This window comes from Netta rufina, assembly GCF_964035555.1.
Source record: "Netta rufina genome assembly, chromosome: 1".
Lineage (NCBI taxonomy): Eukaryota > Metazoa > Chordata > Aves > Anseriformes > Anatidae > Netta > Netta rufina.
In genome coordinates, this window is record NC_140123.1 from 203,527,323 (window position 1) to 203,598,359 (window position 71,037).

General features: G+C 48.2%; 1 protein-coding gene across 5 annotated transcripts; it reads right to left on the bottom strand.

Annotated features, from left to right (window-relative positions):
* Nucleotides 1-503: 503 nt before the first annotated feature.
* On the bottom strand, nt 504-43,764 carry PODXL (podocalyxin like). Of its 5 annotated transcripts, none has more exons than XM_084306112.1 (9): nt 43,645-43,764; nt 14,819-15,655; nt 12,876-13,024; nt 11,999-12,064; nt 6,705-6,855; nt 5,873-5,934; nt 5,605-5,772; nt 4,909-4,965; nt 504-3,611 (listed from the first exon to the last, which is right to left on the bottom strand). In XM_084306112.1, exons 1-9 carry the CDS (start codon nt 43,688-43,690, stop codon nt 3,420-3,422), a joined length of 1,728 nt encoding a protein of 575 aa, XP_084162238.1. In that variant the 5' UTR covers nt 43,691-43,764; the 3' UTR covers nt 504-3,419. The 5 variants fall into 5 exon arrangements, with proteins under 5 accessions (XP_084162238.1, XP_084162236.1, XP_084162237.1 ...); XM_084306110.1 differs by having other exon boundaries at nt 504-3,614; XM_084306111.1 differs by having other exon boundaries at nt 4,909-4,968.
* Nucleotides 43,765-71,037: the final 27,273 nt, after the last annotated feature.

Here is a 71,037-nt window from a genome sequence, read left to right on the forward strand (position 1 = left end):
TAGCTGCTTTGGCTACCCAGGCATCTCGACCTCAGATGGTTGCACACCATGCACATGCTGGCACTGCGGTGCTTAGCGTAGGTTTGGCTGGCCTTCTGGGGTCTTTTAGAGGCACTGGGAACTTTTTAAAGGCACTGGGGACTCCAACAGGCTGCGATGGGGCTGCCTCACCCCCACCAGCAGAGCATCCCTCCCTTTTGAGTTTCATCCCCTTAATTAGGGGCAGGTCTTCATCGCTATCCTGCTTTTTTTTTTTTTTTTTTTTTTTTTTTTTGGCACAGCAGAAATGCAAGCTGGGCATCCCTGAAGGCCCGGGCTGATTTTCCTCCTGCTCATCCCAATGTTTTAACATCTTCCTGCTGGTGGGACCGTCCAAAACCTGCGCTGGGTCTCCAAACGAGCTCAAAACTGCAGCAGCCCTGCTGGTCCTGGAGCCCAAACCCTGCACCAGCCCCCCACCCAGCACCCGCCGTTCCCCCAGCCAAGAAACCAGCCTGTTCCATACGAACCTTTATTGACAGAAATACATGATGCTCTCAAAATATATATATTTGTAGGAAAATGCCAGAAGAATCTCCGCGATCCAGTTAAATCCTCGGTTAAATTCCAGTGTACGTCAGACTCCTGTCCCCGCCGGAGGCAACGGCGAGAGCCGCGGGAGGCGTGCGGGGCTCGGTGGCTGCGTCCTCCTCGGCGGGGCCACGGCGCCGTGAGCGGGAGAAAACTGATCCTAAACCTATGTCCACCCTCCCGGAGGGTCTGCGAGTGGAGACGTCTCCTTGCGAGAGCATCCCAAGGGCTCGCCAGGAGGCAACGAGTCCCCATCGCTTCGCACGGCGGCTCCCACCTTAAAGCTGTGGTAGGGGAAGAGGAGAGAAGCCAGGGGAAGAGGGGAGAGGGGCAGGGAGGGAGGAAATGCCTGGGGAGATTATTTTTTTTTCTTCTTTTTTTTTTTTTTTTGGTCTAACAGTTATGGCTACGGTCTACGAAGGGAAGTATTAAGGCCAAAGATGCTCGTCGCTGCATTTCCTACCTGATTTATTTTATTTATTTTTGCAAAAAAAAGAATGTTCCCAACATAAAAACTTACTGTTTTTTTTTTTTTTTTTCCAAGGAAATAGTTCTTTAAATAGGGGAAGGAAGATCTACTATAAAATATTAGTGGTTTAAAAATATGGTGTCTGGAAAAATAAATAAATGTACAATTCCTATTCAAATATAAATCACTATAAGCACTTGCCGAGCAGTCGATATCTCCACCGGTCTCTGCTCTGAAAGATTTTAAGGTTGCTTGACCTCAAGCCTTTGTAGGGTTCTCTTGGAAAGTCTTTGGACCTGACTCCTTAAAGCACTTTGGCATCTCTGCCCCGGGAAGGGGATCCTGGGCTTCTGCTGGCCGCCGAGGACCGAGCCGCGAGGTCGTTGATTTTGGGCACTCGATCCGGGAAGCAGCTGCGAGCTTCGTTAAGGGTTCGTTAAGGCTTGTTGGGGTGTTAAGGAGCCGAGCTCGCTGCCACCCGTGCGGAGGCACCGGCCCTGGGTTGTCCAGCTCCTGCAGGGAGGCGTTTTCCTGCTTCGTGGCGAGTTTTTGGTCCCCTCCCAGATTGGCCTTTAGCTTTTTTTTTTTTTTCCTCTTTTTTTTTTTTTTTTTTCTCTGATTTTTTTTTTCCCCCCCTCCAAAATCACTTCCCCGTAGTGCGGTGCACAGATGATAAGTGAAGTGCGCTGAGTACATCGCTAATGGGCAGCAGGAGTTATTTACAGACAAAAACAGATACAAAAACAGGCTCGAACGCTTCCAACTGTCCGTCAGTGCAGGAGCGAAGGGAGAAGAGCTGGCCCAGAGGACGCGAGGCATCTGCCATCCCTTCTGCTTTACCCAGCTTCGGGGACGGCCACGGGAAGGGGTCCCTGTGGTGTTAACCCGAAGGAAACCTCCTGGCCGTGATGGGAGCAAGGCAGGAGGACCCTGCTTGGGTGCTGTGCTCCATCCTGAGCTCTGCAACCTCCCCATCCCTCCAGACCCAGCGAGGAGCTGCGATGGGAAGGGGAAAACCAGGAATGCCTCAGTCCAGCCACTTTCTGGTCTGATTTTTGCCCCCCTCTAAAGATTTACTGCGAAGGGAGCCCTTGAGAGGAGACTGAGGGCTGTGGGATGAGGTTTGGTGAGCTGAGCTGGAGGCTGCTCTGCGCATCGCTGCTCCTTCGGCCGCTTGCTCAAGAAGAAAGGAGAAGCTTGAGGATGTGGATTGAGCTGATCAGCCTCGTGGGGAGGAAACACCAAGGGCTGGGAGGGTGGAAAGCTGCCCCCCAGCCACCTGGCTCGCGATTCTGCTGCTCTTTTATCTCTTCTGCAGCTCACGCAGGACACCGTGACCCCCCAAAAATCGCCGTGCACGTTGCCACCAGCCCTGGCAGAGGATGTGTGGTGCTGCTGCAGCGTTCCTGGCAGGTGATCAGATGCTTCCAGAGGTAAATCCAGCCGCAGAGCTGGGCTGGGCTCCTTTTCAGCAAAATAAAACCAACACAACTCACAACTGTGTGCCTGGGCTGGCGATCGGGCACCGCTCCAGGTCTCGTTAAACTCTTCCTTGGAAGGACGAAATCAAGGAGTGATTCCTTTTCCTCTCCCTTTAACATTAAAGCAAAATCTGCTGCATCCTTCCCATCACCTCTCCTGGTCTGAAACAAGAAATTGCCCCAGCCCTGGAGCCCGTTGTGGGGCAGCTGAAGGCAGGGTGGGATTTGGCATCCCCGGGCATTTGCTTGTGCCCCAAAGCGCGGCCGTGGTGCGTTTTCATCCAGCAGCTCGGCAGGGATGGGAACTGGCTGGAAAGGGAGCAAAGGGGCTGGTTCGGCTCCTCCTGCTCCATACCTGGGCGTTCTGCAAGGGAAGGGTGTAGGGGAGGGCAGGGTGATGATTAAACACCATGGGCTGGAGGAATTTTGGAGCTCTGGTTTCCAGGTTTGCTGTCGGGGGCTGTGCTCCGGTTCCCATCCTCGTGGTGTTTCTTTTTATTTTTGGGTTCGCTCGGTAGCTGGAGGCTGCTTTTGGATGGATGGGAGGGAACGCAGCATCCCTGCTGGGAAAAAAAAACCTCGGGCATCCCTGCTTGGAGGAGAGCAGGGCAGCAAAGCCGTCCCGTGGGGTTGGTCCCGAGGAGCACCCATGGGTGACGGAGCCGCTCGTCCCGATGCGGGTGCTGTGGTGACCACGGAGCTCTCTGCTCGCATCCCTCCCCCTGCCATCCTGCACCCCACCTGGTGGCTGTGATGAGCTCACGAGGGATTTTCTGGGAATTTTGCCTTGTTTTGGAATTGTGCGTGTGTATGGGGGGGTTGTGTTTTTTTTTTTTTTTTTTTTAAGGGGAGTTGGGGGTTTCTGGGGGGTTGTTTCTTGCGGGATCAAGTTCCGTATCCTATAGATGCGTGTCCTCCTCTTCCTCCAGGTCTTCCTTCATGATGGTGTCGAGAGGGACGATCCAGCTGTCGCCCAGCTCCCCGTTGAGGTTCACCTTCTTCTCCTGCATCTCCGAGCAGGTCTCCATCACCTCCAGCGTGGGGTTGTCGTGGTAGCCGTTCTCCATCGTCTGCAGCTCCTCCGTCAGGCGCTGCTGCGAGGAAGAGAAAACCCAGAAAAAATAAAATAAAAAAAAAGGTGAGAAAGAGCTTGGCCGTGCCCTATGTGCCACCTCGGGTCCTCCCCGGCAGTATTTGCAGCCTCCCAGCCCGACGAGGCTGCTGCTCGTGGAGGGAGGCTCCATGGGGCAGCAGGGGCTGGGGGCTGCAGGCAGCGCCGGCGCAGCGAGGGGGGAGCACGGGGCTGGAGGCAGAGGCTGCCGGTGGTGGAAGGGGGGGTGAGAGCAGCCAGAGACCTGCAGAAAACCTCCCCGAGGGCAGTTGGGGTGATGTGGCTGTGTCCCCACGTCACACAACCTTGGGAGGAGGCCAGCACCGAAGGCTGAGCATCCTCAGCTCACCCCAACCCTGAATCCCTGCTCCTGCCTCCCCAGCTCCCCTTTCTGCCTGCTTTGTCCCTTTATTTTTATTCTCCTTTCACCCCCCTGACATCTCCCAGCTTGCAGATGCCACCAGTCCATCTCTCCCTGTATCAGCATCACTCCCGTGCCCTGTCCTGGAGAGCTCCTGGTGGAGAACCCTCCTCTCCTTCCCTTTGCCTATGCACAATTTTGGCTGGGGCATCATCTCCCCCTCCTCAGAAAGGGCTGATTCAGGGATGAATCAGGCACTGAATCACCTGGTGCTCGGATCCACACTAATCCCAGCCCTGTGGGTGCTTTCCTTTCATCTCCACTGCCAGCAGCATCCCCACCTCATCCCAATCTCAATTCACCATGGGCGGCTCCTTCAGCCCCATCCCAACCCCTGGGGATTTACAGGGGCTGTGTTTACAGACTCCTGTGTTCCCTCTCTTATTTTTTTAGGGTTTTCTGTGCGTGTCCTCCTGGCTGTACAGCTGCTGCATCGCTCCTAACAAACGCTGGGAAGGGAAAAGGGTGGAGAAGCGAAACCAGAGGGCTCGGCGCGAGCAGGCACTGCAGGAGCGGGCGGCGGAGCTGGAGGGGATGCTTGGAAGCAGGGGGGGGACCCTGAGCCCTCAAGGTTTGGGGGGGATGCTGGTAAACCCCCCCCCAGGTCCAGGGATGCTGGTAAAACCCTCCCAGGTTGAGGGATGCTGGTAAAAACCCCCCAGGTTGAGGGATGCTCAGGCAGTGCTCTCTCCCCACCGTGGTGTTGGCACCCACAGCGAGGGGCAGGGGGCTTCCAAGCTGGGCTTTAGTAGGCTTTAGTCTTGTTAAAAGCTGCCAACCATCACGGGGGGGCGAAAGCTGGGGAGCTGGGGGGGTTACAGATGCAGCACCCACCCCTGCGTTGAATTTAACTCACATTAAAGATCAGGATGGCACGTCCATCATCAAACCCGGGGAGGTCAGGGTGGATGTGCTGCTTATTTCCAAGGTGAAACAACAGCAGGGTTTGAAAAGGGGGGGAAAGGGAGAAAAATAAAAGGGAAAAAACAAAAACAAAAACAAAAACAAAAAACACAACACAACAAAACTTTCAAGTCATTTTTGAAAAGCAGCAGGAGCGAAATTTAAAAAAAATAAAAATGGAAAAAGCGTCCAAAAAAAAACAAATGCAAAAAAAAAAAGGAGAAATGCTTTTGACTTCCTAAGCAAGCAGTTGGAAAAAAAAACTGTCCCCACGCTTCCCTTCTCCTTTGGTGCCATATTTATTTTTCGTGATCGATCTTTTGTTTCTTTTTGGGGTGGGAGGGTGAAGGGGAAGAGGGGATGGGTTTGGAGGGGGATGGATTTGGGTTGAGAAAGCCTCATCAAAATTATGCCTGGACCTGAGGACGCTGCTCAGCTGCCCTGGTGGTTGCCCTTGGTCCCCATCCCAAAAGCACCCGTGGCATTTGGGCACCTTGCATTGAGATTTTGGATGGCAGCCCCTCGAGCGGCACCAGCAGGGAGGTCTCCACCAGCAGAGGAGCAGCTTGGGTGCTCCTCGCCTTCCCGAGGTGCCCCTGGGGCAGGGATTTGTCTCGGGGTGCCCGTCCCATCCCTCCTCCCACCTCACCTGGTTCTTCTTTTGGGAGAAGCGCTGGTGGCAGCAGCCGTAGATGGCCGCCACCAGCAGCAGGGAGCAGGCCAGGGTGATGATGGTGATGATGAGGGGCGTGCTGAACTGGTCCTTCACCTCCTCCTCCATCTCCTGGTTGAGGTAGGTGACGTTGACGATGCCCAGCTGTGGAGGGAAGGATGGGGTCAGGATCCCAAGTGGGGTGGCCACCCCGTGCCAGCCTCCTTTGGGGACGTCCCCACGCCGTGCCTGGGGAGCTGCTTACCTTCTCGAGCTCGTTCCTCTTCTCCTTCAGCTCCTCGAAGACGTCTTCGGGGTGTAAAAGGCCTGGGGGAAGGCAGAAGCTGCAGTGAGCACGGGGATGGAGAGGGGATGGGTTGTGCCACCACCTCCTGCTTAAGGGAGGAGCCCCATGAAGGGACCTTGAGGGTCCCTCTAAAGCCAGCCAAAAAGACCCAAATCGCTCCTGGAAGTCTCATCAAGGGAGCTATGGGGGAAAGGTCCAGGCTTCCCTCCCTCGGGTGTCATTTTGGGGATGGGTCAAAGCCCAGGCTTGACCCCAAACCCAAGCAGGGGGTGACACCACCACGGTGGGACCCCAAGTGGGTCACGTCCTGCTGTGGGAGAGAGGCTGCCCCGTTCCCTCCCTCGGGTGTCGTTTTGGGGATGGGGGCTGTACCCGGTGGGTCAAAGCCCACATGGGGAGGGCTGGTGGCTTGTCCCCACTGTCCCCTGTGCAAACACCCATGGGCAGAGCTGGATTTACCCCAAGGGCTCAGACATGGCCAAGAAGATCCCCTCCGTGGTCTTTTGGGAAAGGATTGAAGCTGGGCACTGGGTTTTGAGGATGTGGGAGGTGTTTTTCTGCTGGAGACTGGTCCCCACTTTGATTTACCGTGGACAAGGAGAGGGATCTGGTGGGCTCAAGGCTGCACTGATGACCAAAACTCATCGGTTGTGCCTCTCCCACGCCAATGAGAAAGGGCAACCCAAGGAAAGCAGACCCTGACTGGGCTCTGGTAGACCCCCCTGAGCCTCCTCACACCCGTGTCCCCCCCCCAAACCCTCCCCACAGCAGGGTTTTGGGCCACACTCACGGTGCACCACCGCGTGCACGGCCCAGCGCTGGGGCGTGGAGGAGGCCAGCGTCACGGTGCACTTGTCCCTGTGGACGTCGAACGCCTGCCGCCCTATGGAGCAGAAGAGCTCGAAGAAGGACTCGTTTCTGCTGGCAGCCATCCAGTCGGTCTGTGGGGACAAAGAGGGGCTTGGCACCACCGCCCATGCACCCAGAGACCCGCAGCATCAAGCCCCTTCCCCAGAGTGGCGGGGTCATGGCACGGCTGGGGATGGAGAGGACCTTTGAGGTCACCAGCCACCACCCCGACCCACCACGTCCCATCACTAAACCACGTCCCTTGGTGCCACCTCTGCTCATCTCCGAAATATTTCCTGCCCATCCTGCTGCTTGAGCACCCTCTCCGTGAAGAAATCCAATCTAAACCTCCCCTGGCACAACGTGGGACCGCGATTTCGGATGTTGCAGCTGGAGCCATCCCTCCTCCTCCTCCTCCGTGTCCGGCTGCTGCTGGCCCTCCCAGGGAACAGGAAAAGTTCAAAAGTCGTTTCTTTAGGAAAAGCCGAGCTCTTGGCTGCCGTTCCTCACCGGGGCCCTGCGCTGGTCTTATCTGCGAGCTGCAGCTTTTGGTGTTCCAGGAATAGCAGGTCCCCGAGGGAAGCGGGGTGGGGAGCTGAGGCCACAGCGGGAACAGGACAGGGCTGTGGTGCCCCAGGGGCATCTGCATCCCTCCCACCAGCTGCATTTCTACCCCCTGGGCATTCCCTGGGGTTCTGGAGACAGTTAAAAAAGGGGTTGGCTTCTGTATAAACAGGAGCATCGCTGGAGGGGTGAGGCTGGGTGGGACTGGAGGGATGACTGCGGAGGGGTGCACGGAGCCCTTGGCCCCTCTGGGGTGCTCCTGAGACCCTCTGCATCTGCCTGATGCTCTCCAGCAGCTGGGAGATCACTAAAATACATCTGATGGCTCTGCAGCCTGCATGCAGAGATGCTGTGTGCTCAGATCCTGCACAGCAGCATGCACAAATCCTGCACGAGCAGCTCCTGGCGTGCACAAGGTCTGGTTTGCAGAGCTCCTGTGCATGCACGGATCCTGTGGATACAATCTTGCATCCACGGGAGCTGCACGCATGGCTCCTGCACCGAGATGCTCCATGCACAGACCTGTGTGCACAAATCCTGCACGTGCAAGTCCTGTGTGCATGGGAGCTGCATGCCCAGGTCCTACGTGCACAGATCCTGCATGCACAGATCCTGCAGGCAAAAATCTTCCACACACACCCTTTGGAAACTGCCCTGGCTGGGAAGAGCCCAGCTCCCGCCTGTTCCAGCACCTCCAACCTTCCTCTCTCTGCAACCCTCCAGGTCCTGCTTGTGCTGACGGCCACCAGCGTCCCCCTTGGCTGAGGAAAGCCCTGAATCTCACCCCGTATTATCAAAATATTTGGGAGGCAGCCCTGGAAGCGGCGGCAGAGCCAGGATGCACGTGGTGGGGCGGAAGGCTGGTCCTGGGTGCAGCGTGAGGGCGAGCTCGGCACTGGGAATTTTTCCCTTTCCATTTACAAGGGGAAAAAGCTTCTCCCTTCGAGCTGTCCTGGCTGCATCCCCAGCAGCATCAGGAAAAAAAGCTGCAGGCAGCAGGATGAGGCAGCAGGGGAGGGCAGAGAGGCCTTGGCTGGCTCGGGGTGCTGTTTTTAGCCTGCTCGGACGCTGGGCTGTGCTCCTACGCTTTGCACGTCCTGCAGCTCTCGGTCCCTGAGCACGCACAGCACTTTCTGTTTGGCAGCAGCCTTAAAAGCCTCTCTGCTGCCTCCCTGCAAAGCCTTCTCTGGGGTTTCCCTTACAGTTCCCAGCACTGTTCCTCCTCCTGGCACCCCATGAAGAAGCAAAAACCTTTAAAACTCTTTTTTTTTTTTTTTGTGGGCGGAGAGCATAAACCCTTGCATTTTAAGGATGATGAGCCCCGAACCGCTTTGCTGCTGGCTGTCCAGCGATGCCTACACCCTGTAACGTGCTGATCAGGAGGGATTTGCCTTTTCCCAGCAAGGGGACCAGGGGGATGCCCCGGTGGTGCCCCGGCCTCGCGCCCTCTCCCCGCCGGAGCCACTCGCATTCCTTGGCCGGAGTTGAGAGGCGCTGCCGAGCGGCGCGGATCCGGTTCCCACACTGGCGGGGACCTAAAACCAACATCCCCGGGTGAGGTAACGGCACTTGAGTCAACAAACAGCCGGGTGGGGCGAGCGGGGGGCACGACCCTGCTCGGCACGGGGTCCCGTGGCCCCTTGGGGACCGTCCTGAGCCCGGAGAGGTCAGAGAGGTTGGGGTATGGGGGTCTCACCGTGCGTTTTGCTGGCTGGAGCAGGTTGTGGTGCCCCCCTGGTATCCTCTGAGCTGGGAATATCCATGTCCCAGCTGGGGATGTGGTGGAGGAGCCCTGGGAGGTGGCTGTGGGGTCGTTGTGGCCCTGATGGAACTCACAGGGACTTTGGTCACCCCTGGCATCCTCACCTCCCGTGGCACCAAATGGGTTTTGGGCTGGAGCACCCCAAGCAGCAACCAAAAACCCAGCTGAGGATACAGGAGCTAGACCTTAGGAAAGTCACCCTATATAACGCAAAGCATCGAGCTAACGAACCTCATTAAGAAACTCGTTAAGATGCTGCTGTCATCGAAGGAAGGAGAAGGGGCAATGGGGAGTTTGGGACAACCTGGACCAAACAGCTCAGCGCTAGTTAAAAGATCACCCCAAAATGAAGGGTGCTGGAACCGAGCAGCCTGTAAAGGACCTTCACTCACCTGCATGGTACCTGACGTCTAACTGGATTTTTTTTTCTTTTTAAGAGTTTATAAACTATTTTATTTTGAATTTTTGACTTCACTGAAGCTAAGAAACTGAGGTGCAGAACCCATGGCTCTCAGGCTCAGCCCCAACCTTTTTTGCCAGGGTCCCCACACTGCACAGGATGCTCCAGGAGAACACAGCAGCAGGGAGGATGCCCGCATCGCCCCCTCCTCTGCCAGGTGGGATGTGGGCATGTCCCCTATCCCCTGCATCACCCTCACCGTGCTTCACCCAGCTGGGACTGAGCTTTCAGCACAATGCAGCCCCAATCCTGGCTCGTTTCATGGCCCAGGATCCGAGCCCTTTCTGGAACACTTCTCCTTATAGCGCACACTTTCCTGTTTTCCCACGGGCTGCAAAATGCAAAGTTTTTTTTTTTTTTTTTTCCACTTTGCTGTCAAGCTTTGGCTAGAGACTTGTTTACCGGACCTACAAAGCAGGGAAGCCAGATAGTGCCACTTCTCTGCTAGTTGCTCAGCTAGGGAGGCATAACATTTAATGTGATTTTGGGAATTTAGCGAATGGGAAGGTAATGGCTGGGAGGTGTTCTGAAAGCAGGAGGGGACTGATGGTACGGGAGGATGCACCCTTTCTGTGGCCATTTCAGGATGCAATTGTCATTTAGCACTAATGAGGCTGCTGATCACTATCATGCCTAAGGGAATCCAAGGAAAAGAGTGGGAGAGATGTGCTGGCTCACCAGCTCCAGGGAGTGAATGCCCAGAGAGGACCATGGATGATGCCAAGCCGTGATGTCTGCTCACCCTGTAGCTTGCTGGTGCATCCCCGTGCACCATTGTTTCACAGCCTTACAGCCCCATTTCCACAAAGCCCTGTGGCACAGCTCGAGCTAAGCCATGGGATGGGGAGCAGCTCCACGCAGTGAGACTGCACCCAGGAGGAGGAATAAAGCCTTAAACACCATCGGCCACCTTGATGCTTTAGGCTCCAAAATTAGATTTGGTCAATCTGATGTCGTATTTTTTATATATTCCATAAAAAATTTGGTGAGATGTTTTCCCAGGGCAGACATGGCAGTGGGTTTGGGCACTGCGTGGGGCTGGTAAGGGGATGCTTTCAGGAAGGGCTCTCCTGCTGTAGCATCCAGGCCATGAGCATCCTCATCCTCATCATTCAGGGCAACATGGCCAAAAAAATCATTGCTTCCTCTGGTGTCAGAAGCAGGAAGGTGATGGCCATCAGATGGCAGCACAGGGGCTTTCCCTCTTCCAGGAGCTCAGCGGGTGCTAGAGGGAGATGATACAAACCTTCTCCAGGGCTGCCAGGCAGGGCCACCAAAAAGCCACAGGGAATTTCAAAGCTGCTGTGGTCAGTAGGAGCCACTGTGCTGCTCTCAGTATGTATCTCAAGTGTTTTTAGGACCATGGTTCATAAAACTGCTCTTTGCATCTTGCCACCATACGGTGAAGTCCGTGCTAGTCCCTCTGGGGCCTGCTGAGGTTCATGAACCTGAGCAGCTACTTGATGCTGTGAAGCATCAGCTATGAGAACAGCCCTGGGGTGACAATTTCCCAATGCTTATGTTGCCCTGGCAGTGCTGAGGTCCAAAACCCAGAACATTATAAACCCCAAACCACCATTAAAACACCCCAAATGCACAGCAGTCAGGATCTCACCAGCCTTTAAGATTTCACCAGCTGTGTGATATTGGCTCTTGCTCCTGACCATAAAGCTAAAAACTCAACCTATTTATAAATTATTAATAAATTCCATCTTCCCTATTGCAGGAAACCCATAGTTTCCATACTAATGTTTCTGAAGGTGGGTATCCCTCAGAAAAAAACACCAAGAATTTGGGTACCCACCAGGAAAAGGGGTCTTGGTCTATACTCTTGGGTTGGTTTTTGACTTTCCCTTGCCTTGGAAATACATCTTACCACTCACTCATCCTACAGAGGGTTTGAAACAAATGCAATAGAGGTTTTTGCTCTTACTTTAGGGATTTATGAGCTGATTTAGGATCAAGGAACACAAAATAAATAAATTATAATAAAAAAAGACTCTCACCTACTGTGCTTCTTTGTCACTCTATAGCTGGATGTCACCCTCACTTTTTTTTTTTTAATTATTTTTTGAGTTTTGGGGTGAACTTCAGGCCTCTCTGCAGTCTAAGGCAATGCTTCCCCATTAGCTTTAAAGAAAGATGGTTTCACCCTCTAAAACTTTCCATTGCCTCTGTTCTGAGACCTAGGCTGGCTGAGTGGGTCCCTCCACATGAAGAAGTCCTCATGGGTTTCTTCTGTTCCTGCCATGTCCCCCACTGGGTGATACTGATGAGCGTGGATTTGCATTTACCATTTTGCATCCAAAAAGTTTTTGCCTCTTATTTTGAGGGAATTACTGTGATCTCATGTAGGCTCACATGCTCAGAGTGCCACGGGTTGCCAGCTGATCGCTAACAGCAGCCCAGCAGCTAATCCTACAGAAAAATCCCAAAGGATGCTACTTACACAGGTTTTAGCTTCTTTCAGATTTATGATGGGCCACGTGTCTTGGATCTGGTCTTTACAAATGATCTGGAAAGACACAAGAAATGCAACTGTCAAACTGTTGGCATAGGTTGAATGAACATTGACACTGATACAACAATCTGCCCCAAACCATGAGCCAACCCAACCAAAGCCCTGATCTTCTTTTTGGGGGCAGGACAGGCCCATCAGCCCTCCACTGTGTGATAAAAGTTCTCCTGGGTAACTTGAATGGTTGCCTGGGGGATGCTTGCTAATTCACTTCCCACATGTGGCTTAGGATTTGCAGTATGGGGCAAAGTGGGAATTGGCTTGGGCAGCAGGAAGATCCATGCCAGTGGGCTGTGATGATGTTCTACCCCATAACAGATGAGCATCTAGAAATATCCCCTTCCCTCCTGATTAGCACCAGGGTTCATTCATTATCCTGGCTTACATTTTTAGACCCTCCCAAGCCATTTTTTCTGCAAGGTTTACACCAAATTGCGGTCTTTGCCCTCTCACCATGTTCATTTCATTTCCCCTTTTTTGCCAAATTTCACTTCTTTTCTTTGGATGGTCACCTTCACCTCCATCCATCTCCGGAAAGTGATGTGTGAGAGAGTTTATCCACTCTTATTTTGCTGCCTTGCGTTTTCCAGAGGCAGATCCCTCTGACACAGGCACACACAGTGAGAAGGGCTGCAGGTTTTACACCTACATGGGATGCCAGCTACAAATTAATGTGACTTGGGGATAAAAGTTGAGTTTGGGATTGTGCTCCCTACTCAACAGAGCTGGTTCAGGAAAAGCGAGCCCCCTTTTTAGCCGTGTTCTGGACACCACCACGAAGTGCCCACCTTCCCATGGGTGTCATTACCTCATTTTTGAAGGAAATATTAGGGTGCTGTTGGTCAGGACTGCTGCTGATCGTCTGGTCCCCCTGGGCTGGTGCTGATGTCTGGGCACTGGTGGGGCTCTGCTCAGTAGCTCCGGTTTTGTCTGGCACACGTCCTTGGCTTGTGCGCTCTGGGTCCCCAACATACACCAAAAAAAAAACAAGAAGACAGACACTGATATACAGCAGAGAGGATACAGCTGACATAGCTCCATTTGTGAGAGGCTGAAAATGAGTTTCCAACTCTTGCCCTGCCTTGAAGCTCCTCACTACTCCTAGCAACTCATGGAAAAGCTTTGGGTTGCTCCCGTTTTAAAACAAAAATCGCATTGTTGATGATATTTTCTACTGCCAAAAGCCATCAGACTCTTCGATGGCTGTGTGTTGATAGCTGGGAAATCACTGATAAAAGAGGTATTGCTGGGCAAATGGGATGGCCCTCATTTCACCTTATCTGGGTTTCTTTCTTCTACAACATCTAGAAGTCTACAACAGAGGTAGATTGAGCTGGCTACCCAGGATCTCCAGTTAATGGAGGTCAGCATGCCATCCCCGACCAATGTTTCTTGTGCAATGGGAGTAATGCAAGGAGCACAGTAGCCTCCTGCCTCCACAGAGCCTTTCAAGGATTTGCATCCCCAGGTTCCTAATTGATCCTGAAATGGTGACAAAGAGAAGTAGAAAACTGCATCCTGTTTACAGCCTGTTTACTTTTCGGATTCCTGCCTCTTTCCTAGCAAAGATGAGGGATATTTTCTTTTGGACACCTTGTGGAGACTCCAGGGGAGAATTAATTTCAAAAAAATTATTTCTGTTTCATTCTCTCACCTATTTATTGAATGCAAAGATTTCTCAACCCCTTCATGTTCACTGTTTCAAGCCAAATTTGAATCAAAATCATTTCCTAGTCCATCCTTTACTGGAGAATAGTCCTGTGAAGCATGAGGGGAAAGAAACCTTTATCCTTTATCCAGAATCCTTTATGAAGCTTCATGGAACCTTCTTCCTTCTTGACAATTCAAGACTCATGTCACCTATCCTTAACTGCTAGCTTGAAACACGGCTTGGAGAAAGCCAGTGCAGCTGGTGTTGCAGTAAGACCTTGGCCCATTTCGTGATGCTGGCAGCAAGGAGCTGGGAGGCTGAGAGGGAAGGAGATGGGTTTTTGAGTGGCTTTTGCATTGCAGATAACGGGAAACTGGGTTGACTAGATATTCCCCAGAGAAGGATAATGAAAGGTTTCAACAAAATGCCACAGGGAAGGTGGAGCTGTGCCTCAGCAGTGAACTAACATGACTTAACAAAGCTCCAGAGGTCCAGAGCAAGCATATCAGTGGTGTTCAGCAAGGTCCAAAACACCACGTGGGCACTGCTAATGCTACTCAGGCAGAAGTCAGCAGACAAAACCCTGCAGCCATCCTACCTAACTGCTGAGAGTCTTTTGGGGCTGTAGACTCAGAGTTGAGCCACAAAATCTCCTTAGTCATCATCTAAAGTTTATTTTCTGTGCCTGCCCAGACAGCCTTCACTAAGCTGTTAGCCCAATTAGGGACCCTCCTCGTTCAGCATTTGGGGTGCCATTAATCTGTTTTGTCAATGCCCTGCCTCTGAACTCATCGCTGCTGCCTCCTTTTTGCAGTTGCTGAAGATCGAGGCACCGCAGTCAGCGATGCTTGGGATTTGGTCCACCTGAAAACAGATGTAGGCACTTTCAGATGATCCGTGCCTTGAATTACAGTGACTTGACCTCACTAACGACAGGGACCTAAATGTCTAGGTGTCATGGAAAAAACTATGCTGGAAAGTCCTGAAATGAGACGAGGCGATGGCACCCCACTGTGACAGGAGGTGTATAGGATAGCCAAAGGAAAAGACCACCTAAAGGCTTCCTTCCCCAAGAAATCAAGCTTCTAGTCTTCTGTTACCTGCGCGAGGAGTCGTTGTGGTGGCAACATCTGAGATCTTGCCTGTGGTGCCAGTTGATGAAGACGGAGATGTTTTACCAGGGGCAGAGGACACGGGTGCAGCAGAAGGGGTAGAAGAGGCCGGCCCGTGGACTGGAGAAGCAGGAGAAGAGTCAGACTGGTTGGTGACGGATGGGGGAGAAGAGACATTGTGGTTCTTGGTGCTGGGTGGAAGGTTGGCTTGTGGGTCTGAAGTGCTCCCAACAGTGCTGGTCAACGGGCCCGAGGTGCAGCTCACATTACCCACTCTGCACGGAGATGTCGTGACAGTAGCCACTGAGCCCGTCGAGGTGGTTGGGGGGCTGGTCGTCCGGGTGGGAACAGGGTTTCCCGTGGGCTTGGCTCCCGAGGTGGCTGTAGTGGCGGTGTTCTGCTGGGTGGTGCTGGTGGATGCCACAGGGGTGGTCGTGGAGCTGGTCAAAGTGCTGAGCTGAAGAGTACTGAGCAACACGGTGGTGGTAAGCAAAGAGCCACCCTGCTTGTCTGTGGTGTCTTTGGCTGCAGTTGTGGCTGCTGTTTGCCGGGTGGTGGGTGAGCTCGTCAGATGGCTTGTAGTGGTGGGCTTTGGAGGAGTTGTGGGTGACATCGTAGCGGTAGAGGGTGCTGGGCTTCCCGTTTTGCTTGTGGAGGCTGTCCCTGGAGCTGCGGAGGGCGACACCCCGGGGCTGGGAGATTGGGTGCTCGGCTTGGTCGTGGAGAGGGTCCCTTGAACGTTGCTGGTGGTTGCGGCGGTGGTGATCTGCTTATCTCCTCCTGGGATCACTGTGGTCGTCTCAGCAACATCGTCAGAGCTGACATCTAGGGAAAAGCAGAAAAGCCAAGATAAACTTTGGGCTAGGGGAACTTCCTTCGGTTTCCACCCAAAACAGGTATTTGCAGAAAAAAAAAAAAAAAAGCTGAACAGAAACCATGAGTCATCCACTCGGGGCTTGTCTCACGCTCTCTAAACTCTCACAGGGTGCTGCGTTATGGCGTCAATTTAGCCAGCAGAGCAGGAGGGCATGACCTGCTGGCACCCAGAAGTCAGGTCTGCCTTCAGGCAAGGTGCATCACCTCTCACACAGGTTGTTCCTGAACAAAAAAACACCCAGCAACAAAAAATATCCAGCCCTTCTAGGAGACGTTTTTAAGGAAAAACCTTTCCTTTAAGGAAAGGTTGGACGTGGTGCTTAGGGACATGGTTTAGTGGGTGACATTGGTGGTAGGGGGATGGTTGGGCCAGATGATCTTGGAGGGCTTTTCCAACCTTAATGATTCTAGGAGAGCAGCTAAGGGACACAATGGGTGCTGTTTGGCTGACCCCAAGGGTCTCAGAGGTCTCTGTAGTGGCGAGGAGCTGCAGATAAATGAGGTGAAGCCTTCCAACCACTTTGGAAGTTTTATTATTTTTGCAAGCTTAGCATTTGCTTCTTTCATTGTTCACATTTCAAATTATTTTTCTCCTAAACTCAGATGGTTACTAGGAAAAGCAACACAAAATAGGCACACGCATCTACTCACAGAGCCAAACTTCGTACAGGCAGAAATCCCCACCTAGGTGAACTATGGAAAGAATATTTATTCTATTTGCTCCAAAAGAATGGGTCAACACTGGACTGAGCTTGCAATTAAATGCAAAAAAACATTTACTTGGAGCCACATCATTTTAATTTCAAGGCTGTTCGATTCAGTTGTCCATTGCAAATTTTATCACCAAATTACAATCATTTGCTTGTTAAGCTTATTTTTGCTGTTCCAAAAAACCCAAGAAGTTCACAAAAAAAGTTAAAAGTTAGTGTTCAGTTTCATATGGAAATGTTAAAAAAAATAATCAAATGCTTCATTTGGGTAGAAAAAGGAAAAGCAAACCAGGAAAGGAAGGGCTCCATCTACACGTACCATGCAAATCCTGAACACCATGACAAAAGCACAGTCTGAACCCTGAAATTCCCACGTGTTTTCCTGCGGTCTCTATCCCACATTTGTACATCCCAAAGCACGATATAGAAATGCTACTCGTGTTGTGGCTTCGTTCTTTTTGGGGAAAGCTGTGAGAGCTGGTGTTACCTCAGTGGGAATGAAGCTCAGTCTCATTGCAAAGAGCATTGCCCTTTGCTCGGTTATCACACAGAATGAGACCTGCAGTTGATTTCTGAAGAATAATTTAAATTCTCAAATTATTAATCCTTTTCTGAAGTGAGGGGCACCGCCGAAGGACAGGTTACATGGCAAAAGAGCTCTCCAACAGCAGCAACGTGCTGCAACACTCAAACATGCTATACACACCACGAGACTGGATGCAAAATTTGGGTCCTTTTTTTCTGTTTGTAATCACAGCAGGAGCTCTATCAGTCGCCGCGGAGATAACCTTCCCCATTGCACACAGTAACTCCCAGCTCTGGGCACTTGCTCAAATTCACCCCAGGAAAAATTTCAGCTAATTTTTCACCCTCCAGAAACTGCAGACTGCCCTGCAGCAGTGCACCTGCACGGAGTCAGGAAACCAACCCGATTTTGGGGGACTATGTTTCTTACATTTGATGACAGCTCAAAACAGGGCTATATTTTTGCCCCGTGCCCCCCTTGTATATTGTTTCCAACTGCCCAAAGTAGGAGTGAAACTTCCCAGGATGGATTTTTAGTAATTTCCAGGCACTGCTCTTGAGATGTTAATTCCTCTATGCTAGCTTACTGGCAATGATGTTTTTTTTTTTTTTTTTTTCTTTTGCAGAGCCTGTTTATTAGCACTGGTTGTGCTTCAAAGATCTGATGGAAGCTCAAGTTTCTGAGATTTGTACCACTGGGGAAATCTAGCCTGGATCAACCCTGCCAAGTCAAGGCCTGGAGTCTGGAGGCACAGACAGCACCTGGGGAATGGGATCTGGGCTGGGGAGCTGTGGCAGGTTTGGGCTCATATGAACAGGGAAACGGCAGGAGAAAAGATGTGTAGACAATGCCATTCCTATTCCTGTTTCCCCATCAGCCACCAGGAGCAGCCATTCTGCAAACACCACTGAGATGTTAGCTGAGAAAACTATAACAGCATGAATTATTTTAGGGGCTTGCAAGGAAACACCTGCCCTACACATACAGGAAAAGATCATTTATAATTTAATTATAATTACAATTTATAATTATAATTTATAATATTATAATACCTAGAAGTCATAGGTATTATTGGACTGACCACTGGCTGCAGGAGAAGAAAAGGAGAGAAAGCAAAATGCAGGTGTAAGATGTGGGCACCCAGAAGAGGAGACCTAGGTGCAAAAGACAGGAGGGAGTTTTCTTCCAGCTGTCTTCTTAGCTTAACTTTCCTGGCTTGAATTCTCGGTGACAGCTGCAGCAAGCTAGAGAGATGGCATCCAGTTAGCCACAAAATGGATCTACCCCATAAATAGGGACGTAAAAGCCAGACAGGGGTTCTGATGTCAAGGGGAAAACTACTCACACCCTAGTGGTAGAAAGAGTATTGAAGAGATGTCAATAAAGAAAGGGTCGGAAGGAAGGTGGAGGAAATCTCCCACTGCTGTCACTTCCTTTTCTTAACCTGTCCCTGTCCCAGAGAGGCAGGAAGCAAACGTGTTGAAGAAAAAGTAGAAACAGCAATTCAATTCAACTCGGTCCAAAAGAGAAAGGGGCAGGTCCATGCCTTGGCTCTGGGACAGTCTTGGTGGCCAGCTGGGACCCCATGAACCATGTGAAGCTGCCCCATCACTTCTCGGTCCCAAGCCAGGGAGCTGCAGCTGTGCTTTTACCACTTTCAGCAGAAAATGGGGGAAAAAGCCTAAAGCAAGGCATCTTTCTGCTGACAGAGAAAAACTGTGTGATCTTCCAGGCTTGCCCCCACGGTCCTTCCTTCACACAGGAAGATATATCCTGAGAAAGCACTGGGAGAAGAACCAAGACCTGAGTTGATGTCCACAAAGCTTAAACAGACTTCATCTGTTTGTATCTTTCCATTCAGCCTCAGTGTCCCTCTCCTGTTAAGGTCAAGAGATGTTAAAAGATTAGAATCACAGAATTACGGAATCATAGAATCATTTATCTTGGAAAAGACCCCTAACATCATCCAGTCCAACCATTAATCTAGCACTGCCAAGTCCACTGTAAACCATGTCCCTAAGCACCACATCTACACGTGTTTTGATGACCTCCAGGGATGGTGACTCAGCCACTTCCCTGGGCAGCCTGTTCCAATGCTGCACAACCCTTCCAGTGAAGAATTTTTTCCTAATATCCAACCTAAACCTCCCCTGGCACAACTTTAGGCCATTTCCTTGTGTCTTATCACTCGATGTTAGAAGATGCTGAGTGCCACAGCGGTGGAAATTTCTTTCCTTTCATGGAGACCTGCATCCCTTTGGCAAGTGGCAATGCAAAGGGCAAGTCAGAAAGCACTTCATCACACTGCTTCCTTCCTACAGACCCATGCTTGCTGGTACAGACTGGATGGGACCACTGGGAAGCCCTTTGTAAGAGATGTCCCATCCCAAACTTGACCTGAAGGTGATGCTCTTTTCCTAACCTCCACCCTAGCTCAGCTGAGCTGCCACCATAATTTCCATGGCTACAGCTGGGTGAGCCCCTCTTTCCATGGAGGACTGGCACCTGTACCTATCCCCAGATCTGTCCCACAGATTTTTAGGCACCCATCTGACAGTGAAATTTGCCTTTGCTCTGCAGCTGCATGAAATTTAACTGTTTTCTCACTGCTCTTGCACAAGGTGCCAGATGCTGCTATGGTCTCAGGGCTGCACAGATTTTTTTTTTTTTTTTTTTTTTTTTTTTTGTGTGTGTGTGGTTTTATTGCTCTGGGGTTAGTATTAGCTGTTTGCCCAGGGTCTGTGCCTCATGGCAGCATTGGTATAAAATGTATTTTATTTAGACTGAGGAAAAACAAATCACATTTTTGGTGTCTTACAGGTCCACCGCCAGCAGAAGGCATGGCTTATTCATACTGCAGGCTCTTCTTTTTTCGGAAGCTTACCAAATACTTAATCCCAAAGCAGAAAGAAATACAAAACAAGCAGTGAGAGCACTGCAGGTCCAGGGGTGACTGCTTTACTACCATGTGTGCTATATCTAACTGTTGTTCTCCCCTCCCTCTTGCCCAGATGCCCTTTCCAAATCTCCTTGTTGGACCCAGGGGTAATAACTGGTAATGAGCCCCCGTTTGCCTGGGCTGATGGCCAGTGGGGCCTGATGAGTGTCCTCCAAAGAAGAAATGAATAGGATCTGGTTGAAACAGAAGAGAAAAAACCCCTGCAAGCACAGGCTGACAGCAACAAAGGACAGACAGGACAGGATTATGTTCGGTGCCACTTTAGCATGAAGATTACTCACAAAAGATACAGTATGTCCTTCTGCAGGAAAAGAAAGGCCCTTTCATGCCGTGAGCCCCAGAGATAAAAGGATTTAATGCATGCTAAGAGAGAGAAAGAGGATGGAGAAGAAGTCCTGTAGGCTATCGCGCTCCTTACCAGCATGAGGTCCTTCCCCAAAGCCTGAAAGTTCACCTGAATTTCAGCCAGGTTCCCTCACCCTTGTTTTTGAGAAGGCAGAAAAAAACAACACCCTACCTGTCCTTGACTTTCCTGGCTGCATTTTGGCAGGGCAAGGCTGATTATTTAGTTTCACTTTTTGGACCAACGTCACTTCTTCATTTTAAGGAAAATGAGCATAGCGCAGCAGCTATCGCTGTATTTTGACACCATGGGTTTCAGTGTACTCAGTGCACACTCTCCTCTTGCAGGTAGCACTGATAAAAACAACCCAAAACCTTTCATTTCTGTGCTGGGCAACAGCAATCTGCCTGATACCTCTCTGCAGGAGCAAAGCTCGAGCCTTCCCCGCATGCATCCGCGTGCACAGTGGCCAAATGGCCTGGAGGAAATGAGCACGCTGCAAAAACATGATTTCATTTCCTCGTGTGTGTATCCCACGGCTATGCTGGTGATACGGTGTCTCCGTGATGGGGACAACCCCAGAGGGGTGAGAACTTTCCCTTATGGCTAGCTGTGAGGATGAGCTTGTTTGGCCCCAAGGGAGCAAGGTTTGGGAGGCCAGAGCCCTGGATGGGGTTGGTGTTGAAGGGCTCGGTTAGGATGTGAAAATGCACCCGGAGTATAAAGGGAATGACGTGGTGATTTGTGCCGATGGTTCTCATTGTATGACAAGTCGATGGATCACCAGCAACCATGCCACGAAGAGACGCAGAGGTCCTGACCACGGTGCAGCGGATGCGCCGTGTTCTGCAAGCTGGGGAGGATGCTTGGAGGGAAGCAGCTTGCTTGGAAAGGTCACAGCTTCGAGCACAAACCAAAAAAGAATCACAGCGGTGCAAAACGCAAAGCGAAAGGACATGTCCCGTCCATCCAACACCACCGCCTCCCCTCACAGCCCCTCTTGTTAAATTAATTCCCTGCCTGAGAGCTTCCCGCTTCCTATTTCAGAAATGCCTCCCCTCCGCCCCCTCCCCCCCGCCCTGACCACCTTGTTGAAACAGCTCAGATTGGCTGAAAAATCTATTAATAGTGAGAAAAGGAAGCCCAAAAGAATAACTTAGGAAATGGTGGGCGACACACCCCAGGCCGGCGGGGCTGAGCCCAGCTCAAAGCCTCGCGCCGGTCGGCTCCTGCTCCTCCCAAGGCGGGATGAGAAAGCTACAGAGACCCAGCAACCTGGGGAAGGGGAGGGGATATGAGCCAGGCCCTAGGAAGTTCCTATTTGCCTCCCCTTTTTGCAGCTTTTCCTGATTCAACAGGGGCATTGGGTTGAGTTTGCCAAAGGGAAAGCGGGGGCTGAAGCTGCAGGGGTGGTGTTGGCCAGGGGACGGGGTGTACCAGCACCAGCGAGGATGCTCCTGGTCAAAAGGAGGGATTTATCCCTGAAACGCAGCCCTGTCTGGGCAGGAACAGCGCACAGTTGCTGCAGAGGACAGGAAATTTGTCACCTCCTTTTAGAACCATGAGGTCAATCAGATTGGCAGAATATCACAGAGCGGAGTTATTTATGCTGGAATTAAGCTGGGCTACCAGAGCGAGCGGACACCTCGCTGAGATCGAAACTGTGCTGGTGAAGGTGCTCTGTCCTTTGCTCAGGGTGCGATGGGATCCGACAGCATCATCCTCCCCAGCTCCCTGCTGGGATTTCAGCAAGGGAAATTCGGCCTGAGGACTCCGATAGTCTTCCCACCACCCTTCCCCTTGGCAAAGAGGCATCCTCCACTTCCCCAAATACATTTCCAAACTGGCATTTCCTGGCTGCTTTGCTGCCAGTCTCACTGCCAGCATTATGAAATGCCTTCACCCAGGCCAACCCAGGTGAGAAAGTGGGGAAAGGTCCACCAGAGCAGGCTCTAACCCATCAGCCCAACTACCCGATGCAGGGATTTCGATCCTGCCCAAAACCCTGCCAGAAGAAAAAGTGCTGCAGAACGCCCTTGACAGAATTGCACTGTAAAATATTAAAGATGAGACCTGATGGCTGGAGCTAATTCGTGCTACAGCATTGCTCAGGAAGGAAACGAGCACGGCTGGGCTTTGATTTAGAGCCACTTTAGGGCTTGCTTTCTGTGGGAAACCTCCTTGATGCTGCTGTGATGAGGCTTTACTGGTGCTGTTTGGTGCTGCTCAGCTCTTGCACATGAGTGACGGCGAAATCAAGGCAGCAAAACCAACCAGCATCCTCTCTGCTGTCAAATGAAACGAACCTACAGCCACAAAATCTACCCAATAAGCCCTTACTGGCTGCACACAGGGGGAAAATGTGGTTGTGCTTCAAGCCCTGAAGGTTTTTTTGCTCTTATCACACCCGTCCACACGGAGAAGGCTGTGCAGGGCTTCCTGCTGGTGGCTGCACCACCACCCTTCAGCTGGGATTTGGAGCAGGTCCCCACAGCACCTTAGCATCGTCCTGGGGGCTCCTATCAAGCTGCAGGGTTTTTGCAGCCACTCATGTCCCTGCGGTAGCCAAAAGCTGTTCTGCTTTAATCCAGACCAGGTGAAACTTTCAGTTGTCCCTGTTTTATCCAGTGGAAGTAACCCAGCAGCTCACGGAGCAGGATGTGAACCAAGCCTTGTGTGAGCTTTGGCTGCTCCATCCCTCCTTTTAGATCCATCTCACTGATTTTACTCAAATGACAGTCTTCAAACCTCTTTGGTTTTGACCAAGAAACCCACCCGTGTCCTGAGGAACCTTCTTTGCCAGGACTGAGACACATGTCCCTGAAACCCAGGTTCTGATGAACTGGCACTTTCTGATGAGAAACATGCTTCATTAACAAATTCCCCATCAGCTCTTTCTGCAAGTATTTCAGCCAGCTCAGCTCGTCTGCTGTTTCATTTGGAAGCATGACAAATATTAAAAATCATCATCCCAAGGCACGTCTCCCTGTTGGACACACTCCTCTTCCCCGACCTCTCTGCTCACTCCCTTGGCCCTTCCAAATGCTGCATTTGGGGAGGCAGAAATGGGTTCATTTGCTGTGTTAATTAACAAATAGCCAGTGGATTTGAGTGAGCAGAAGTATCTCAGCCCTCCTCTTCTCAAAACCACTGTCATCCAGTTGTCCTTCATGCCACGCTTGGACCTCTCCTGAATTTCCCCATGAGGACTGGTTGCTGCCAAGATATTGCCATCTTCCACCCTAACATGGAAATCATCCACCCAAAACGTGGCATCTTCCACCCAAACGGCCCCAAAACATCCGTCCCAGGCAGTGCCAACTGCATGGCCAGCCCTGGTCTGCCTCTCTTGTGAATAAACGTGGGACATCCGATTTTGGAGTCTCCACTCCTCTTCCCACGGACAGTCTGTAGCTATCTAAGTGAAGGGAAAGAGGAAAAAACAATGAAAAAAGCGACAGGAAAACCCGTGTGGAAAACGAAGGCTCCAAAATCCTTCACACGAGGTTGTCAAGGAGGCAAACAGACACACAGACAGGCACATCTCTATCCACTCAGCTCAGGCATTTTTATCACCGAGCCTGGAAACATCCTCTTTCCACTAGGGGCTGGGGGGGGGTTTGGAAGGGGCCCGGCTCCATCCCAGCACCTTCCCAGGCTGTGGAACGGAGCGGGGGCTCTCTGCAGCCCGGGCAGAAACGCCCCACATCGTTCAGGAAACGGTAGCGGAGCTGCTGGAGCGGAAACGCTGGGAGCAGCAGCCAAAAAATCTGCGTGTCCCAGCCTGACCAGAGCCTCCCAGCTCAAGCAGAGCCGCGTTCCTGCCCTTCTCCTTCATGCCACGAGTGTGGGGTTATCCCACGATGTCCTTGTTTCTTTGAGGCAAGATTTGTGGCGGCATGACGTCCTGCTGGATCAGGCGAGCATCAATCTCCCTCGTGCAAACGAGAGCTCTCCTCCTGCAACCTGCCGCCGAAGGACACGACGCCGGGTACATTTCGCCCTCTGTCGCTGCAGAAGTCACCCAGGGACTTTGGAAGAAACTCAAGGTTTGCACTGAGTAATGGGCAGCAGCAGCTGCTCCGTAAAGCCCAGCTACCTCTGGCCCTAAGCAGCGGCCATGAATCAAAATGACACTGAAAATCACGAGAATGCCCTAAAGCTGCATGACTTTATTGTACAGAGACCATTTGCAGGGTCCTTCTTGTGTAATTTTTGGGTTGCCAGTCTTCAAGATGCCCTTGCAGCTTATTGTCTGTGCTAAAAAGCCTGTCTTTTAAAAAAGTAAATAGATAAAAAGCCTAGATTTGTCTCAATTTGGAGAGGAATCTCAGGAAGGGCTGAGAGCCTGGGTAAGGCTCCCAGGTTGGCCATGCCAACTTGACTCACCCGGGAGAACGCCCAGCATCACCACCAGGGCTGAAGGCTGGCCCACATGGGCTTCAAAAGGAAGGATCTTGGATCTCTTGAGGGCTGAGCTGCCACATCAAAGCCTCCCGTCTCGGAGACCTGACCTTTCTCTGTCACAGAACTGATGCTCACTGCCTGAGAATGGCCAAAGGGGGGGATTTTATTCACTGGGATGGAGCAGAAGTCCTTCCCTGCGCTTTTTGCCCTAAAAAGATGAATCATCCCTGCCTGGTTTGTCCTGGAGGGCTACTACAGACAGCTGGAGAAGGAGTGAGGACAGGAGCCAGTGAGAAGGAAACTGATTTTCATTCATCCCGATGGCTTGTCTGCACAGGAGTGAGTACTCAGGAAAATTAATCTAAAATTAAAAGGAGGTATGATTTCAGAGTGGATTAGTCAAAGTGCACACAACCCACCAGGTGGCCACTCTTGCTCAGCTTTAAGTCAGCTCTCATTCAATTTAGCCAAAATGAAGTGGGTTAAATCAAATTAAAGTCTCCTTAGCTCCGAAAGCCAACGCGAGGCAGGGCGAGGGGGGAGAACATGTAGTTTAAGGGCGCTAATTCGGGAGAAATCTGGTGATGCTCCCCACACAAACAAGCCCCCAAATATTATATTTTGCACTGATGCCAACAAAACATCGGTGACGGGGCACATCTGGCTCCCCAGCTGATGCTGGGCTTTCCTGATCCCTGCAGGTGGGAAGCTCTGCATTTGGTGTCCCATCAGCAGCTCTTGCTGCTCACTCAGTTTTTATTCTGGAGAAAGGCAGGGCGATGAGATAGCAGTGGATGGGACCCTCTACTAGCTGTGCCATGCACCAATTCCCAGTCCCATGTCAGCAGAGGTGGGTTTGTAGGTCCACAACATCCTTTTTGGGTGGCACAGGGAGACCGAACTCATCGTCTCACCTTCCTCTCCAGCTGGCCGGGCTCAGATTTGGGTTAATACCGAGCAAAATGAGGAAGTACACAACCCTGGTACCCTGGTGGCCAAACCTCCTCCTGATGCCACTCAAGCTGGGTGCCATGCATCGGCCGTGTGTCTAGAGCTGCTCCAGGAGAGATGAAGGCCACAAGGGTTTTGCAAATAAACGTCACCAAAAGCAAAGCCACCAGCCTCTGCTGGAGGCTGCCACTTCTATGGGTGGGAAAACAAGAGGGGAAACACCTAACCTAGAGGAATATGGAGGGAAAACACCTAACCTAGAGGAATAAGATCTCGGATTCATCACAGACAGCTCCAGGGCAAAGGAAAAAAAAATGTGGCCGGGCATCTGGAAGGTCACTTTGTGCTGGCACCGCCGTGGCACTGCGCAGTGCTGTCCCCCCCTTCGGTGCACCTCCCTTTCCTCCCCTCCTCCCCGAAGATTTACAGCAGGAATCGCCCTCCCGTGACAGCCTCTGCTCGCTCCCACCACCGAGGCTTTTGGCTCCTGGAGCCTTGCTCGGGGGCAGGCCTTGGAGGATGCTCGCCCATTTTGAGGGCAAAAAGGGCCAGCGGAAAAGCGATGGCGAGGCGGTGATAAGACCCGCGGCCTCGCCCTCCTTTGTGCGCCCAGCGCCTTCGGTGAGTCACGCTGCCAGCCCAAATTTACGCCCTCGGCTCTGCCCTGCTCCAGCCAGCCAGCTTTAATTTTTAACCTTTTCGGGGTCGTGAATCCCGTCGCCTTCCCCAACCCCATCACACGATTCCCAGCATGGAGGTGGTCGCAGAGATGATGAACTGGACTCATCTTTGTCCCTCTGAGGTTCAAAGGTGGTGGAGGGTGCTGTGGTAAGTATCCAAAGACAAAAGGAGACACCTCCAACAAGCACTGGTGACCTCGTCAAACATCCCAGCCTCCCTCAGTAAAATTTGGGGCGATTCCTAGTTAAATATTTCCTTCATTGCCTTCTGCTTTTGCTGCTTGTTTGGGCTGTGCCTGGGGACATGTTGCTCTGCAGACACTTCATGGGGCATCTGCAAACCTTCACTGACGTTAAAGCTGCCACCAGACGTGTCTCCAAGACAACTTTTTGGACTTTTTTACTTTTAAGACAGCTGGATGTAGCCCTCTGCCGTGACCAGTCCCCTCCACGACCTTGGCTAGCCAGGGTTACGGAGCCAGCAGCCCGGAGATTTCCTGTTAGCACCACGAGGAGGGCTCCACATTTCCTTGAGATCCTTTGTGTCTCGCTGCTATTTTGGGTCCCACCTTTTTTCTTCGGCTCCCCACCCACACCTCCCTCAGGGTGGGGTCTTCCCGGATAATTCGGCGCTCTATATATACACACACACACGCATATATGCATGCATGGACATATATTTATATAGCTGTGCATGCGAGCTGAGCCTTCGGGTGCTGGCTGGACATGGAGCTCTTGGCAGGAGGCTCAGGGCTATTCTTTAGGTGGGGAGAGCCTAGGAAGGGAAGGACACAGCTCACCCTCCCTCCTATTCAAAACTATTTAAAGACTGTCTGGCACGGAGCTGCTTTCCCACCAAATGGCTCCAGTGACGATCTGGCTTTAAAGCCGTGTAATCAGATCAACATCTATTGTTGGCAAATTCGTAATTGCCTCATTATTTAACTATCCAGCAGCAGTCAGTTTAACAGGGAAAAAAGGAATATACATCTTAGCTTTTTTTATATTAAGAGCATCGGGACTCAGTTTCCATCTGAGGAAGTTTTGTTCTTCAAACTCAACAGCTCCTGCTCTGTCCATCCTTAAAATAATACACATGAACACAGGGATCATGGATGAAATGCGCAGACAATGAGAGATGATCTTTTTCAGTGCTGTCCTAATGCGGGACAGCATATTTGTTACCCAGTGGTGCCTTACATATAGCTGCAAGCAGCACAAGCAGAGGAGCCCTAACCATTTCCTTCTAAGAGGAAGGATGCTCTTCTAAGAATGATGCCCTGGCTCACATCCTTGCTCTGCCACAGCCTTCCAAAACAACCCTGGTGACGTTTCTTAACCTTTCCCTTCCTCAGTTCACCCCATCTCTACATGCAGAAGGGGATAGATTTGGGATGGAGGAGCTGTCTTCATTTAGGGGCTGGCCCAGCACCTTGCTACCCGGGGCCCCAATCTTGGTTAGGTGCCACAGCAATACAAATAATTACTAATACTAATCCCCATGAGAGTCTATTACATTATAGTTCAACTTCCTCCCAAACAATTGCTCCTCTTCCTTGCTTTGTATGTTCTTCAAAAGAAGCGGCTGCTGTGCTTTAGGGCTGGGACACCAGCGGAGGTAAACATACACCCAACGTTCCTGCTCAGCTGGGCCTGGGCAGTGAAAAAAAAAAGATAAATCTGATTTAAGACAATCGCATTGTGGGCAGGAAAAAAAAATAAATTGGGGGGTTCAATGGAAAGAGCAACCTGGCAGCACTAAACAGAGTTTATCCTGAGAAGTCCCTTAGGGCATATTTATTCACTATTTACAGGATGATCGTGTTCAGAATGGCAATGAGAGCTAGAAACATCAAGAGAACAAGTGCCCACTGGTCTCAGGACCCAAAACATCTTCATCCGTGGAGCAGTGAAGGCTGCAGTCCTGGTTCCCACGCCAGAGTGAAGGGAAGAAGAGCTTTATGGTGGACGTACAGCTTGCTGGCAGAGTGCTTGGACATTTCTCTGCTTACGTGCCTGTACCACCCAAAAGGTGCATAAAGGGAAAGAAAACCCATAAAAAATAGGCAGAAAAATTCTACTTGTCCACAGCCAATCCTGGGCTGAAGTTGGTCCATCCACTAGGGATGTGGGCCAGGAAAATTGTCCCATGTAGAGCATACAGGGCATGGAAAAACCCCAATGCTGTTGGTTTAAGTGCAATACCACACTGGGAAGCTGGGACACCAAAATATTGAGTGTCCAACAAAAGCAGGGCTGGCAATGCAGACTGGCCATCCCAAAGTGGTTTGATCTGGTGCACATTAGAGCAGAACGGGCTCTGGGTGGAACGTCTTGAGGGCCTTGGGTCCTCCTCCAAGCAGCTAGCTTGCTCTGAAAAGCATGTTGGCACATCTCCGGGGAGGTTTTCCCATTGCCAGGAGCTTACACAGCAAGCAGTGAAGGTGGAAAAGGAAGAAGGCTCTTGCTAATAAGTTGGCCAAGTGTCCTGACTTAATGTTGACGAAGAACAATGAACATTTTGGTCACCCCTTCCAAGACAGAACCTGCAACGGCTTTAATGAGTCAAATCAGACGTGGCTATGTCATAGGAGATGAGACACAACCGGGACCAGCCAGCTGGGTTCTTGGCTGCTGAATGACATTGTCTTTCCAGCCCAGTGACCTCATTGTTATGACTCAATAGGGGAACAATGTTGTCCTCCCAGCAAGGAGTGGGATTCCTGCGTGGTTAGAGCTGAGCAGAAGAGCGCAGCAAGTTGTAGGATGTCACTAGGTCAGGGACCCAGCATTTTGCATGCAGTGCAAGCAGGCTGTGGTGGGTTTTAATGGCATTATTGTGTGCTGAGAAGCATAATGTATAACACGAGTATAGCATGCAACAGTGGCCATATTCAGCTCCCCCAAATCCCTGAAGAGGTAGGTCTAGGTAGTGGGTTTGAGCATGCAGAGACTCACCGGTCAGGGAGAAAAACACTAAATGTTATCTAATAGAAAGGAGAGCTTGCAGTACCCTGACTCCTGGGGCTCTGGATGGAAAGGACCTGCACCCGTGTTGGATTTAGAGCTCAGGGCTTTGCTGACATGGCCCTGCCACCAAAACCCTTCTCCCTCCCGGCTGCAAAGTGGCACGAGTCTGGAGGTCACACGTCAGGGCAGGCCATGGCAGGGCAAGGGAAGGGAGCAAAGGAAGCAGGAAGGAAGAAGGAGCTGCATCCCCTCCCTGCTGTTAATCATCCTCCTCTTTTGCCTTAGCCAGGCCGGCAGGTCTGCGAGCACCACGCTGAGCTCCTACCTTGGAAGGGGATCAGGGATGGGACCTGCAGCTCTAGGCACAGAAGGGGGACGTGGGGCTGGGCTTGATAATAATATCCAACTTACTCCACTGCTGCTACGTGAACAACCCCATAGTGCTTGCAAGAGACAGCAGAAACTATTCTACCCTATGAGATACAAGAAAAACAGCATCTCTGATTACAGAAAGACAGAAAAGACAATTGAAAATTCCCACCCAGACTTTAAATCCACCTTCAGAGAAGCACCACCAGCTCCTCCAGATGTATCTGGTTATTACTCTCAGGGCAAAATATCCTTTGACTCCAGCTGGGGCAGCTCAGAGATAAGGCCTCTGACCACAGAGGCAAGATAGAGTTAAGGCATCAATCAAAAGCAAACAGTGACTTTTAGCAATGCTTGGGAATTGTTGTTATTAAATAATTAACAACTAGCAAGAAAGTGTACTCCAGACACCACTCCCTGGGCCAAGTGTGTTTCTGGCCTCTGTTAGCTGTGGCCACTCAGCACATGGGCACCCCTGCTTGTTCCCTCCATCACCCGAACCTTTCTATGTGGGCTACAGCATCATGGATGAGAGGCTGAAGTGCTTGAAAGGTGAGAAATAAAAGCACCAGGTCTTTCACCCTGCAAGCTGCTGCACAGCACAGCAACAGAATAAATGAGACATGTGCCCTGGAAGCCAGGCATTGCGTTTGGAGATGTTGGACACAGCAGGCCACAAAATCACAGAATGGCTGAGGTGGGAAAGGACTTCTGGAAACCATCTGGTCTAATCCCTGATCAAGCAGTGCCACCCAAAACAGGCTGCCCAGGATGCCCACATCCAGCTGGTTTTTGAAGATCTCCAAGGAGGGAGACTCCAAAACATCCCTGGATACCCTGTGCCAGCGTGTTCCAATTTGTACCCATTGCCTCTTGTGAATGGCCAAGTCTGCTGCCATGGAATTTGGACCAGCTCTCACAAACAGGAGAAGAACCACACAGGAGAGAAACAAGAAGGGGAAACAAAAGGGCTGAATGCACCTGTGATGGAGATGAGCTTGGCACCAGGATGCCAGGCACCTCACTGCATACACAGACTCTTGCTTCAAGGGAGCTGGCTCACATCCAGACCAGCTCCAGCTGGACCTAAAGCTGGTATTTATTGCTACAAAACCAATGCATCAGTCCTAATTTATGCTACTGAGGAGAGGGAACCTCTTTTCCCCAGCCTTGGTAGCTTCATGGTAGTGGCTATGGCTTGAACATGGCCAGGACAATTTGCAACCCTTGGGCTTTAGGAAGTGCAGCGAGGCCCAGGTGGCAAGCTGCTATAACAAGCCATTCCTTGTCATTTTGGGTGAGAAATATGGAAAATCAGCCCATGGGCACCTCTCAGACAACTGCCTTTTGCAGCAAAGGGCAGTCTTGCTGCTTAAAACAAGAGCTGAGATACCTGAGGTTGTTATCTGCTGCAGTTGTCCCTGTGAAAATATTAAATGAATTTTATATTGTCCCTGTCCCCTATGAAATAAATTCCTGTAGCAGGAATACCTTTACATACTTCAGAGGCAGGCTGTGAGCATCTGCTCCTGCCAGACTGGGGCAAAGGCAAAATCTTATTACCCCTTGCTCTCTCCTCAGTTCAGACTGAGCTGATGTCCCTATAAAAACAGCTCACAGGCTGAACTTTCCTCACCCTCCCCTTCCCCAGCTGAGATGGAGATAAAGCTCTGCCCCTAAAACTGCTTCTGAGCTGGATTAGTGGGAAACCCCTCCCCAAAAAGCCAGCTGGGCTGGGGGCAGCCCTCGGCGCTGCTCCTGGGGAAAGCAGCTTATGTCCCCGCAGATTGGAGCAGCCCTGCCAGCCCCACAAAACGCTCTCCTGGAAGACAAAGCAGAGAGCTGTCACCCAATTCCTCTGGCTCAAACACACACACAGCCCCAAAATTGCTGGGATTTCTTTGGCATGGCTGTACAGTGAGCATTTCTCATCAAATTCACAAGCTACATGTGAATTTGGTGAGCTACAAAATCTGTATTTTTCCAGGGGATTTTTGCAGGTTTTTATTGTGACTGTTATTTTTTTATTTTTTATTTTTTCTGTCTAAAAGTATTGCTGAGATACTTAGAGCCACAGCAGCCCTCCTCCTGGGGCAGTACACTGCAGGTGTTTGCAGGTTAGGGCTGGAAGCATCTCCATAGTCACAATGCAGGCAATTAGAAAGAGAAGCTGGCAAAGCAGAGTGCAATCACCCAGCATCAAAATTTGCCTTCCTTTTCTCATCCAAAATGCAGCAGGACCTCAACAAGCACCACTTCAGAGCTTAGCATCTTTGGGTTTTGTCCAAAAAGCATCTCTCTGTGTTCCTTCCTGCTTTGTCCCCCTAAAAACACTGTGCTGTGACTCTGCCCCCATCCCAACACCTATCAAGTTGTTCGTGCTGGGCCCTGAGATGGAGTTTCCGTGCTGCTGTCAGTGATGTGGACAAGACGCCGTAATCTCCGTTTCTAATGGGATCAGGGGAAGGAGAGCCCTGCTCCCCCAGGGGCTGCTGTGCCACCAAAAATCTTTAACCACCCCCAAAACTTTACCCTGCACAGCTGTTAGCTACCTGTGGCCATGCTTCATATTAATACAAAAGAGCTGGATTTTTGTTGTAGTTAACAGAAAAACAGCTCTTCCCTTTATCATATCTCTGCACTTCTCTCCCCAACTCCTCATAAAGAACATTACTGGACCCTACAAACCATATACCGCCTGTAAGGCAGCACATCTTGCTACAAACCCAACCTCAGGTGCCCACTTTTCATTGACCCCTTCCCACCAGGCCACCCTTCCTCTTGTTGTGCCACTTGCTTAGCCAAAAGAACAGTTTTTTCCCCCAGTTTGGCTGTCCTAAATTACCCTCACCAGTTGAAGCTATGGTTTGGGGGAACCCTGACATAGGAAACATGGATTCTGATGGGTGATAGGCTTTGTCCTTGGTCACGAAGCCCCCAGTGGTAGAAATATTGGCCCTCAGGAGTTATTAACACCACCCTGGCAGCTGTCAGCCTTCTCCTTGTTGGAAAACCTCACAGAAAAAGGGTTTTAGGGTGAGATGGTGAATTATAAGCCAGCCTATGGGCCTGAGGAAACACAGAGCGAGGCCTGCAGGATCTGGGGCAGGGCCTGAATGGTGTTAGTGCATCCTCCACCTTGAGCTGGGTCCATCAGACAACTTCAGCAGCCTTAACTGATGTGTCTTAGCAGAGACAGATGCCTCCACACCATGGCGGAGATATCCCAAAGCTGCCACACGTACATGTGGAGCAGTGAGGGCAGAAGGAGCAACCACAGCCATCTTGGCAGCAATGGCCATGCTCAGCAACTGCAGGCCTAATGAAAACACCCTTTGAGAGGAGCCTCCTATGGTGAGGGGTTGAGGATGCTGCAACAAGGATGTGTTGCTCGTCAAGTTGTTCTTTTTGTGTGATCGTTGCCTCAAACAGTAATGTTTTAGTTGTCAGGCCTGCTGGAGAAAGTGCTCTCTAATGCAGGATCATCAGGGGTATGTATCTAAATGGTCTGGCTGAGGGCATCCAGGCTCCAGCAGGTTTTGCAGAATTGTCTATTACCAGTGTTTTACTTTAGAAAGAAGGGGGGCAATTGAGTTTGTTGCTCCCCAGATTCCCAAGATGGGCATGCAGCATGGAAGGATGGAGGTCCACTAGGATCTGCCTGGCTACATTGCTCTACTGGACACAAGGAAGGTTGCTCCAAGCTGGCGTTGTCCCATGGGGAAGGAGAATCTGCACTGCCATGGGCCACAGTCTTGCAAAGTCAGGTCTCTTCTTAATTTCTGAAAGGCCAAACTTGTCTTCTAGCAGCTACGAGGAGATTAAATATATTGTACTAGGTCTAAACCCAAATGAGATATCCACGGCACTTGAGGAATTTGGATTTTCGGCACTAAATGGGATGGGATTTGGATCTGGGTCACAAAGTGGGCAGCAAATCAAAGAAAGTCTCCTAAAATCTTGGTTTTCTTTCCTTTAGTTTCTGTTTGCCCTCACCATAGGCAGAAATCCAGGGTATCCAGACACCAAGCATGGGGTTCTTCTGCCTTCAGTTAGGTGGTCAAATGTTGCGCATATAAACCCCGGCTAGCCATTTAAAATCCCTCTGCACATCCTGGAAAGACATACTCAGCCATGCCATCAATGGTTAATTCTAAGCTGTGAAAGCAATTGGGAACTGGCAGCTGAAAAATAAAATTGCTTCCTCTCCCATTTTAAACAGTAAAAGTGAGATTTAAGAGAATGACTCCTGTTTATTCAAAACCCTCCAGGGACACGAAACAATTCATTTCAGTCACTAACTCCATCTAAGATTGACGCTTGAGATTTGCTCAATAAACTGCTTGGTTTTAACCTCAAAAGCACGTTGAAAAGTTTATATGCTAGGTATTCAGGACCTCGGATGCTTGATGTATTTAAAGGAATTTTAAATGCTGCTTTGCATCTGTCAGTTTAACAGAAATTTCATCCCCGAGTAAAGAGTGATTGCCTGCAACAAGCCCAAAATTAGTGTTATTCATCATTACCGAGGAAGACTTCAAAGATGAATACATTAGAAATCAAAATAGAGCTGTGGCAGGCTATATAGCTGCTTAAATAAATATGTTAATAGTGTGTCCACCTGGATGGAAAATACAGCTGAAAGGTAAGAGTGGGCTGTAAATCTCCATGTTTTACAGTGAGCAACCAAGGGGAATCAACCTTGCTTAAGGGATAGAGCTATGAATTGGAAATGAAAAGCATGGTTAAAATCAAATCATTCAAATTAAGACTTTATGCTTCCCTATTTTAAATCATGATTAAAATTCATAATTTAAGCCACATCGATTTAAATCAAAGCACCCTGCCATAAAATGAGGTTTTGAACCCTGTGTGAGGCTTTAATGAGAAAAGGGACGTTCTCCTGTTGCATGCCGTTAATGGGGATTCATTGCTACCTGGAGGAACTATCTTAGAAGCCTACAAAATTGCAGAGATTGTGGAGAGTTTTTTTCTAATCTGTCTGGGAAAATCTTAAGGAAACAAAGTAATTTTCTATACTAGGGTGTTGTAAGAAGCTCAAAACTTATTTTTCCAAAATATTCTACATGACTGTTAGAGACAGGAAAATTTATCACCTAAACCAGAGGTCAGCATCTTTCACTGAGTTTTTGGCATGTGAATTATCCCAAGGCTCGGGTGAGAGTGGCAGCAATGATCTTGAGAACCACCAAGGTGTGCTGAGATTAAATCCTGCATGCCTGAAAAATGGGGCAAGAGTGTGATTTTTGCTTGCTGTACCCACAGCCATGTCCTGTTTTGCTCATGTTTTGCCCTGGTTGTCTTTTGGCCAAGTCAGGCTTTATCGGGAGCCCCATGGCTGGTGTGGGCACATCGTATTTGCAGCACATTGTGTTGCTGCAATCCAGCTTTTGATTGCCACTGGTGATTTTGGTGTGCTTATGGCATTGCTTTAATTTGGCATCAATCCATGTTCCCTTTGATGGAGGAATTTGCCCCTGTGAGAGCACTAACACTTTGCAGCAGTGTGTCAGGCTGGATCAGGGAATTGATCCATCTGAAAACAAACCTGATATTATTTAAAAAAAAAAAAAAAGAGTGATTATTTCAGTGATTATTTCCTGCATTTACTGAGAGCTATTACTTTCTTCACCTTGCCAAGAGAAACCTGTGGGGAAAAAAAACAAAACAAAACAAACAAAAAAAAACAACAACACAGAAGCAGGCTCTGAAACCAAATCAGGTCACCAGCAGCTAGAGAGTGAGAAGATGGCTAAAAAAATGCGTGAAAGAAAAGGCTGGGTTTGAAATCGTGCGATTGCCATCTCATTGGAAGAAGCTCGATATTAGCTTATCTAGTACTTGCTAGAAACTTGCTTCCCTTAACCACGCTTTAAGTAACTCTTGTGTTGCTTAATAAATTAGAAATGTCCAACATGAGCAATTTTAATTGCTTATTTAGAATATATATATTTAATAACACTCTTCAGAAGCTCTAAGTATACTTGCATATGATCAGCAATAATGCTAAACCTCAGATGCAATGAAATAAGCAGAAAACTAATGTATGTTTTATACTGATCACAGACCTTTAACCTCATGTGAACCCTCCATTACAAAATGAAGAGTTTTCTGCAGTTCAGCTGGGAGGGTGACTTCTTTTAACAGAACCCATTCAAATATTTTTTTTCTTAAATTCTAAAACAATCGATTCTAACATTTTTAATCACACCCTTCAAATGTATACGGTTCCTCAATAAGAAAGGTACAGAACAGCTGAGGACCACAGCAGACATGCTGACATCCTCCTGTGGAGCATTGCAGAGCTCTAGGAGGCACATCGTGGCAGAGCCACTCATGGATCCATTTCAGCTGCTGGTACCGCCGCAACTATTTGCAATTATCCAGGGAAAAGTTACACCAATATAGCCACTTCTAATTGCATCTCTGCTGGAGAACACAGTGCATCGCTTTAACTACTCTGCTTTTTCTCACAGTCGAGGAATACAGTGCCTTGATAAGCAACGTGTAATAGCCACCCTGAAAGCTATCCATTTTCTGCAGGCTGCCGCAGTATCACTGAAACTTTTACTTTTTTTTTTTCTTCCTCATTTGTGTACGTGGTGGAATGTCTTATCTCACCCTCCTGCCTTTAGAGTCCGGGGGGAAAAATAAAAACAACATTTTTGCTATTATGCTTCAAAGAAGGGCTTTCTCAAACAGTTTCTCTAAACCCTTCTGCAAACCCTTTCAAATCCCCTTTGTCGAAGTCAGGAATCTGGCATTTTCTCTTTGCCTGTGTCGAGCAGAAGCCACTTAGAATAAATGCCTGACAAGCGTGTCTCCTCCTTTCTTACAATAGCCAGCATGGAGATCTAATGTATCTTTAAGTACTGCAGCTTAAGAACTCTAAGCCAATTTCTACCTTCTCCTCTAGTTAAATTTACTAAAATCAATTAAGGCTGAGAGAGAAAAATTCAGCCTTTATTTTTTAATAACTATGGCTTTATTCTAACACTGCAAAATGACCTTCCTCCTCTCTTTCACCAGTCTCATGAGCCATGTGCTATAAGACCGAAGACTCCTGCACATAGACTTTGCAATACAGAGAAAAATCTGCTGTATTAATCCATCTTTTATTGAAGATGCTAATATGTCTGCGACCTCTAAAACGGGAACAACTCAGAAATAAAACTTTACCTTTTCAATTTTGGAGGAGATCTTAACACAGCTCCTGTCTGCCTGTTTCTGAGGCATCTGTCCTCCACCTGGCTGCAAACACAGACTTGTTTTAAACCCAAAGACTGCTCTTCCTATCTCCCCTTCCATGTTGCAGCCTTTATGTTGTACACCTAACACACCACCAAGAAGTTCTTCCAAATCCCAAAACCTAACTTTTTGGCCATTTTAAAGCAGATACTGTTATGCAATGTATAGGTTTCCAGGGACGGATCCTGGACACTGTTGGTGTAACATCAGACCATGAAGAGGACCATGCATGGACACAAGCATCTCTAGTGTCCAAACCATCACAAGAGACACCTGAATTGCCTTCAGAAGATGCCTCTCTTTCCATTAACAGAATCTGGGTTCAAGGACAACTCAGCTCCAACCCTAAAGACATTGGTTATGTATCTGAGCCTACTTAGAACTCATCTGGCTCCTTCAGGTGGAGAAAAAGAGCAATTTGGGCCCATTCCCTCCCCACGGCCCAGTGCACTTGAGCAGTGCCTCTGGGGATGGTGGTGGCCCCAGTGCTTCATCAGGCTGTCTTGCACACGAACGATGCAAATCACAACCCAGGGAGTGCTGCGTGTTTAGAGGCTGCCTTCCTGCAGCTTCTTTATTGCATATGCACATCTAAAATCAGGTGCTTCAGCAGAGCTGGGGGCTCTTTCCCATTCATTAGCCCTTCTGCTCTACGCTGGGCATCGAGGCATTGAGTTAATTTCAATAAGTCGTTTGCATTCTCCCTGCCTCCTTGCGATGCTTTGTCACCGAGCTGTCACCAGCAGAGCACACAACACTGAGCAGTCCTGGCTTGTGGCCAGGAAAGCCGTGACACGTACGTTATTTACGGGACGGGAAAGGTGCCTGCAGCACGTGGAGAAGCACGTGCTGCAAAGGCAGAAAGACTTGCAAAAAAGCAGCCAGATGCAGCGATCAGAAAACTTCAGTGACAAGACTCAATAAGTGAGCGGTCAATGGAGGATTTTGGTGCCTTCAGGGTCTGGAGCAACTTAGTTTTCTCTCTTGAAAGCCAGAGGGAAATTTCTTGTTCGGGTTGATGAGGCATCCTGGTGTTTGCTGGTTCCCAATGGCTCTCAGCAATATTCAGGAGCCAAGGCTGACTCTGAGGCATGCAACGACTTTATTCAAGAGAACCTGTGCATGCAGCCACCTATGTGGGTCATCCCAAACATCCCACCCCAGAACTCTGCACTCCCAGCAGGCAGTAACGTTACTGGTATTTCCCAGGACTACCCAAAGCACTCACTGGTCCCAGCACTATTTACAATTCAAAGCAGGAAGCTAAACTGAAGTGGGCTAAGTCACCTTTGAAGGAGCCCATCCCTTCACCTTGGCTCTGGTAAGAGGTGAGGCCATCGATCCTGCCCACCGGGAAGTTCAGAGAGAAGAAAAATATTAGCACATCAGCACGGTCACAATGTAAAGGAGTGTTGACAGAGCAAAGTCAACAGCTCCTCTTCATCATTGGGCTGAACTCCAGATTTACCAGATGCCATGATAAAAACCCTTGAAATGTGCCGTGAGACTTCTCCACCTTCCCCTTATGCTGCCAGGGGATAGCTTGTGGACAGGGAAAGCTGCTGTTGCCTTTCAGCCCCCTGCTCACCAGGACTTTGTCAGTGCCATTTGTACTGCAGTGGCCCTGGAGACCCCAGGGAGGGCATCTCCCTGTCCCTGAACACTCACAGTGGGGTCTCTCTAAAAAATAAGAAAAAACAGAAAGAAAAGACAGCGCGGCCAGTCCTTATGCAGCATATTAGCAGATCATATATGATTTTTGTACAATGATGGGGAAGTTTATCTTTTTCTTCCCAGCCTTTTCCACCTTCTCAGAAAGGGCTGTTTGACTCTAAAGTAACACGGTTTCAGATTTACGCTAGCCAGAGCTTAGGGACCTCAAAAGTGGTCCCTTTACGGGATACGGGAAGAGCACTGCCCTTCTGCCTCCTCCCAGCTCTAACTGGGGCTACATCTTCCTCAGGGACCTCCAGAAAACCACCACGAGGCTTTAGCCCAGTGCTAGAACAGGAAAATAAACAATTGGAGCCATTAACACCTGATGAAACTAAGATGAGCTGCCTCCCTCCTCCCAAATAATGAAGGAAGCAGCACAAGAAAGACCCTTGGGATGTGGGACACCATCACACCAGTCAGTTTGGGGAAAAGACAGTGATTTTTTGGTCGAGCACCAACAGTGCATGGAAGGGCTTCAGCAGGAGACTGGAGGTACATCCCCAAACCCCACCATGCAGTGGGACCCCCAAAAAGAACCAGGCTCAGCTAACCACATCCCAAACGCCCCGTGGTTTCAACCCCAACAGCTCCATTTTATGGATATTTATATTTTATTGAGCATGAGCCCACCTAGGTACATTGGGCAGGAAGGTGCACCTTGCCAGGGATCTCATCCTCAGCTTACATCCCATCCCAACCTACCACAGGGGGAAAGACTCGGTGGCTTTCCTTGGCAATCCCAAACCCAGAGGCGATGCTCTCTGCAGTTTGGGGATTATAGGGTGAAGCCCTTGGGGGTGTGGAGAGGCAAGACCAGGTCACTGGAGAACAACTGCTGGGACCTTGAGCAACCTGGTCCAGGGGGCTGGATCTGGATGGGCTTTAGGGTCCTTTCCAACTCAAACCATTCTGTGGTTCTGTGACTAACAAATGCCAAATGACTGTGCGTCCTCTAGAACAAATAAATAAAAAAAAGGCAAACTTTGCTCAGGAGCTCTCTGAAGGGAAGGGCAGGCATTGCAAGAATTCAGGAACAACATCCTTACGTGGAGCTTGGCCGCTTACAGGAGAAGCTATGCAGCCAGCAGCGCACGTAAACAGGCTTTTGAGGAGGAAGTTGGTAGAAACATGTGAAAACGCTTCGCAGAGCTTGTGAGATTTCACATGCCTGCACACGGGGAATGGACCAAACTGGGCCACCTGGATTCCTGCAGAGTTCAAGCCCTCCTGTGATGTTCAGGACTGAAGGCGCAGGGGATGCTCAGCTGGGAATTTCTGGGCAGCCGTGGGTGGGTTGTTTGCACCGTGCTTGGTCCTGCTGCTTGGACCATCTGGAGGTGGAGATGCTGAAGGCAGATGGGCTTCTGAGTGCCATGGTGGGTCCTCAGGGATAGGGCAAAGGGGCAATGTAGTGATTCAGCATTGCGGGGAAGGGGCAAAATTCAAGGCGCAAACAAATGGGATGGATGTGGCCCTGCACCTAACCCCTGAGAGCAAATCTCTGCTGTTGCATAGCGATGTAACACCCAAAATAACACAGGACTGCTGCACAGCCTGGGAAATCCTCACTGACTAGGGTTTAGTCCCAAAAACCTGCAACCCAAAACACCCCACAGCTCGCTTGCACTGTGCCAGTGCTTATGTCTTCTGTGCTTATGTCTTCTGGAGGGTGCAGATGGGGAGAGAAGACACAGAATTTATAGGGCGAATAATAACCAAAGCACAGCCCAATCCTCCCCACAAATGCTGAGAGCGGATATTTGCGGCTGGTCTCCCGTCACCGCTGACATGAGTGATCACCAGCCTCCTCCTCATAAGCCTTTCGAGCAACTCTCTGGAATTAAATCAGTGCATTGCATGGTTCCAGCTCCTTTCATCCAGGGATCTTCAAGTGCTTTACAAACAAGTCTTTAATTAAGCTGCCTAAACAGACCCACGGGGTATCATTACTGTATCTGCTTCGCCACCGGGGAATCAAAGGCATGGCACTGCCTTTGCGAGGAGAGGTTTGGAAACGGGATGCAAAAACCTGGTCAAAGTTCCTCCAGCAGCAGCACATGAAGATACGCTCTGCTTCAGCACTGATTTTGTAACACTTGGGCTAACAACTTTTTTTTTCCTCGCGTTGGCATGGCCCCAATTTCCTGCTCCTGCCCATGTCTGGATTAGTATTCGATGGATTAGATAGATTTAAAAAATGCACGTCTTTGACAGCCTGTCTTGGACAAACATGAACCCCGAGTACCGGGGAGCCAAGGCAGCTTTTGGGAATGAAAAGGGCTGTTTTGGCAACAAGATCTTAAAATCCGGAGGTGTGTGGTATGTTTTGAGCTGGACAAAGGGCAGGACCTGCTCCTGCCTTTTGCCCCCAGGACAGGTTTTTGCTGTGGCTCTTTTTAATCCTCTCTCTGAGAATGAAGCGTATCGGTTTTCTCTTCCTGATGCAATTCTGCTATCGTGCCCCCAAGTGGGATAGAAGATCTAATAAATAAGGAATAAACAAAATCAAATGGCCTGGGAGCATGCCAGAATGGGTAACTCTGAGCCCCTTGCAAACTGGCTGGATTTAAAGACGTTATTTACCCGATGCTGTATTCGCTGCATCTCTTGGATGGATTGGCCATGCCTTGTCTGAGGCTGATTTTATTCTGATGTACAGCGGGAGAAACAGGGGGGAATCTCTCCAGAATCAGATACAAACCTGGACATGAGTATTTGTAGGGAAGCAGTTGTACCCCAAGTAGCTGCTTTTAGAAACTCCATCACGATTCTCCTCTACCCCTAGCACGATGTTGTCACCTTCTTCTTCAGGACACCCCAAACTGTCCTCCCAAATCCCAGCTCCCTGCTCACCCACCCGTTTCACGTCCCACTGAAACATCAAACGCACGCAGGCGGGAGGCAAGCAATGAGCCCCATCCGAGTTACTGTTGTAAGACACCAAAAAACTTGCAGTTTCATTTACAAACCCAACTTCTTCCTATTTTCGGGGGTGGAAACAATGCACTTTGGGGGTTGAGCAATTCAGGTGATCACAGCAGATACCAGATAAGCACTGCTGTGACCAGCAGCATAATCCTGGCCAAGCCACAGCGCCCAAGCCAAAACACCCAGCAGCTAAGGGTGACTATTTTGACCCCTGAGGAAGAAATTCCTGGTGCCAACACCCAGGGAGCAACACGAAACCACCTCTAAGTAGCTTATTTCAAAACTTCGGAGCAGCAGCTATGGCAGGAAATGCTGTTTGGGAGGATTTAATCAAATAATTTCCGAGAAATATGTAATAGGATCACTCAAGAGCGCTACAGAAACAGGTCCCTCCACCTTCCTTCCCAGGGCACTGTCCTGGAGCCGAAAGCCTGTTTTGTGCCAGTCTGAGCATATTTAGCCCTCGGGTCTGAAAAACAACACAAAACTGTCTGAGAAGCCAAATTCAGCTAAACTCAGCTCCGTTCTGGCCAGTGCAAGAAAAACTGCATTAACAGCTCCTGCTTCGTGCCAATATTAATGAGGCTGATGCTTTTTAATGGCAAGAGAAATCTCCTGCAGCTCCCGCGGCGGCGCCAGGAGGAGATGAGGACTTCCCACCTGCTCGCCCACCGAGCCCCAGCACACATTTTCCCCTCTGCCATCACTGCCGCCAGCACACGCCAGTCCTGAGAGCAGCAGGACAATAAAAAAAGGGCAGGCGGAGATTCCAGCCTGACCTCAGACAATTCCCCCCCGAGTTCAATCCCCAGAGCCCTGCCCCTGCCCTGCTTTTACCCCTGGAGAGTTCCTGAGCTTTTGTTACCTTAAATCAAAGCACGTTCAGCTCCGCAGAGGCTCGGCTGTGTGACATGACCCGGAGCAAGATTTCACCTTCTCCTTTAATTTTTTCCCCCCCCTTCTCCCTGAATGCAGCAAAGAAATCCCCCAACTCCTCCCTTCCCTTATTCACTTTGAAAGCAATCAGTGCAGTTCCCTTCCCCGCTACTTTTCGGAGCAGTTTACGGCCATCTCTCCCCAAATCATCCCTCCTGCAGCCTCTGCAGTACCCGCAGCCGATCTCGCAGCGCCCATGCCCCCCGTGCTGTTGCACGACCCAAGGCAGCATCACCACCTCCTCTCCCAAAATGCCCCAAACCCACCTCACCGCAAAGGGTCTCCAGATGCCGATACTTTATATGGCTCTATCGTTGACTTTGCCATCTTCCATCACCTTTCACCCCCCATCTCCCCATGCCACCTCCTCAAACAGAAGGTGGAGGGCTCCAGATCTACGGCACCTTGCGTGCTGGACCATTGCCACGCCAACCCAAAGTTCTCCCTCACCTGGTGGGACCCCAAAAGAGCTGCGTACGCTCTGCACTCCCTTCCACAAACCGATGAGATTTGGGCATGAGCCCAGCCGGGGGGGCTTTGTGAAGCCACACGAGGGAGCGAAGAAGCAGCGCGGGCAGCTGCATAAAGGAACGAGCACTGCGGCTCGCCATCCTACAGATCCGTGCCCCGAGTTTTGCTGCCAGTTGGCTCCCGACACTTCTTTGCTGAACGAGAGGGTTAACAGAGCCAGATTCAGCATCCCCCTCGTTTTTTTTTTCTGGTTTCAACTCGCCAAGAGCTTCCCGAGTAGAGGGGATGAGAGAGAGAGGGAGGGGGGGGGGGGGGATGCTGGATGCGCGCAGCCCCGAAACGCTTGGGGAAAAAAAAAAAGAGTAAAAATAAAAATACAGAAAAAAAATAAATAGAAAGAAGAGAGATATGGGAAAAATATATAGAAAAAGAAAAATATAGAAAAGGAAAAATATAGAAAAAGAAGAATGTAGAAAAAGAAAAATATAGAAAAAGAATATAGAAAAAGAAAAACATAGAAAAAGAAGAATATAGAAAAAGAAAAATATAGAAAAAGAAGAATATAGAAAAATAAGAATATAGAAAAAATAAAATATAGAAAATAGAAATATAGAACAATAGAAATATATAAAAAAACAGGAATATAGACAAATAAAGTAGCAAAGCGAAGGCAGCGCCGGGGGGGAGCGGCGGTGCCACTCACCGTGCAGCAGCAGCAGCAGCAGGAGCAGCAGCAGCGGTGCCCGCATCGTGCCTTGGTGCGGCCGGCCCCGACCCCGCAGCGGCTCCGGGCGCTGTCCCCGTTTGGGGCGGGCGGGCGCTGCCCTCCCCCGGCCCCGGTCCCGGAGCCGGCCCCGGTTCCCCCCCGCCCCACAACCGGGGGAGGCGCCCGGCAGCCCCGACCCGCCCCCGCCCCCGCCTCCGCCCCGCAAGGCTGGGGATGGAGGGGAATGGCACGGGGCGGGTTGGTGGGGATGGGGGCTTGGAGGGGGTTTGGGGGTTTCTTTGGGGTGGGAGGTTTGGCGGGGGATTGCTGGGTAGAAAGGGGGGTCGGGGATTCGCGGAGTTTGGGGATGGAGGTTGGGTTTTTGTCGGGATGGGGGGTGAGATTCAAGTGGAGGAATATAGGTTTTTGGGGGGTGGGAGGTGGTGTTTTCTTTTCTTTTTGTTTTGTTTTGTTTTGTTTGTTTTTGTTGGGATGAGGGTCTACAGGGGGATTTGGGGTTCCCTCCTGCTACTGGGTCTGATTTGGGGGGTTCATGGAGTTTGGGGATGGAGGTTGGGTTTTCCTCAGGATGGGGGTATGAGAGGGGTGGGATTGAAGAAGAGGGATATGGGGTGTTTTGTTGGGGTGGGAGGTTGGGAGGTCATGGTGCTTATTTGTTTTTGTTTGGTTTTGTTGGGATGAGGGTCTACAGGGGGATTTGGGGTTCCCTCCTGCTACTGGGTCTGATTTGGGGGGTTAATTAAGTTTGGGGATGGAGGTTGTTTTTTCATTGGGATGGGAGTTTAAGGGGAGTGAGATTCAAGTGGAGGGATTTGGGGTTTTTGTTGGGGTGGGAGACTGGAGCTCGTGTTTTATTTTGAACTTGTTTTTATTGGGATGAGGGTCTACAGGGGGATTTGGGGTTCCCAACTGCTATTGGGTGCTATCTGGGGAGTTCATGGAGTTTGGGGAAGGAGGTTGGATTTTACTAAGGAAGGGGGCTTGCAGGGGAGTTGGGATTCCCATTTGCATTTGTGGAGATTTGGGGTATTCATTGAGATGGGGGCTGAGGTGGTTTTGTTCCTTTTGTCAGCTTGGAGGTGGAGGGGCGGGGGATTCCCACCTGCTATAAGGAGCATTTGGGGGGGTTCCTTGGGATACAATTTGGAGGAGTTTAGGCTTTGCATCTTCATGTGCAAATGGGGGTTTTGTTGAGGGTTTTGTTGGGGTGGATGTTTGGGGAGGATCTGGGGTTCTCACATACATGTACATGGGGGCAGCTTTCAGATTTAATTGGGGTTGGTGTTTGGACCTGACTGGGGGTTCCCAACTGCATGGCAGTGCATTTGGGGGTTTCAGCTTGATGGAGGCTTGTGTGGAGATTTGGGGTTTTTTATCTGCATGGAAGGGAATTTGGGGTTTCCTTATATTTGGGGATTTGCATGCAGGGATGTGGGATTCCTACTAGCATGGAAGGATTTGGCATTTTTGTCAGGATGGGTTTGGATCTGGGATTTTCATCTGCAAGAAGTTTCAGTGTTGATTTGAGATTCTTACCTGGATAAGGATTTTGGGGAAAGATTTGGGATTCCCACCTGCATGAGGGAGGTTTGGGGGTTTCAACAGGATGAGGGCTTGGGGTGTGTTTGGGGTTTTCATATGGATGGGGACTGGTTTGGAGTTTTCATAGGGATGAGAGTTTGGGAATGGGATTTGGTATTTGCATCTGGAGGAGGGACTTGATGTGGATTTGGGGTTTTCATCTGGTTGGGCATTTGAAGATGGATTTGGGATTTCCATCTGAATGGGAGTTTGGGGATTGATTCTGGATTCCCATCTAGGCGGAGGTTATCATCTAAATAAGGTTTGATTTAGGATTCTTACCTGGAGGGGGCTGAATTTGGGATTTTCTCTGTTTGGGTATATTGCCTCTGCCATCCATGCCCCCATGGTGCAAAGTTTTCCTGTCCCCTTCTCTTCTCAGGTCACCTCCCACCTGGAGTGGGTGATGGGGAATCCCAAGGGATGCGCAGTGCAGGGGCTGGCTTGGGGGGGCATTGCCCTGGTGGGGTTCAGCACCCCACCACCACGGTGTAACACAGACTGAATTCTTATCAAATCTTTGCACTTTTTGTGGCAAGGGGGAAAGGTGCTGAAAGTTTTTTTATCTGGTGTTCAGGCAAGGAGTGCTCACTGCAGCTAGGAGGAGACTAAAAATAAGCTCGGAGCTTTGCACTGAATCCTCCCCCTTGCACTGGCAGATCCTGCTAAACCATGAGCCTTCCCAGCCCGGACCCAAAAGTGGTAAAAATAGCCCTTGCACCCAAATGGACTCTCCAAATTTGGTTTTCTTGATGGCTTTGGTTAAAAATTAACTTTCTTTTTGTTGCAAGGTCACCTTGAGAAGGCTTCTGACGGGGCTTGGGCAAGCTTGTTCAGCCCTCCCTACCTGCTCTGCACCCAGCAGAGGCTCCTTGTTCTGATTTTAGCTTCTGGGTCAGACCTGGAGAGAGACTTTCCATGTCCCTCAGCCCAGCCTCACCTCCTCTTGCTGTGACTCTGCATTATGCGGCACCTAAAAGCCGTGAAACCGGAGTGGCAATAAATGAATGAATGTGAGGCTGCACATTATTAATCCTGCCAGTATGAGAGAGGTGGTTCCTTCTCTCCCTGAAAAATATTTCCCTTTTTAATAACAGATCACATTTCCCCCCCCCCACACACGCTCTGCTGATCAGCATATTTCCATGTTAACTGCCAAGACAAGACAGTCTAGGGAAAAACCTGAGCTGCATCAGTATAACGGTGTCCCTAGGCTGGAGCAGAGGAAAGTGATGCTGAGCTCCTCAAACTCTTGTTTTAATGAACCAGCATCCATAATACCTTGCAAAAACAACCCATGGCACATTGTTCTGGGGTAATAGTGCTTGAGAGACTGGGACCCCCTCAAGATGTGGTGGGTCTTCATGTTGGGTGAGCGCAGTGGCAAGAACAGACCAGAGCAAAGCTCCCTTGGCAGCAGCTAAAAAAGACCTCGGGAGATGAAGGAAAGCAGAACGGCCTGAAAGCTTCTGGCTGCAATTAGAGCTGGCACATGGAGGTCTGCATAAAAATCAGGTTGGCTTCAGTGGCCACTGGATTTTTGCTGCAATGGTTGTTTTGGGAGTTAAAGGAGAAGAAACTCATTTAGTTGGCCTCAGCAACAGATCCGGGCTGTGCGGGTGCTTTGGCTTTGTGCAGGGAGGAGGGAACCTCATTCCCTGAGTATTTGGTGCATTCATCTGTAGTTGCTGATCTGGACTGTAGGATTTCTCTTAAATGATCAGAACAGGCATTTTGCCACTTATGCAGAGATTTTTTTCCCTTTTCAGCGGGGGCTGGTCTCAGAGTGCCTTTTGCCTTAAGGGACATGGAGGAGATGGCAGCCACTGCAGGGGAAGGGGGTGTGCTGTGCAGGAGGCTTCCTTTGGGGGTTTTGTGGTTATCACGGGATGCACAAATTATAACGGCTCTGCCATCCATGAGGGGTGTTATTTCACACCCAGCTGGGCTATCTCCTGAGGGTCTCCACCCTCCTCTCCTTCTGCTCCTGGCAGCTTGGCCCTCCCATTCTGCAAGCCCTGGCTGCTTGCAATAACCATGGTGGCTAAAATAGCAGTATGGTCTCCACTTCTTGGAAAACCTGCTTCATCCAGAAATTCTGGATTAAACCTCCTTTTAAAGGGGGTAGCAGAAAGGACCCATGCTGTTTCTGCTGCTTGGCAGGGTACTGGCTCCTGCCCACTTGCATCAGCTCAGAATTTGCCTCTCGTCTCTGCTCCAAGGGGATAATTACCAAGAGGGTGTCAGATCAAGGCTATGAATCATGGAGCAGCTGAAGGAAGAAAGAAAGGGATATTTAGCATGACTGCTTCCAAAGCTAGGTGTCTGCACGTATCCTCCTCTGATGCCTAACAATCAGCTGGGAGAGAAGGTCAGAAAAATTGCTAGCCTGGGGACCTGGACACTTCCACAGGGAGTCAAAATGGCACTGATGCTTCAGAGGAACACATAAACAAGACTTTTACACTCAAATCCATGCAGCACTGCTAAGGGGAAGCTTTAACACAGGTCTCCTGATTTCAGAGGTTTTCCTAAATGCCAGCATCCCATGGTCAGGAAATTGCAGGAGGGCTTTGGCTTTCAACTTCAAACACAAACGGCATGCCTTAGAGGTGCAAAGAAACCTTTTGGAAAAATAGTTTGCACATCTGTTTGAGAAACAGACACTAAAAGGAGAAAAATTTACCCTAATGTTTATTATTAACATTATTGTTATTTAAATTCTCACAGGTCTTAGTCAGTCAGGTGTCTTCTAAACTTGATGTTGATGTGATAATACATGCAGGCTCAGGTATACCTGGTTCCTAATAACCCTGCATCACAGCTAAATATTTATTTAGGTCTATGAAAAAACAGGGAAAGGAGCCAGTTGTTTTAAAGTATATAACAAAGCTGGGATGAAACTGCCTCAGGAGGAGGAAGACTTCACATTGGGTAAATCGTAAGATGCTTTCATGGTTCTCCAGAAGCTAGGGAAAAGCCATTTCTTCTGTCATTTAGAAGTAAAATGGACAAAGGCGCAGAAAGCATAATGTAGGAAATGCTCCTGTGCTTTGCAGCTCTGGGATCAATGCCCAGAGAGAGCTTTGTATTCTCCCCACCATGTAATTCCTTCTCAGCTGTGTTCCGATTCGTCATAACATTTGACTGACGTCTGCAGACATCCTTGCAATATTTACATCTTTTCACAGAAAATAACCAAGGAAAGCCTATGCAGCACGAAAATCTTTGGGCTGAAATCCAGCTTAGGATCATTGAACTTGCCAGTAATCCGATTTTATTGAATGTCATCACCTATCTTCCTTGTGCAATGGGGCACAAAGTAATAACATTTGGAATTCAAATTTGGGATTAAGATAGGAAGATGAACAGCAGCATGCTGGTCTGATACCTCCAGTATGAGTAACAGTGTCAACAACATCACTGGGGCTCCTGGGGTCAACATCAGTAGTGGCCATTTCAGGAAGGAAAGCAATCCCAAACTATCTACCCTCCCTCCAGCAAGAGACAAAAATACCGATGGCTTGATGTCTTCCTGACAGACAGCCTCAAGGAAATGGGACCATTGATGGAGTGAAGTTTGTAGCTATATCCAAATTAAGGGGAAAAGGCTGTTCATGAGGAAAAGAAAAAAAAAAGGGAGGGGGGGGGAGGAGAGAAATTTTGTGGTGTGCACAGAATGGGGAATGGAGGTTATTTTCATGTGTTTCAGAAGTTGGGAAGTCAGAAGTATCATGGGGGGGAGGTCTGTTCCTTAGCCTAGATGTGGCCCAGCAATATGAACCAAAATGCATCTTTCCTTGGGAGAAGAAACTGGGAGAAAGTTAAGAAGAGGATAACACTTGCAGTGCAATCAGTGGCTTTCCAAATGATGTGAGTGAAGAGGTAAAAGTACTTTTACAATTAATATATTAGAAAAACACAAAATCAGAGTTCTCAGCTCTGACTCTATATTTAAAGGTCAATATAATTTCTGTTCCTCTGCTTTGCATTGGACTTGGCCTTTCAGTCAAGTGCAATTTCTGATTCTCTTGATTTTATTTTGTTTTATTTTTTAAGGAGAAAGAAGTGAGGAAGTTCATTTTAAGAGCTCTCCTACAATGTACATGCTCCAGAAGCACACAGATGCACATAAGTAGTTATCTAGGCAGATCTGGGTCCAGACCATGGCAACCACATTTGTGTGTCTGTGGTTTAGGTGTCTCCATTTGCAGTGGCTTTGGAGCTGCTGTTATCATCAATGGAAAAGGAAATATTGCTTTTGTGCAGTTGCTTAAACATAGGTGCCTGGAGTCATCTCAAGTGGTAGAGATGTCTTCATGGGGATGGATGAGGCTTCTGTGAAACCCAAGCCCTCTGAGGGAGCAGCTCTAGACCAGTTGAGCTATTCTTGTCTTCGTGAATGATACAAGGACACCAAGCCAGCTGGACTGTTCCCTAAACCCTAGTCACTGCCTTGATTTGGGGTTCAATTCAAATGCCTAAAAATAAGCATCCTGCTTGGTAAAGCATCTTGCCCAGCCACCAGCTGCTGGTCCAGAGGGGTACGGGTGTCTCACATGTCCCGTGTCACATCAACCAGCCCCAGGATGATATCTCAGACCACACAGTGCATTTCAGGTGGCCCTAGAAAGCTTTATCAGGTAGCTGAATTGAGCCTGAGGACTCTGAATCTGGGGCTGAGCCCCATACATGGTGCACAGAGCAGTGCTGCCATCAACAATGCTGCACAGGCAGCTCAAGAACAAAACAAAACAAACTTTAGGAGGAGCCCGTGTTGCACACCAGATCATATATCAGGAGGCTTAGCATCTCCTCTTGGAATCCTTTCCAAATACTTCAGTGAGCCCTGCACAAAGAGATCCAAACCAACGACCTTCCAGGGCAGGCTTCCCTCTGTGCTTGGAAAGTACCGAGCCCTGCCCACACATCACTGAGGCTTTGTGAAGAAAAACAAATTATTTTGATGTGCTCCTGGATAAATGGCCACCCTTCTCTGCCCTGGAGGCTGCATTGCAGCCCTGGTTAGACTACTGATGGGATGGGGTTGGGATGGATTAGATATAGGTGCCTTGAGGTATCTTGAGTACTGGAGATGCCTTCATGGAAAGAAGCATGTTCTTGATCTCAACTGATTTGGAGAGATGTGGAGCTGCAATTTAGGACATTCATGGTCATTTTATGGTGGGGGCATTGGGAAAGGCAATGTGGAGAGGCAAAACTCTCCCCATCAGGACTAATAAATGTTCATAGATATGTCTGGAAGTTGCATATTGCATCTGTCTGGGCTTGTCTTTCATCCCAACCTTGCGTAATGGTTTTTATTAAAAGAGAATGTGGATGGATGCGGGAAAGTCACAGAAAAACAAACAGCCCATTAGAAGGGAGAGGCAATCAGCTACACACATTTTCCACTGCTAGAAATAGCTGCTGGTGGAAACCTGTCATTCTGCACATCTCCAGCTAAAAAGGCACATCTTTTTTTCAAGCCCAGAGTGAGAGGAGAATCGTATCACTCCTGCCCCAAAGTCTCCTATTTAGCCTTTTCTGCAGAGGTCTGTGGGCTGGTGGAGACCTCCAAAACAGATTTGAGGTGGATTTCCCTCTTTTGCTGAATGACGGACTGGCATTACTTTCTTCCTTCTGCAGTGGGGAAACTCCTTGGAGCCCAAACCCCCTGGACCTGATGGTATTTTTCCAGGCTGGTCCTCTGGGCTTTGGCATTGCATTCAGGGTGTTCCTCCAACCTAAATATCTTCCAGACTTCCCACTTGGCTCTCCAAACATCATTTCCACAACTCTTCGCATAGGTTTTGCCACCTTCTATGCCCTCTTTGAGAAGGATTTGCCCCTAACAGCCCAGGAGTTACCAGGGCAACACGCGAAGGCCCAGCAGGCCTGATCATTGTTTGGGCCTGCAGCCGCCCTGAGGAATTCACTATTTGTTTTAGAGATAAAAGCTGCAACTTCCACACATTCTTCTTCAATTTCACTCTCCATTAACTGCATTGCACTGTCATAACAAAGCTCATTGAATTATTAGAGATGAGAGGAATCATTCGAAGCCTGGAATGGGGAAAGGGATGGGGGAGAGCTTGCTGTACGTGAGTTTTCTTTATGGGCCTCCTCCATGAAACATCCATTGATAACACAGAGGATTTGGGGCTTGGTTAGGGCTTTTTGGAAGTTTGTGGGGACAGTGAGGGCTGCTGACAATTATGGTGAGCTCAGGGTCAGGATGGGTGGGTTTGGTAGCCTTGTACAAGTCCTATGTGCTTGTCTTCTGGTCTTGTCCTGGACTGCAAGCATTTCAGGACATGTCCTCCTGATTCCCCTCATGGTTATTTAGATGTGATTGAAAAATAAAGAGTAAAGCATGGGTTAAATGGAAACCTTATGCCCCAGAATAGTGGTTGACCCCTCCACCTCCTTCAGTGCCATCAAAAACCTCATGGTTCTTTCATTATTCCAATGTCAACCAAGGGGGAGATGCTCCCAGCTCAAGTTGTGAGCTGTTCCCCTTATTTGTGCTGCAAACTGCAGATTGCCATGATGTGAATCACCACAGTTGGCTTCCTCCCTCCCAAATTCATCTCTGGGACATCAGAACTGGTGTAAATCCTGTGTCCTGCACCATGTGGCTTCCTTATGCCCAGCTCAGCCACCTCCCAGCTGCCCCACTAGGCATACAGCACAATCCTGCACCACTCATCCTCTTTTCAACCGAAACAAAGCCCCAGCCCTCTTCTCAGAAGGGTAGGGGGGGATTTCTGACAAAACTCAGCACTGGCCATGCTCCGCTCCCATTCAGATTGATGGTGTCCCCGCTGTTGGCTGGCTGCTGTGGAAAATCCCGATGCTCATTGTTGTTGAGAGTGGTCTGTTGGGCAATGGCCATGGGATGCCCCACAGATTTGGGAGTGTGGGGTCAGGTTTTGTTGACCACAGTGATCTGTTTGAGGGGAAAAAGGGTCCTAGCTAGGAGGGAAGGACTGGCATTTGTGGTAGACTAAGGAGAGTGCCTTTTGAAGGGGGAGGTCACCACTTTGGTAGGAACCCCAGCTAGGTCAGATGAATCACTTACTACAGACAGATAAGGGGAATCCCACTCCTAAATCTCATTTCCAATCCTGATGCTAATTCAGTTTTTAACCAGGAGCTTTCCAGTGCCTCAGTTTCCCAAGGCAAGTTGCAAATTGCATCCCACATCTCAGCAAGATCAACAAGACAGTAGTAGACTGTGTTTGACATCTATGCCGTAAATACAATAAATGTCACTGTTTCCAAGAACTGAAGATTTTTACAGATAAACTCGGCTGTGATTCTCCTTTAATGTTTTTTCTTTTTATATTTTATATTGAGCTCTTCTGTATTTAAAGACAAGAATAAAACCAAACTGGCAGCTAATTGAAGCACTGCCTCCCTTTTATTTCCCCTCTGCCATGTTTTAGTGAAGATTAATTTAAGGGACGTTCACCTAGTTAGTGGAAATGCGTCATTCTCATCAGCAGTAATGGGAATTACAGAAGACCATCAGTTGCTCAAAGAGCCTCCTTAAATCTCTTCAGCCTAAGAAAGATAAGTACAAATCACAGCATGTTTCAGTTTTATTTGGCATGTTTAATGGACAATACCACTAAACAGCTTCAGCAAGACATGCTGGCTCACTCTTTGGCATGAATCTTAACAGTAGCTGGTGACTACTGGCTTGGGCAGTGTCTTTCAGAGGCAGGAGAAGAAATTATGTCAGTTTTAGATGAATGCAGCATCACCAAAAGATTTTTAGCAATGGATGTACCAGTCCTCCATTTCCCTGCTGTACAAGTGCAGAGGAGACAGGAAAATTGTTGCTTGCATCATGCAGTATGTCCAAAACACTTAGTTCCACACTAGAAGAGCTGAAGCTCTATATCATGGGTATCCATTGCAACAGAATCCATAATAATAAACAGATAAACAGCCAGGTCTTCACTGAATTTATCTTGCTTATGCAGGCAGTACATGGGGACTGATTGGACCTTGATACTGGTGTAGGACTCCTAAGCAGGAGTCTTTCTGCTGAGACCAGATGCTGTGTGACATGCAGAGCTGAACAACTGTGTACTTTGCCAACTTTATTTACAGGATGGGAAAAACTCAATCCAGTCAAATTGTCCATCACCTTTCTTATAGGCCTGTGCTCTGCCTGGGGTGCCCAACTCCAGCACAGAGTGCACCAGAAACATCAACACAAACCCTTTTTGACACTTCTGTACAGTGTCTGCAAATTGAAAGGTATCTCAGTTCCATCCAGGAACTGGGAAAGGAAAGACCTTGAAGATGTGAGGTCCTGTCATCAACTCTCTGCACAGTGCCTGAAGTGATAACCATCAAAAGGCTGACCTGGATGCACCCCAGGAAAGGTCTGTGATATGTTTTCCAGCTGCAGATGGGTGCTGGCAGCCTATATGGGGTCTCACTTTCTCTCTGGACCCTCCTGGTCCTCATGCCTAGGAAAAGTTAGGCAAGAGCTGTTAACCCCAACTGTCCCAGGCACTGACCTTGTGCTGAAAGAAGCAGAGGAGGTTGGGACAGGATCCCAGAGCAGACTCCAACCTTTTCCTCATCCTTCAGTAGAGCCCCAAACCCAACATATTCTGAATTTATCTCCTCTGCAGCTCACAGTAGGGAGGGAGAGGTGAGAAAAAGCCTCTTTGATGTCTAGGCTAGTGCAGGGCTGGGCTTGCTCAGTCCCACCAGGAGTGGCCATCCCTTCTGAGACCCCAGCCCACTTGCATCAGAAAATCCTGTTCCCTTGGGATCTGCCACACGTTCAAAGGGCTCCTCAAAGTCTTCAGTGACTTAACCGCACTCTGATGGAGTCGCTGTTGACTCAGCTTAAGCCATTTCCAAATCTACCACCCAGACTCTGGGAAATCATTTGCCGGAAGACCACCTTGTGTGAACACTTCACCCTCTTGAGACCAAGCCAGGCTGGAGGGAGTCTGCCTATGTCCTTGTACCAGCAAAATAAAGGGCCAAAAGCTTCTTTTAGACAGACATTGGCAATGAAATGGGACATACCAGAGCTAAGGAGCATTATTATTATTTGTTCTTGTGTTTTGGGCTGCTCTTGGAAAGCTCAAATGGATTCAAAGCTGTCTTTTGCTAAATGCTGTGCAAACAAGTGTTGGAGATTGCCCTTGTCCCAGCACAGGATAAAGGCACGTCCTCTTGGCTGGTCTAAGGATGCTAATTAGGTACCTGGGGAACTGGCATTCTGTGACTGTTCCCAGGCTCTGAAAGGGAGAATTAGCAGCATTCACAACACTTCACCTCGCTATTTTACATCAGATACTCCCCTGCCTTTTACAGCAGGCACCTCTAAGCTTTCTGCTGTTTGCAAGAAGAGGAATTCAGCTTACAGATGCAGGCTGCAGTGTCAGGGGAGCTGCTTTGTCCTAAAAATGTCAGTTTTGCCTCTGTGGTTGAGAAGCCTGAAGGAGGGAGTTCTGCAAATGCACCCTCACATTTACATCCACCCACTTTGCGGTGTGATAGACCACAGGTCCACTAAGATAGTAAAGGGAGGAGACCTAACAGACAGAGTAGAAAGGAAAAGAAGAAAAACAAAGAATCTTACAAATGCCCAATAATCTGTGGTCTCCTTTTCCTAGTATATGTACTGTCCACATGAAGCAGAGTCCTTGCCATTATATTGGATCAGCCTGGAAGGATGCTCATCACACCCAGTGAAGCCCTTTGCCCTTGGTTGAAAAGCAACCACTTCTGGGGCAGAGCTTAAGGGTGGGGTGTCACTCAGATTGCCAATTTTTAGATATTCACCTAGACTGACACATCCCCCAGCAGCCAGAGGAGACACATGCCCTTTTGGAGCAGCAGCTGGAAGCCATGGGGGATTCTATGGGGCATCTTCTCAAATGGGTGATATATTTCTTGAGATTACCAGGGACACATCCCCTTCTCTTGGGGCTGCTGTATTTCTAAGCTTTTTGGAGGTGAAAGATGTGGCTGCTTTGTGCATGTTTCTGCATCTGAGAGAGAGATTTGTGTAAAGCAACCTGTGCAGTGGTGCATGCGTACAGAAGGGCAGCAGATCTGAAGATACTGCAGAGAGGGAGATGGAAGGCTTTGTAAGACTTAGATCTGTGCCAAGGACAAGGTAGGGCACAGCAAAGCAGAGATATTTTTCCTGAGTCAGTTAAAATAGTAGTTAACCAAAGAGGCAGCTTGAGTCTCTCCTTGCAAGGAAGGGAACAGACATCACAAAAAAAAAAAAAAAAAAAAAAAAGTATTGCTGGTTAGAAAGTTGAAAGTCCAAGGGAAAACTCCATTGAGGTCTATGTTTCATGCTGTTGAGATTAACAATAAAAGGAAATTCCGGGAAGAACGGGGGGCTGGGCTGGACTTGATCCAGAGACCTTGCTAGCTCTGTAACAAGCATGGTGGGAATGCCCCCATTGTGGGGAGCACTTCGCTGAAAATTCTGGGACCAGAGGAAGTTCACATTATGTTGCTGCATCCTGTATGTGAGTGAGCTACGGTCCACTTAGGAGAACATCTGCAAAAGACGCAAAGGGACACGCAAAAATTTGGCCACTCCGTAGCAGGTTGAGGGTGATCTATTCCCCTGCTGACAGATGACAAATCCACTCAAAGATAACCTGCAGTTCCTTCCCAAGAGGCTTGCAATCAGCCAGAACTAAACCCACCACCATCAGTGACCGTGCTGGAGAGATCCCATGGCTCTGATGAGTGATCATGCTTACGGATTTGGCAAATCTACAGACAGTTGGGAAGACAAGATGATGGCTGTTTAACCCAAAAGATGATCTGAACTAGATCCCAGACTTGCCAAGAGCAACCCAGACTGCACTCTTGGTCTCAAAGTGAAGGCTTAGTCTCAGTCAACACCCAACTAGAAAGTGCTGTGTGTCCCACTGCAAAGGCCCCATAGGTCAACCAGTAGTTGGCCATCTTCAAGTGAAGAATAACCACCTTTTAGGGCCTGTAGGAATGGAGAGGTTCCCCTGGATATGATATGTGCCACCAGTCTTAGAAGCTTATGCTGCTCTGGGTGAGATGAATAGAGAGAGATTAGCATGGATTTTATTTTATTTTACTTTATTTTATTTTATTTTATTTTATTTTATTTTATTTTATTTTATTTTATTTTATTTTACTTTATTTTTTTATTTATTTTTTTTTTATTTTTTTTTTCCCTGTGATTAATGCTACAGCTCACCTCTCATGCCCTAAAATGTGGTTGCATATTAACTTTCACTGATATTTGGAGATATTTGGTATCCTAAGTCAACAAATAAAATATGTTTGCTCTTTTTCTATATTTCTAAGCTTCTGGACATTGGATTTGAACATTGAGAAGACCACTGAATAACTTTGGTGAAGGCAGGGCTGTCCATCCATCCATTCAGATGTGTAGAGGCCCTGCTGCTGATATCAATACTCTGGAGATTTGGTAGAAGGGTGGCAGGAGGCTGATAGGTTCACAAGGGCAAGAGGGGTGCTGCAGCACTGGGAAGAGTCAGAAGGTCTTACAAGAGCTTCCAGCCTTTTGACTTGAATATGTTGGGAACAAAATCCAGGACTCCAGGAACCCCTCTAATTAACGCATAAAGCTCCATATGGACCAATGCAAACTTCCTGCTACATAGCAGGGCAAAAGCCTCTCTGAAACAAGAAATGTAAAAACAACTGCTGCTTTCTGAATCTTCCCTGGAGAAAGAGCCTTACCTACTTCAAAGCAAATAAAGTCACAAAGTAGATGACAAAACTTGATATTGAATGTTTAATGATATTTTCAAGATGCCAGATGAAAAAAGAGGTTGATGCTGTAACATTACAGTCCAAATATTGAATAAAAACAAAACAAAGCACCTCCACTGGTGCATTATCCACAGGGTTTTCCCTCTTCGGTGAGCTCTGATTTTGGTAAGCGATTTTGTCAATGAGAGATATTCTCTGTGGATCTCACTCCCCGGTGCTTGTGCATCTTCTGACCATGATGAACTGACAGTCAAAAGCAAAAAAAGAAGTAGGGAAGAAGAAGGTGATGAGGAACTCTCCATTTCCTCAAGGTTACTCTAGACAGGAGGGAAAAGTACTAGCCCGCAAGACTTCATGGACAAAGGAACTTCTTCCTGCCTCAGTTTCTTGGCTGTAGTCATCCCTCGCTTACTAGCCAAAAGCTGAGCTACTGGCACAATTGTCCACCCCACCTAGTTGTGCTTAAAAGCAACCACCCCTATATTTAGCACTCACCATTTTCCATTGTGCTGCCACAAACACACGTCCTGCTGGGCGCTCCAAGGCGGGGCTCGGTGATTTCAGATGGATGCTCCCTATTTTTAGCTATCAGATGGCGTGTGGATGCTCTGGCTCATCGTAATTCTTTCCACGTGACAGATTTGGACACGGTTTATAGGTCTCCATGATGCAAAGCCCCACACATTTTCCCTCCTGGTGTCAGATGGAGGTGGGGAGAAGGGCCAAGAGCTGTGTTGTGCAGTAGGGCTGGGTGGGGAAAATCATGATTTCTTCCCCAGGAAGAGTCACTTGGGGCAGAGCAGAGTTCAGGGGAGTATCTCAATGCCTGGGTCTTATGCTGTTAGGCACATTCAGCTTCTCATGGGATCATGTGGACTACTGGGAGGTCTCTTCTGGGATCGCTGTCTCAGAAGAGAGAGGGTGAACATCATAGGGTGAACATCAACAGTGAGGTCATGTGGGCTTTCTGGTCTCTTTTGATGGGCTCCATCAAATAAAATAATAAACAAGACAAGAAAAGACAAGACAAGACAAGACAAAAATAAAATAAAATGAAATAAAATGAAATAAAATGAAATAAAATAAAATAAAATAAAATAAAATAAAATAAAATAAAATAAAATAAAATAAAATAAAATAAAATAAAATAAAAATAAAATATGAGATGGGTCATATATCATGTGGGTCTGATCCAATTGGATTGGATTGATCCAGTTTCTGAGAAACTGGATCAATCATCATTATTATTCACAAACTTCCATGGGTTAATCAGAGATTCAAAGCTGGGGAAGAAAGAGCAGGAATGGATGGCTGACTTTCCCAGCAGGGATGTGATGTTGGCAGGTCCCAGCTTCTTTTCGGTCTCGTTCAGGTCAGTCTTTTCTGGCAAGGGGGCTGAATAATAAAACCAGTTGAGATTTATGCAATTGAAATCTCAGCATGAAATACTGCAGAAGGATGTTTTAGTGTAGAGCAAGCAAGTGGGAAAAGCGACGTGTTTGATGTTGAAAGGTGTAAGAGACTGTACATGGAAAAAAAGCAGCTTAACTATACATGGGCCCCAAATTAACCATTCCCAGAGTGACATCTTTGTGTCCTTGGAGAAGGATGAGTGAAATGTCTTCATTGCACTCAGCCAGAATCAAAAAGGTAAAATAAAAGTTATTTTTTTTTGTTGTTAGTTTTTTTTTTTTTTTTTAGAAGAATGAAGTTCAATCTCTCTTTCCCCACCACTCCAAAAAAAAAAAAAAAGAAGCCCAAACCAACAAAGAACCCCATGGCATTGAGTAAATCTCTGGGGCGCTGACCTCTTGCATGGTGCACACAATGCTGATCCCCCCACCTCAACAGGATACAATGGGACTGGAAAAGGTAAAAGCACCAGGAACAATCACAAGCCCCGCACAGCCTCTGTGTAAGCACCACCTAGGGAATAGACGGGGACTCCATTGTCTGCGAAAGAGAAAGCTGAGCCGGAGACCGGCCCCTGGGTCACAGCATCCGGAGTGATACGGCGCTGGGAGGAGGCAGGAGCACTCACCCCTTCCCATAACTGGGAGCTGGGCGGCATCTCTCACCAAACAAAAGCTGGGCAGAGTTGAGGTGTGGCTCTTGGTGCTGCCTCAGCGTGCTTTGGACACCAAAAGCATGAATAAATAAATTAAAAAAAAAATAAATCTTGGAGGACAAGTCAATCAGGGGCTGAGGAAGCTCTGGATAGACACCCTCGCTCTGCAGCTCCTGGGGTGTTCACCTGTCATTGTAATTCTCATGCTCTTCCCCAGGAATATTCCTTCTCTCCCTCATTATCCACCTCTAGTTATTTTGGGGACACAGTAGTGACTTAGAGCAGTGCTCCGACCCACTGTGGTTGTCGTGGTTGTTGTTGTGCCTTGGGGAATGTGATGGTACTGGGGTCTGACAGTGAAATGAAGCAGTGTATCGCCGTGTCAAAAGAGGAGCCAGCGGAGCCCAAATTTTAAAGTGAGGCCAGACAAAAACCTGAAGGGATTCTGCCCCCAGGGATGCAGGGAGAAGATCTGAACAGACCTTTCCCACTGGGATCAGAAGGAGTCCGTGCTTTCAAGGAAGATGGCAGGGACACCTCCAAGTTCCCTTGAGGGCTAGGTCTCCCTCCAAAAAGAAACCCAAATTTATACTTTTTTTTTTTTTTTTTTAAAAAAAAAGCTGACTAGCAAAGGGAATAAATAGGCTTTCAGTTCTGCTAGATCCTTCTCTGCTGGAGGGTGCAGGAGGCTTTCTGCCGTTGCCCTCCCTGGCAGCTCTGCATCCCTCCCTTTCAGTTCAGCCCCCAGACACAAAGGCAGAAAAATGCCAGGAATTTCCCAGCGCCCTCCCCAAACCCAGCTTGCATCTCACTTTCCCTCCTCAGGCTGGGAAGGAGGAATACTAATAAGAAAGCAGGCATCTTCAATAGACCCCTTGCCTGGCCACTTTGAGGGTGAAAGCTGAAAAGGGGTGAACGTGACTAACCATAAGGAATGAGGCTTCTTCAAGTCCTTGCATGTCTTGTTTTTTTGCTGCTTTGTTTTGTTTTTCCTTCCCTTATTTCTCCTGCATGCTGCCTAGCACTGAAAAATTCCTCTCGGCCCCTCGCTCTATTTCTTTTCCTCAGTGTCTAATCACTGCTGGGTGATTAGCATGTGAAGGGAAAGGGGAAAACAAAATCTGTATGGGTTGCTTGTGGAGCCAGGAGCAGCTGTCTGGATGGACACTGGCTCGTGTGTTATCCTCTGCGCTGCCGCTGATCTCTTCCATTGTGAATGTTTGCCTGTGAGAATAGGCCAAACGCAGCGAAAAGGCAGAAAACGGGGTGGGGATGAAAGTTGGAGCAGGTGGACTGTTGTTTATAGGGAAAAAAAAATCTTTATATTTATTTATTTATTTTGTGGTTGAGCTTGGAGTGTGCGGAGGGGATGGCAGGGACTTCTGTGCTGCCCTGGGATAATAAATAATAATAAAAATATGATTTGTAGCAGTGACCTCAGCAGGAATAGAATTATAATTTGTAGAAGAGACCTCAACAAGAGCAAGAGGAGCAGCAAAGAGCCCTTTGATGCAATGAGGCTGGCAATGGAGGAGGTGGCTTGAGCTGGGAGGGGAGAAGAGGCAACCATCATGAGTTGGGTGCTGTCCCTCCTTCACTGCCCCAAATAACGGTGGGGTGGGGGACCATACTTTGTAAGCCATCATAATCCTCTGCGAGAGACATCCTGGCCCATGGAAGATGCTAGGCTGGAAGGTAGAGTGCATCCTTTTTGCTCAGCCTTTCCAAGTCCCTCTAGGAGAGATTGCTTCTGGTGTGATGGGTGGTGTAAGGCATCTGCAGGCAGCCTGCTGCTGGTGGATGGGCTGGCTCTTGCTGCAGGAATTACAGCTTGAGGCTGGACAGTGACTGCACAGGGACGTGCAACTGGAATGGAAAACAATATCTATTTGTTGTTTGTTACGAGGCAGTGATGGGAACGCCGGTGCCTCTGGGGCGGGTATTCCCTGCAAGCACCATGCTGGGCTCAGCCCCTCCTCCCCTCGCTCCAGGTGTTTCCTTTTCTGAGCTCGATAATGAAATCCGTGAGCCTGAGCCAGTTTATGTTTAGTTTCCATTGCTGCTGGCTGGGGTCTGCTGATGCCTAACAGACAGCAGCAAAACACCACCACAGCCCAGACCCCTAGGTTGAGGTGCTGCCTACGAGATGGGTTGTGAGGGATGGGGACCGTGGCAGGATGGGGACAAGGAAAGACAAGGATGTGCTCCCAGCAAACATCTCATCACGCCGTTAACCACTTCTTTGCATCAGCCTCCTGCAGAGCCATGAGATCCAGACTGGATTTGTTTTGGGAGCTCTCTGGCTACACAGGCTAATCCCATATAATGTCTGGTATTCCTGACCTGTGTCTGCTCCCTTTGTGAAGAAGTTCGTAGCTGGTGCAGGCAGTCCCCCATCTGCCACTCCACTTGGTCCTCAGGCTGGTCTTTGCTGTGAACTCCTGCTCCAGTCACCCACCGTAGGAACGATTCCCCTACCTAATCATACATTTGTTGGGCCAGCTGGGCTGTCTCAGTGGGGTATCTGATATATCTGCAAGCTTTCTGTATCTCAGATGTGGGTATCTTAGAGCAGATACCGATATCCTAGATCCTATGCTACAACTCCATGTTTAGACAACTGAATTGAGCCATAGGTCTCTGCTGGCTATCATTGGGCGCTTAGATACCAGCTCATAAGACATGCAAATGCAGGTGTCTGAATTTTGTTATGAAAGTTGGGATTCTGTTTCCTAAACAAACAGAGGTGCTCAAGGACATGAGATCCACCTTGTGATGTGCAAGACCTACAGTCTACACAAGACATGCAAGTATGAAATGGGATACATCCTGCCACATCCTTCCCAGAACAAAGGCTTTTCTGATGTTGTTGTTTTGTTTTGTTTAAAACAAACAAACAAACAAACCAAAGTCAATAGAAGTGCAAATCACTTAGGACCAGGGAAATAGAAAGGCCTTGACAATATTGCTTCTGAGGCTACAATCTAATGGTATAAAACTGATGAAGAGGAAGCAGGAAAACTAAGTGCTAGAAGAAGAGGTCAGAAATGGGAAGAGGAGAAAAGAAAGAAGGGAATACGTCACAGGAACCTTCTAGAGGTGTCAAGCAGGTCATAGGGCAGAGTGAGTTGTTTTTCACGGTGGAATTGAGAGCTGGAACAAGCATGTCTAGCTGGAAGGACTCTGATTCAGCAGAGTCATGGTTGGTCCAGAATGATCCTGAACATCTCCAGAGGTCCTTGTATCTCCTGATCCTGAATGCTTACAGGCTTATCACCTGCGTGCTCACCTGCACCATACCCTGCTTGTGCCCCACCTCTTCCTATTGCCTAATTCCCTACCTTTAACTTGTCCACACCATACATCTGACTCACTCCATGCTGCTTAAAACCTCTGGCTTCAAGCTTGCTCCTTCAGAGCAATGAAGAGATCGGGGAGGAGCAATTTCCTAGTCTGTAGCTGATAGCGCACTCTCCATCTGTTGCTGAGCTATAGACAGAACTAAATCTTCCACATGCCTTATTAGGGTGGGATGACCCACAGAAGTGGTTCCACTTCTGGCAGCTTGCTCCCAGATGCCTTCTTCTCCAAGACTATGCATGGTGACTGAGGCATAACTACATGGGATCTTGTGCAGGTACTTGTGCCAAAGCCTAAATCTACTACATAGCCCCAAGCCCCTGATGTATCTGATGTATCTGACTGATGTCTGGTTATCATGGCAGAGAAAAGCCAACGGTGAAGTTTTTTTTTTTTTTTTTTTTTTTTTTTTTTGCAAGACTTGTTATTTGGTGCAGATATGAGCAATCTTTTTTCTCCTTTTCCTTTTCCTTTTCGACACCTATCTGGCTTTGGATATGCTGAACTCTCACCCATTGTCAGTGGGATTGTAGAGAAGGAGTGCTTGAACTAAATGGTCCTCTAAGGGGGACAGTTTTGTTCTGTGAAGACCATTTGGTTAGATCATGGATTTGAGTTCCTCAGGAGAGGGAAACAGGAGGTGCAGAGCTCCAGTGTGTCTGTGGCTGGATGCATCCAGCAGCCAGATGTTCTTGTGCTATCTGGAGAACTACTTTCAGAACTACTCTCCCCTCAACCTTTGCTGCAGCTTCATCTTGTCATGGCTGGACTAGCACTGAGACAGAGAGAGAAGCAGAGGGGAGGAAAGGAAAGAAGGACAAGCATCCATTCTTGGGGTTGGGCTATGCTTTGAGCCAATTGTGAAAGTAGAAAAGGGAAACTCCTCTGTCCTCACTGCAAAACTGAGCACACTGCTGAAAAATCTGGAGTCATCCATGAAAAGTTTTGACCAAGCTTACTCTGGGGAGGTCTGTAAGGTTGAAAACCACTTAATTTGGGCAGGAATACATAGCTAAAAGCTTTTCTCCTGCATCACCGGGTAAAAGGAATCTTCCTTGAACACTATTTGAAGTCTGTCAAATCTCACAGGCTCCCTACTTTTGCCTGCTCCACAGGGAAGTTTGAGCAACTGAATCCCCAAACTCAACACATCTACCGTTTTCCCGAGATTTACACCCTATGACAATGAATTGTCTTTGAAAATATGTTTCTAGGGCATGCTGTGATTCCACCTGCAGGAAGCATTTGATCTACTGTCATCTTGTAGAATATCTCGAGCTCACCAGGCAAGTAGGACAGAGAGTGAAGGAAACCTCTAAGAACTGGATCATTGTGTCTTGTCCTCTGCTTGTGCTTGGATAACTCACTGTCATTTAGGACTCTCTTTATATGCTTCAATTAGAAACATCATTGAAATTAAAGGACATCAAGCAAGGAATCCTTGATATTCCTAAAGTATTTGTCTCACTGAAACTCATTTTGAGTGACGGTGATGAATTGTTGCAAATAAGGTTATTTTTCAAAGCCTTCTTTTAGAGGCATTCTAATTCCTCACACTCACACTGACTTCTGTCACAGTGGATCCTAAAATAAAAGACTGTTGGGTCAGGAAGCTTGACACTACTGGCTAGGGCAGAATGGCAATGTTCTTCAAAACTCATTCAGCATATGTTTGGTGCAACCATGAAGTGAACCTTTGTGCCTCTACTCATTCAGAGAAAGAAAATTCCAGAAATGGGCTCAAAAGTACTATGTCTTGCCATATTTATCTGAGTATCTATGCACTTGCAATGGATGTTTGTTTTAAAGGTCATGAAAACCCACCTGATTAATTAAAAGACACCATATGGTCTTCATGACCAAACAAAACATTTGTAGTGTCAAATTTAGAATATTGAGGTAGAACTACTACCCCAGAAACTTGAAACCTAACAAAAAAATCATCCAACAGCACTAGGGAATTATAAACTGAAGACTGTGGCCAGCAAATCCCCTGCTTCCACCTAGAAGTAATAGCCCAGGTTAGTGCTGAGGCTTCACTAGTTGCACAGCAACTAATGAACCTGAAATGGTGAGTGTGTTCATACATAATTCTGGCAAAACATCGGAATTAAAATATTTTATCTTATAATCAGTTCCAACATGTTCTTCGTTGTCATGAGTTCCAGGACTTTCGATTTTCCTCTTCATCCACAGCTAACAGCCTCTGTGTTACTATTTGCCTTGCAGCCTGGGAGCACAGTGAAGTGCATTGTTTGTCTTCATCAACAGATCTTTCCATGGGCTTGAGAGCATCATACAATGCTAGCTGAGATATATTTTTGGCAAGAGCAGTGACGTTTGAAGGAACATCCTTCTTGATAATTTCTATAGATATTTCTATTAAAAATAAACTTTTGTTTAGCCAGAGTTTTCATTATACACTCACATCCTCTTGAGAGTTGGAGAACATAATGAAATGCTTTGTTAAAAGAAACCTTTGTTTTAGGGGAAATCAGTGGATACGAGCTGCTTGAGAGAAGTTTCAAGTTGAAAGGTAATCAGTAGAGTTTTCTTTTTTGAATAAATTGAAAAGATGTTCTTCCTAATATAAGAGTATATGAAAATAAAAGAAATACATTGATCTCTGATAATGTGTCTACACTTTTACAATTTTATATTAATGAAATCAAATAAAATTAGATTCATGAGAAGGAAATAATTTATATCCACTTGTACATCCTGTCTTTGAAAGGGGAACTTCTTGAGAAACACAAAGGAAAGGACACAAGTATAGAATGATTTTTACATAACCAGTATGGTTAAAAAGTAGACTGAGAAGTGAAGTTTTGGGGAAGACTAGTGAAATAATAGTCACAACAGCATGGCAAATCAAGGCATCACATTTACTACACACAAATAATAGCCCCATGATTTGACTGCCTGAATAAATTGTTGAGGAACATGTTAAGAAGGAAGCACAGTGCTGCCAAAGAGCTGAGGTCTTTCTGCATGGGTTCCCTTTTCTTGTGTTGGCCATACAAACAAGGAGGGTCACAAAAAAGTGATAGGTGTTGTTAGGCCACCATTCCTCTCTGGGATGGGACATGTAAATTTCTGTGTTAACATCATATAAATAGCTTGGAAGTTTAAAAATAGTGTGATCAAGCTTTGTCCAAAACATGGCCATGTACTTAGAATATACATAGTGGGAGGTCTTGTAAGGCATAGTGGCGGTTTGACAAGGAGTCAAGGAGCTGGATAAGGTGGGCCTTCCTCCTAGGTCTGTCATGTGTGATGGGATCTGGGTGAGGCACATCCCTACTTTGGCCTCCCCTTGTTTGTAAATCAGGAACAGAGATGTTTAGTCTTGAGATGACCAGAATGTTAGTCCTCTTGCTGACCTGAAGTTGGAGAAGCTCAACAGACCTGCCAAGTGTGTTTTTTACCCGTCCTCATTAATCAGATGACCCAAAAAGCTTCATGGAAGCAGCATGGCAAGTGTGCAAGTCTCTGAAATTGCCCTTTTATGAGACACAGAATCTGAGAGACCTAATGGATGGAGAAGCTCTGGGGAAAGGGACAAAACCTGGGGAACCAGAAGAGCAAAGCAGTAACCGATGGAGTGACATTGTGCCGCAGTCACCAACCTAGATGTATCCTCTCTCACCTCTTTCCATGGGGATGGAAGGACAACATACCCATATCATTGCCCCAACCAGCAAACCGTTCTGCTGCTTCACACCTAAAGTCCTCCCCAGGAGTGGGAAAAGTGGAGGATTTGAGAAAAAATATTCAAGCTTGGCTCAAGGAGCAACTGTACTGCCCTGGTGCAGGGGGGCTAGCTTTGTGCCAGTGGCTGCAGGAAGCTCAGAGGGTGTGATCCAGTTTCGTGTTGCTCTGCCAAGCATTGTCACCAAGTGCTGCAGTGACCTGCCTCCTCGCTGGAACAGGCTGTGAGCCGCCAGATGGGGAAAGCTGAGCCCAAGGGCCTTGATATTTCTTTGTGACTAGTCATAAAGCACGTCCCACCTTATTACCTCTGTGCTAATGTGTGAGTTTTGGGTCTACACTGAGTGCAAGGTGGATACTAAAAACGACCAGGAGTCAGGTTCAGAGCAGGAACCTGTTTGTACAAAGGTAAAGCAAATAGTCACTGATGTTATGCTTCTTCTAGGCAAATAGCACGCCTCCTCCATACCTCTCCCCGAGAGCCCTGCATCAGTTGAGGCAGTGATTGTGCATATAGACACCATTTTTTTCCTGAACAGTTGACCATATCTTCTCCAGTCATGTTTCAGACTCAGTTTTCCCTTCACAAGAGATTCATATTTTAAAAATAGCTCGGATACTAAGCATATATTCAGTCAGAAGACAGGGAGGAAGACTTGTGGGTGATTTATTGTAGAGATTCAAGGGATGAAGACAAGGATAGATAGCACCAGCATGACGTTCCTGCTGTCCAGATAGACTAATGATGTAAAATTTGAACACAGATTTGTAATGTTGATCCCAGACTTCAGGTTTAGTGGTTTAAAGCATGTGTGAAGCATCACCTGAAACATTACCTGAAAATCATCCCGTCTTTGCAGCTGGACCTGGCTGAGCTGAGATGTGAGAACTGATCCAAGGTCCCTCCTGGAATACAGAACTGACATGGCCAAGAGCTCTTAAGCACATCCACATTTTTAAGGGCATCTTAATTACATGAGGGGAGTCAATGTAGGGGATTTTCTGGTTCCCTGGAAGCCCTTGGGGGTGCCCTATGTGCAGATGCATCCATGGAGGGTCATCCCATAGCAGAATGAGTACAGGGAAATGTCCCAGAAACGTAGGAGGAATTTCTGATTTTGCTGTTGATGCAGGGGAAGAAAGTCTCCATTTTCATATATTTACCAAAAATAGCTATGTAAATGTATGTGATTTCCATAAGAACAGAGAAACAGCGTCCAGTGATTATCAGCTAGTAACCTGCATTGAATAATAGAAAAACATAGTGTCAAAATGTGTGCTATTTCTTCATCTGGGGAGACTTTTTTGGCTCAGAAGCTATACGCAGAAAATAAAAAGTCAGAGTCAAAACACTAGTACGGGCTGAACCCAAGTGAAATGTTTTGTCCTTGTTTTTTGTCTTCATAAAATTAGACAGGTAAGCAAAAATCATGTCCGGTTGAGTCGTCACTTCATCTTTGACTTAAAACTAAACACTTCTTAGAGTCAGGTGGATTTTTGCTTATCCCTTCAAACTGTTAAGAAAGGTCAACTGAAGTCATAGGCATTTTTGTAATTTAACACTTCAGACTTCAATTTGGAAATGAATCAATAGAACATGCTTTTTTTTTTTTTTTTTTTTTTTTTTTTTTTTTTTTTAACACCTCCATTATTTTTTTCCTTGAAGGTTTTTCTCTGAGCAGTTATTGTAGGGCCCTCCATCAGGGCTGAACCTGGGGCAGGAGGATGTCTCTGTGGGGTTAGATTGGACCACCTCGATCTGCCAGCTTTTGGGTAAACCTATAGCAAGGCCACAGTTTTGCCCCTTCTCCTTATATAACATAACTTAGGCAACCTACAAAAGGCAGTCTGTGGGTGTTCAAAGCCCAGACTTCTGGAGCTTTTTTTTTTTTCTTTTTTTTTTTTTTTTTTTAAAAAGAAGCAAAACAAAACAAAACAAAAGAAAATAAAACAAAAGATAAAGTGACAGCTTGAGACATTGTGGTGGCAGAGAGAACATGGACAAGGTTGTAGCTATTGTAGCTGTCACCACCTTGGGGTGAAACCCATACGATTATCTTCTGAAATAATTTAATAAAAAAGCAATTTTAGCTCTTCTTATGTGCTTTTGGGGTGGGGAGGTGTCCAGCTGAGCAATGCTGACCTTTAGAGCCAGCAAAGATAGTGAGAGAGGGTGGAGGGCTGGTGTCATGGCACTGAGCAGTTACAACTTCAGGGACACGACCTGGCTCAGTGAAGTTCTCAAGGAGATATGAAGGCCCCGTTCAGTTGATAAGGCTCACGCAGGCTTTGACGAAGAACTCAGAGAACTCAGTGTACATCACTGAACAGAGAACTACATGTACTTATTTTCGTCCGTGCTACCCGCCTACCTAGCTGCAAAGAATGTGATCCTCCTCCCTCGTTCTTTTTTATCAGCCTGCTGTTACTTCATGGATTTGTAACTGTCTTGGTTTTGCCTTCGTAATCCTGACGCAAACCCATCAGACCTGTGGAGTGAATTATGACTTTAATTGGGACACTCTGCTTGGCTCTCCTTCCACAGGCTGATTCCAGTTACGGCAATAAGAAGAACACATGTTTGGGGGGGGGGGGGGGGGTTTGAAAAAAAAAGAAAGCTGGAACAAATAGGTTTGTAAGCCAGGCCGGTTCTCTCTGTAGGGAAGTTGAACTCCTTTTGGCAGTGTCTTCCGTGGTGTTTTTCCAACTCATCTCAACCACTCATTTGAAGGCTGAGGCAGCTCAAAACAGCCACAGAGACATCTTCAAAATTAATCGGCATAAGTGTAAAGAATCATGTGTCAGAGATAAAGGATTATCCAGGACCTAGCTCTCTGCTGGGAGAAGGGAGCAGAAAGGGCTATACATATGCCACAAGCCAAGTACCCAGCCTAGCCTTGGCTATCAGATGAGCTTGAGTAAGCCCCATATGGTAGCCAGTGGCTTGGCATGGCCAAAGAGGGGCTCTGTGAGGCTGTTGGGTGGCAGGGAAAAGGGTCATGCTGTGCACAGGTTTTGACTTCTGTCTTTCTCTGGATTACAAAGGCCACCAAACAGGTATCTGCAGAGAGAAGAATGCTTATTTTAAGTAGTATCAACACAGAAGATGACGGCTGTGGTTTTGGTACGTGTGTACATCACCTGTCCCAGCCAGGCCCTGGTGAGGCTCTGAGGCTCTTGGATTTTTCTTCCAGTTGCTGATCTTCAGGGGAAGCTTCCTCATTTCTTTGCATGCTCTAGTTTTTGGCCGTAACTACCTGTGTCTATTGGACTTGGCACTTCTGTACACGGGGGCTTGTAGAGCTCCTATTTGAATACAAGACACAGCTATTACCACCAAGTAGATTTAGTTCTGGATGGTTCCCAGCTCACAGGTAGTCCTAGAATAAAACTGAAAAACAAATTAGGTGTTTGGACTAAAACTTTTAACAAGACAACAGGAGATTTTCAAGACAGATCTGTTGGAAAACTTCTTTTAAATCTACATATTATGTCTTTGTAGGCTAAGTGCAATACAAATAAAAGCTCTCTAGCTATCTAGGACACACATGGACATCTAATTGCTTGCACTGGGAATCCTTCAGATGCAGGCACTGGGGAGGAATGCCATGGGAGGGAGCTGGAGAAATTACCTGCATGCCAAGGAGCTGAGTCAATCTGCTACTGACATTCACTTAGCAGGAGGAACTGGTACATGGTGGAACTTTGTTTAAATGTAAAATCCCATCAAGGAGGCAGGAGAACATAAATTATGGGGAGTGTAAGGAGGGGAGGGAGACTGGCATGTGGCAAGGCAGAGCAGTGAGAGGCAGATTGCACTTTGAATTCAGACCAGAGCCTCTACAGGAGAGATCTGAACTTTCATGTCCTGTGAAAGGCAGGAGATTTAGGGCCAGGGGAAAGGATGGAGGTCAGTACCATGGAAAGAGAGAAGGTTAAAAATGTACCCTTGTCCTTGTTAGCAATGATCCATATTAGTGGTAGTGCCCAGGAGCTCCAGGCATAGTTCTCTGAGCAAACATGGCTCAGTCCTAACCTTCCTACCACGTGCAATCCTTTGGAGATGCAGAGCCAGATTTTGCATTTGGGTACTTGATGAATCAGGGTTAAAGGTTGAGCTACACCATGGTCAGGATTTGAAGAATCTGATCCTACAAATTGCAAATAGCATGGACAGCAGCAACACTCCTTACTCCATCCTTTCAGCTCAGCTTTCCAGGCAGCATATATTTGTTACACATTAGGTTATGATCCTGAACCCTGGGTAAATGGTAACCCACGGATGAAAACCCTTGTCCTGCCATGGTGATGAAGAGGTTGCTCTTCACCTTTATCTCCACTCAGTGCTGGATGGCTGGTTGGTGAAGCTGTCTGTAACACAGCTCTGCTAACCCTCTGGCATCTGTGGGAAAGGGTAGTGTTAACTGAGCAAGCAGCCTCGCACAATGTGTTGAGGAAAACAGCTTTAGCTCCAAAACAAGCAGCTGATATCATCATCAGGTAGCCCTTAACTCTGTTCTAATGATGATACTGCACAGAAAAGCTGCCCTTAGAAGTGGGTGTCTCTGATTGAAACTGCTCCAATAAAAGGTTATAGATGCAGCTGCTTCCTCCATAGCCACAAAACTCTGCGGGGCTATTTATATGGAAATCAGTACACAATGCTTTCTTTGTCTCAGTAATTACTGGCAAGTTCTTTCCTCACACCTCCTGGAACTACCTGCCTAGTAGCGGGGAGAGAGAACTACAACCCAGAGCAGAGGAGGATGAAACTAGGGACTATGGGACTATGAAGGCAAACATCAAAGCCAACTTCAAAGAGGGAAGTAAAAGGGTCCAGGGAATTTAAAGCCAGTCAACCT

Bases quoted from the DNA above. Each gene is read 5' to 3' on its own strand.
- PODXL (XM_084306109.1), bottom strand. From the start codon at position 43,690: ATGCGGGCACCGCTGCTGCTGCTCCTGCTGCTGCTGCTGCTGCACG. The intron at 15,656-43,644 runs GTGAGTGGCACC...GCTTTTCCCTAG, and splicing joins GCTGCTGCTGCTGCTGCACG to ATGTCAGCTCTGACGATGTT. The intron at 3,615-4,908 runs GTGAGTTAAATT...TCTTCCTCGCAG, and splicing joins GTGCCATCCTGATCTTTAAT to CAGCGCCTGACGGAGGAGCT.